At 43.0% G+C, this 72089-nt stretch overlaps 1 protein-coding gene across 2 annotated transcripts; it reads left to right on the plus strand.

The window, feature by feature from the left end:
* Positions 1–23351: 23351 nt before the first annotated feature.
* On the plus strand, positions 23352–40389 carry CENPW (centromere protein W). Of its 2 annotated transcripts, XR_013345490.1 has the most exons (4): positions 23352–23555; positions 37665–37778; positions 39325–39601; positions 39986–40389. XR_013345490.1 is itself a non-coding variant. In XM_077811733.1 (3 exons), exons 1-3 carry the CDS (start codon positions 23466–23468, stop codon positions 39349–39351), a joined length of 231 nt encoding a protein of 76 aa, XP_077667859.1. In that variant the 5' UTR covers positions 23352–23465; the 3' UTR covers positions 39352–40389. The 2 variants fall into 2 exon arrangements, 1 of the variants encoding a protein (XP_077667859.1); XM_077811733.1 differs by having other exon boundaries at positions 39325–40389.
* The last annotated feature ends 31700 nt before the right edge of the window (positions 40390–72089 follow it).

Raw genomic sequence — 72089 nt, forward strand, 5'->3', positions numbered from 1 at the left:
AAGTTACACATTGCATCAGATCTACCCAACAGACAGAGGGGAAAACCTGTTTGCATGTGCATGCCTGCAGGGAAATGTAGGGGGTGCTGGAGGAAGGTGGAAACTGGCTGGTATTTGTGTGTGCAGGGGAATGTAGGGAAGTGCAAGATGCCAGGGGAATTCAGAGGACAGGAAGGAGGGGGAAACTGGGGTGTACACTCTGGGTACTTTATGTTACTCTGGTGAAACAAAGTAGCTGTAAATCCAGTTTAACTAGCCTCTATTGTCTGTTTGCTTTGTGCTACTCCAGTGTGGTATAAAGCACACAGATGTACCAGCAAATCTGTCTGTAAAGGTTATGCCAGAGTAATATTCTCTTTGAGTTTCTTATTTAGTGTTCATGTATTGAAAATTTTAATTAAAAAAAAACAATGGTTGCTCACCTTCTTGTAACTGTTGTTCTTCGAGATGTGTTGCTCATGTCCATTCCAATACCCACCTGCCTTCCCCTCTGTCAGAGTAGTTGCAGCAACAACCCTATCTTCCTCGGCTAATTTTCAGCCACTATTTCAGCAACTAACCTGAGATGTACAGTATCTGCAGAGATGAAATGGAAAAATTTCCATACGTCACTTATTTGTAGGGCTTCTGATTGTGGGTTTTAACTGATAAACACCGATAAAACACGTCAAATTTTAAATTTTAAATAATAAAATAAAATTAAAAATATTTTTCCAGTAAACACTGGAAATGCTTGCTTATACCTAAGGGCTTGTTTAAATGGGGAGTAATGGATGATGTGATTTCTAAGGGTATGTCTACATTGCAATGTAACCCCGGGTTAGTGGGACTTCTTGAATCAGCTGATCCCTGTTAGGGAACTCTGGGCTTGAGCATTTACATTGAATTTAACCCTAGGTTAAGAATTTTGTGACCCATGCTTGAACCTAGGGTTCTGGGGTCCACACTGCAGCGCACAGACCCAAGTCAAAATAACCATGTTCTAGAGTCCCTAGAGACTCAAAATGTGGTCACTATAGCTCTAGGAACATGGTGCACTGTGAGAAAACTTCACTGCCCACCCTGCACATGACCAGGAAGAAGCTTGCTTTTCAAAAGGCTTGATCGTTTGTTCTCCATTGCAAACCCAGGAGGCTTTCTGACAGTGTGCTTGCAGATCAGTGATCAGAAGAGAATAAGTTAATGCTGATCTGAGCTGCTGCCATTTGCAAAGGGGTAGGTGGCTTCCATTTTCAGTAGAGTGGATTGCAGATTGTTGGGATAGAGAGCACTAAGGAAGTTGTCCTGTGGAATTGTGGGATAATTCCAGATGACTCCCAGGACCTGAATGAGGCAGGGCTGTGGCTACACTGCAAAGCAATAGGGCTTGGACTCTGGGTGCCAGCTTGATTTGAGTTTGGACCTTCTAGCCCTGTAGGGTCCTGGGACCCTGGTCCAAGTCTGGGTTGGTGCAAGCATGGGCTTACATTGCAGAGTAGACACACCCTAAGGGGAACTAAGATGTTTACTCTTGGGGGAATTCTGTGCCACTACGCAATGAAGAATTTTGCAGAATTCCCTGCTTCTCCTGCGGAATTTCTGGCTGCCACTAGGGACCGGAGGCTGTTCACTCTTTGATCCTCATTCTCCCAGGGACCCAGCCAGCTCTGGCAAAGAGTGAGGAAGGCAACCAAGCTCCCGCCTCCTCGCCTCCTTCTCCCTCCCAGCGCTTCCCGCCGCCCTGCTGCCTAACAGCTGTTTGGTGGCGTTTAGGACTTTCCAGGAGGGAGGGGAAGGAGCGGGGACATGGCGTGCTCGGGGGAGGAGACAGAGAAGAGGCAGGGTGGGGCTAGGGGTGGCAGTGTGTGCGGTCGAGCACCTACCGGGAAGAGGGGAAGTCAGCGCCTATGCAGGGCCACACCACACCATGTCCCCCGGTGAGACAGTAAAGAAGTTGTGGAGAGCAAAGGCTCAGAGTGCTGCTGTCTGCCCCATGGCTGGGCTCTGTGGGGAGGTGGTGCTGGTGTCTGGGGGGTACCGCACAGCTGGGTTCTGTGGGGAAAGGGGGTGCTGGTGTCTGGGCCAGGAGCTGCGCCATGGCTGGGCTTTGTGGGGAGAGGGTGCTGGTGTCTGGAGGGTACCCCATGGCTGGGCTTTGGGGGAGGGGGGAAGGGGTGTGGGTGTCTGGGCTGGGAGGTGCTCTATGGCTGGGCTCTGGGGGGAAGGGAATGCAGGTGTCTGGGCTCTGGAGGCCCTCCCACAGCCCCCTTCAGCAGCCCCAAACTGGAACTGGGTTGTTGTTGGAGTTTCTTTAGCGCTCTAGTCCTGGAGGAATCTTTTTGGATGTTGTCTATATTGTTGACATATTTGTTGATAGGTATTTTGAAATAAATTACCAAAGTAATTGAAACTGGAGTGATTATATTGTGTTATTTTGACGAACAACATATGCAGAATTTTAAAATACTGTGTGCAGAATTTTTAATTTCTTGGTGCAGAATTCCCCCAGGAGTAGATGTGGCACCTTAATTGGTCCACGTAGACTCTGCTGGTTCACTCTGAAGGTTCCTTAGTAGGCTTTAATATAGTGTTGTTTGACATAGTACAGTATTAAAACACATTAGTGGGACATTACAAAGAGATTTCTCATTACAGTATATACTACTTTGATGAGTAATCTTTATAATATTCCTAATTACAAAGAGAGTTCTCCCAAACCCTGATTTTTGGACATCTACATAAAACTAAAAAACTGATCAAAATAAACCCTGAAAAATGAAACAATAAATCCTGAAAAACAGAAGCATGACTTATTAGTAATGACTTCTTGTAGCTTTTTTTGCAGTACCATGTCCAAGTTTTTTTCCTTTCGCATTGGGTCAGCAACACATTTCACCTTTGTTTTACTTTTTTCATTTATTTATTTTACTCTTTGAAGAGTTAGCAGCTAGCCAGGCAGAGATTACAGTGCCAGACTTGCAGGGAGAATACGATGGAGTAGTATTAAACCTGCATGTAGAGCTGGAAACCCGTAAATGGTTCTATGTGTTCAAGTTGCTTAAAGCAGCTTCTTTATACTGAGCTGGAGCTGCTCTTGCATTCTAGAGCTGTTCAATTGTCTATAGATTTATTTACTCAGCTGAGGAGGCAATGGACCACTGATGCTGGAAGTGCAATACTCCTGGTATTAGCACTTATGCTTACACAAACTGGTTTTGCAATAAGTTAATTAAAATAAATGAAGTCATGTATACATCTAAATACGTGTATAATCCACGTATAATTACACGTATCTGATTTCAAATTCAGTGTGAGTTCATTCAACTGTCTATCTGGAATATCAGTTCATATATTATAGACACCCATGTATTAGAAGTGGGCTAGAAAAAAACCCCCAGACCTAAACCTCTTCAATCAATAAAAAGATTCAAGATTTTTTGGTTTGGTCCCATCAGTATTCATACACAACACAGGATGGATTCCTGCTTTAAATGCCAAATTCAATTCAATCTGAACTATGGAGCTGCAACCAGTGCCTCTATTATAATAGGAACCCAAATCAGAAAACTGTATCCAGACACTCTTGACACAAGAATATAAGAACATAAGATGGCCATACTGGGTCAGACCAAAGGTCCTTCCAGCCCAGTATCCTGTCCACCGACAGTAGCCAATGCCAGGTGCCCCAGAGGGAGTGAACCTAACAGGTAATGATCAAGTGATCTCTCTCCTGCCGTCCATCTCCACCCTCTGACAAACAGAGGCTAGGGACACCATTCCTTACCCACCCTGGCTAATAGCCATTAATTGACTTAACATCTATGAATTTATCCACTTCTCTTTTAAACCCTGCTATAGTCCTCAGGCAAGGAGTTCCACAGGTTGACTGTGTGCTGTGTGAAGAAGAACTTCCTTTTATTTGTTTTAAACCTGCTGCCGATTAATTTCATTTGGTGGCCCCTAGTTCTTATATTATGGGAACAAGTTAATAACTTTTCCTTATTCACTTTCTCCACACCACTCAGGATTTTATATGCCTTTATCATATCCCCCCTTAGCCTCCTCTTTTCCAAGCTGAAAAGTCCTAGCCGCTTTAATCTCTCCTCATATGGGACCCGTTCCAAACCCCTAATCATTTTAGTTGCCCTTCTCTGAACCTTTTCTAATGCCCCAGTATATCTTTTTTGAGACGAGGAGACACATCTGTACACAGTATTCATGTATTTATATAAGGGCAATAAGATATTCTCCATCTTATTCTCTATCCTCTTTTTAATGATTCCTAACATCCTGTTTGCTTTTTTGACTGCCGCTGCACACTGCGTGGGTGTCTTCAGAGAACTATCCATGATGACTCCAAGACCTCTTTCCTGATTAGTTGTAGCTAAATTAGCCCCCATCATATTGTATGTATAGTTGGGGTTATTTTGTCCAATGTACATTACTTTACGTTTATCCACATTAAATTTCATTTGCCATTTTGTTGCCCAATAACTTAGTTTTGTGAGATCTTTTTGAAGTTCTTCACAGTCTGCTTTGGTCTTAACTATCTTGAGCAGTTTGGTATCATCTGCAAACTTTGCCACCTCACTGTTTACCCCTTTCTCCAGATCATTTATGAATAAGTTGAATAGGAATGGTCCTAGGACTGACCCTTGGGGAACACCACTAGTTACCCCTCTCCATTCTGAAAATTTGCCATTTATTCCTACCCTTTGTTCCCTGTCTTTTAACCAGTTCTCAATCCATGAAAGGATCTTCCCTCTTATCCCATGACAACTTAATTTACTTAAGAGCCTTTGGGGAAATTCAGATTCAGATCTTTACTTATGAATATTTTTTGTATATAGCTATCCAGATAATGCAGGTGTATATACTTGTTTAATATACTTTTAAAATGCCTCTCAGGATCATTCCCATAATGCGATGGCAGGCACAATAATCACATGTTAATACTACCATACCATCTTCTCCCATGAGTCTATGCCTTAGGATCCAATTCTGAAAACACTTATGCACATGCTCAACTTTATTGTGGTGCATAGCTCCATTGGTTCCCAGAGCTTAGTTTAGACACATTTACACAGTTATGAAAGCGGTTTCATTAACACAGTTATGCCATTTCAGCTCTGAATTAAAGCATTTTTGAAAATGCTTTAATTTTCTGCTTGGTTGGATGGGTCACTATCTTGTGTTTCAAATGGTTCAGTAAAAATAATTGACTTAATTACCAGATGTGTTTTTGTTTTAAATAACATTAAAGTAAACCTAGACGTGGCAATGGGGAAAATTCTCCTCTCACAGTGGTTTAAACCGATTGTAATGTCATTGGACCAGAATATGATTCCAGGTACACTGCCACAATTTCACTGAAGTCAATGGGATTCATTCCAGACTTGCACTGGTGTAAATTTTGCCTACTGGTGATTATTTCAAGTATATCTGTTCCTAAAATAAGATGACCTAAAGTTCCCAGAAAACATATTTATCAGTAAACTCATATTTTCTCCTCAGTTGTTAGGACAAGAGAGGAAAAATAAGCTTTATAAAGAGAAGAATAAAAAAAATGCCATGGCAGTTCACATTTTACTTTGAAATCATATCTGTATATTATTGCCATTCTCTTTCTCCCTTCATCTGAACTGTTTTTCATTTTCTTGAACCCCCTCAGTGGAGGTGGAGGTAGAAGAAAGTATCTGCAGTTGTATAGCCACCTACTGAAAACTCTTCTGTTTCTATATAACCATAATGTATCTCTTTGAGACAAAACAAGATATTCTTACTCTTCTTAATAAGTAAGCAGTTTCTGCTGATAGGGACTACTAAAGGCTGGTGCATAAATAAAGACCGGACAGAAAAAATTATGTCAGATTAATTCTTTCTCTGTAGCTAAGACTCATAAAAACAAGTCATAAAGTTGTGAACTGTACATTGAGAATTAATATATTCAATCTGAAAGTGGTTTCTAATTATAAGAACAAAATATTGTAGGGCTATAGGATAGCACTTTTCTAGATTAAGGGAAAGGACAAATATGCTAAAAGATGTGCTCTAGGAATTATTTGGGGGGAGTTGTATGGCCTATCTTACTGGAGGTCAGACTAGATGATAGGCATGGTCCCTTCTGGCCTTGGAATCTATTCATATTTTTATCCATACATGGAACACATAAACAGAATTACTGTAACATCTTGTAGTGATTGTTTTTGTTTCATATGCCAAAAATCAAGTCAATATAGAAAAATATTGTAAAGAAAAATAAGTTAGGGTGAAATCCTAGCCCCACTGAAATTAGTGAGAGTTTTGCCATTGACTTCAGTGGGGCCAGGGTTTCATTTAGTATCCAAATTGGATTCATCTGATCAAATAATCTTACAAAGTGATATTTATCTCAAGAATTTTATACATTCGGGAAGTGTGCTACAGTATGCTAATGTTTAATCTTTAAGGATTTTGAGCAACACTGACAAAATTCTGCCTGTGTGTGGAATGCTGAATAAAGCCCTAAAAGGGAACTTTTAGGGCCAGAATCGCTGATACTCACCAGCTGCTTTGTGTTGCTCTGGTAACGTAAAGATGCCACAAATTCAGCTTAACTGGAGAGTTAAGCTTGCTTTACATCTGCTTTACACTTCTTTAGCAAGGCAAAGCAGCTGAGCTGAATGAATCTGGCCCTTAGACTGCAGCACATTTATTTAAAAGAAATATCAGTCTGTGGGCTTGATTTTTCCACTCTGTAATAAGTCTTACTGTACTGGTGGGGTTTCTCAGGTGTACACCCTGAGTAACAGAGTGGAAAATCAAGCCCAATAATGTTGCTGAAAGATCAAATAAAAGAGAGGAAGATGTGTTAGAAGGAAGCAAAGCCCTTGCTGAAACAAAATACTTCTGTAAACAGTTGACCTCTTATGAAACACATGCAAAAGGTTAATAGATACATATTTAAATTAGGGCTGTCAATTAATCGCAGTTAACTCATGTGATTAACTCAAAAAAATTAATCGCGATTAAAAAAAGTGACTCGTGATTCATCGCAGTTTTAATCGCATTGTTAAACAACAGAATACCAATTGAAATTTTAAAATATTTTTGGATGTTTTTCTACATTTCAAATATATTGATTTCAGTTACAACACAGAATAAAAAGTGCACACTGCTCACTTTATATTATTTTTATTACAAATATTTGCACTGCAAAAATGAAAACAAAAGAAACAGTATTTTTCAATTCACCTCATACAAGTACTGTAGTGTAATCTCTTTATAGTGAAAGTGAAACTTACAAATGTGGATTTTTGTTACAGTTTTTGTTTGTTTGTTTGTTTGTTACATTGTTATGTTACCAGAAAGTGAGAACAGGCATTAGCATGGCACTTTTGTAGCCAGCACTGCTAGGTATTTACATGCCAGATATGCTAAACATTCATATGCCCCTTCATGCTTCGGCCACCATTCCAGAGGACATGCTTCCATGCTGATGATGCTCATTAAAAAAATAATGCATTAATTAAATTTGTGACTGAACTCCTTGGGGGAGAATTGTATGTCCCCTACTCTGTTTTACCTGCATTCTGCCATATATTTCGTGTTATAGTAGTCTCGGATGATGACAGCACATGTTGTTCACTTTAAGAACACTTCACTACAGATTTGATAAAACACAAGGAAGGCACCAATGTGAGATTTCTAAAGATATCTACAGCACTTGATCCAAGGTTTAAGAATCTGAATTGACTTCCAAAATCTGAGAGGGATGAGGTGAGGAACATGCTTTCAGAGGTCTTAAAAGAGCAACACTCTGATCCAGAAAGTACAGAACTCAAACCACCAAAAAAGAAAATCAACCTTCTGCTGGCATCTGACTCAGACGATGAAAACAAACATGGGTTGGTCCACCCTACTTTGGATTGTTATCGAGCAGAACCTGTCATCAGCATGGATGCATATCCTCTGGTATGGCAGTTGAAGTATGAAGGGACATATGAATCTTTAGCGCATCTGGCATGTAAATATCTTGTGATGCTGCCTACAACAGTGCCGTGAGAACACCTGTTCTCACTTTCAGGTGACATTGCGAACAAGAAGCAGGCAGCATTATCTCCTGCAAATGTAAACAAACTTGTTTGTCTGAGCAATTGGCTGAACAAGAAATAGGACTGAGTGGACTTGTAGGTTCTAAAATTTTACATTGTTTTATTTTTGAATGCAGGGCTTTTTTTACATAATTCTACATTTGTAAGTTCAACTTTCATGATAAAGAGGTTGCAGTACAGTATTTGTATGAGGTGAATTGAAAAATACTATTTCTTTTGTTTTTTCCAGTGCAAATATTTGTAATAGAAATAAATATAAAGTGAGCACTGTACACTTTGTATTCTGTGTGGTAATTGAAATCAATATATTTGAAAATGTAGAAAACATCTAAAATATTTAAATAAATGGTATTCTATTATTAACAGTGAAATTAATCACGATTAATTTTTTTAATCACTTGACAGCCCTAGTTTAAATTTATTTATTTCCAAATTGTCTCAGATATGTATATGCCTCTTTAAAATGGAAAGTGATTGTTCCATAGAAAAATAAAGATATTTTATTTCATTTACTGAGGTAGCAGCTATATATTTACATAAGTGTGACAGTTACACTTATTTAAGTAATACTTGTTGCTATTCTTCAACATTCAATACAGTATACAGAATGTCTTTAACTAGGCAAATTGCTATTGACATTTAATGAAATTTGAAAATGTAGATGTTACCATTCCTATAAGGCAAAAAATTCTAAACTGCAAAGGAATTTTTCAATTCAGTGTACAATAAACCTATGAAGCTCCTTGCTGTAGGATATAATTTACAGCAATTTATAGCTTACAACAAGGTATTAAAAGAATTTATATTAAGAACAGTACTTACAGTTACACTAGCTGGAAAGTAATGACCAAGGTTAGTAATCCTTATACTTCAAGACATAAAACATGAACTCTGGGACTTTGCTAACTTCTGACAACAAACCATGAGTGTAGTGCAGCAGAGGGAAAGGAGAAGTGTCATATTGTGGGGACATTTATAAACTGGACATTCCCTTGGGCAAGTGGGGAAACCGATGTGAAGTGCAACAGCCAGAGATTTTTGGGGCGGGGGTAGGTGGGGGTTTTACTTATTATTCACACACTGTTGATTCATTGTTGCTGTGTTTTCCTAAATTAATGTTGCGCTCCATATAACCTTAATAAAAGTGTTCTTGTTTCATACACACACTATATTCTGTGTAACCATGACATTAAAGGGCACTTTCATTATATTTTAGATGTCTTCTGTGCATTTGGAAGTTATAATATCAGATACCCAGAATCTTGCTGCTCCACAGTTGGCAACCTTGTTTCTTCCATCATGTGCACACACAAAGACAACACTGTAACTCAGCTTTTACCCTGTAGGATGGGATTTAAGTAATCAACAATCAATTCATTCTTGCAAAATTCCATCTGAAGCCTAACCAAGTTTGTCATTTTGTTGGACTCCTTTGAATTCAGTGTGCCATAATCCATCAGCAGGAGCATAAAAAGGATTAGGGTAAAGTAGCTCACAGGCAATCATCCCTCTTAGATGGATATACCATGGATTCTACTGTATTAATTTAAAATGGTCTAACTGTATTCCTGGATGTGTTTGGCTCAGTGTATGTAAATATATTAAATTAGCTCATATATTCTTTCAACAAATGTTCATGGAAGATACTCTACACTAACTAGTTCACACTTCAAGTGTGAGATATCAGGCAGGGAGAGCCCATTTTTCATCCCACCCATGTCCTCAGTGGCCAGATGACCACCTCCTGACATTCTCTTGGGAAGTAGAGGAGAAGCATCCATCAGTAACAGGCCCAATTTCTATTGGGATTCTGGTTCAAGGGTTAGAAGACCCATTCTCCCTGGCATCAGAACAAAAGAGGTGAAGAGGTGAAGCAGTAGCAAAGAGCAGCGGGGGGCAGGGATAGGTCATTTTACATCAAGTTCTTGCTCACAGTGGTCAAAGCACCTACTCCTTCCTCCCCTCCCCTGCCTACTGGAGAGCAGAAACAGCAGCCAGGAGCACCAGAGGTCAAAAGAGGCCATTTTTCATCTGGCCTTCTATTCCCCAGGGAATCCGAGGAATACATTCAACAGGGAACAAGCTGACTAAGGAAAGCCAATGGGGAATGAATGAGTTCTTTATTGCAGATGAATGTTAATGTTTCTTAGAGTAAGGCCAGGTGATAGTTCTGACATTACTGGGAAAAAACCCAACTCCAATAGGTCTCTGCTTGGAAACTATTGCTCAGTCTCTTATTTCCTCTTTCTGGGAAATATTGTTGAGAGGGTGGCAAAGGTCCAGGTACAACAACATCTGTCTATCCATTTTCCTTTGGATCTTGTACAGGTGTCCATCACTATTTGATCACAGCATCTGATCACCAGCCATGTTAATTAGAGTGTCATAGTAAGGTCCCTCGTGGGCTTTGTAGAGTTTTTGGCTCTTCTTCCTTCTTAAATTATATCTGGTTGGGATAGATTTTGGGAAGGGAGAAGTGGTCATTGTTGTACATGTTCTGGTTGTGATGGAAAAGGTTTATCAAAAAAGAAGGTCTTGCAGCATGACCTAAGGGAGGTCAGACTCTGGATTAGTCTCTAGAAATTCATTCCACAGCCAGACCTTAAGCATGTCATTCTGAGCTTTGTTGATCTGATATTTTCTAATTTTTGGACTCCAGTCAAGTTCCAGACCTCAGAATGGCTAGGGAGAGACATTAATTATAGTGGCTGATGACCACTTCAGGGGACTAGACAAAGGCCAAACATCTTTCGGCAGCCTTTGATTCCACTTATGAGATGCTGTTGATGTGACTGCAGACCCTGGCAGAGGTGGCTAGAATTGCTCATTGCTTTCAGAGCAGCCTCAAAGAATGGAGTTCATTGATTGTGCCTCTTCCTCAAGATCTTTTAGATGTGACATCCTAGAGGACTCAGTTCTATTGCTTCTCTTGTTGTCTGTATGGAACTGCTGGGCGATATTAGAGGTGATAGTGGCTGGAGTACCGTCAATATGCTAATGACACTAAGCTCTACAGCTCTGCTTCATCTCACTCTGATATAGCCTCTTCCATGCTCTCTCAATGTCTGGTAGGAGATGGAAGTCATTTAATTTAAGATTAATCTGGATAAGACAGAGGTGATGCTGACTGCCATGGGATGTGTTTTGACAAACAGGTAAAGTATATAGCTGATTGCTCAAGTAAGGGTGCCCACAGGCCAGCAAGAGCATAATAAACTTGTGCTCGACAAGTACACATTATATTGTCCAACTGTCCCTTTGAATATAAATATAATCTGAGTATTTTTGAGAGGCATATATTTCTGTGTATATGTTCTCTATCATCACAATTAAAACACCTTTAGTTCATGTTGCTATGAACCACCGTAGTTCCCAGGTGAAATGATTTTTTTCTTGATGCATGAAGGACTGGAAGATTTTACATAAGGAAAAGACTAACAGAAATACATTGAAACTGCAAATTGGGACTTAGAATTTATTTTTATAGAAGAGGAATACAAGACAAAGTAGCATTTTTTTAAATTGGTTTCTGTTGGACAATTACAAAATAACTGTGATTATTAACTAGAGTTGAACGAATTATTTATTACAAAGAACTTCCTTGCTGAATGTAGCATGTTTTTCTGTTTGGGGAATGACAGTGAAAATCTCTATGCAATGTTGTTATAGCTGTGTTGATCCCAGGATATTAGAGAGACCAGGCAGGAGAGGTAATACCTTTTATTGGACTGACTTCTGTTGGTGAGACAGACAAGCTTTTGAGCTTACACAGAATTCTTCTTCAGGTCTTGGAAACTAAGAGGGTCACTGTCAAATACAAGGTGGAACAGATTGTTTAGCATAAATAGTTAACACACATTTCAAGGGACCATTCAAGGTGAAGTGGCCTGTTAACAACCCTCCAGTCATAGGAAGGGGAGAAAAGTAAAGGGAGGGGAGAAGAAGCTGGGAGTGGGCATTGTTAGTGAGTTACAGATTGTTGTAATAACCCATTAATCCACTGTCTCTATTCAACAGAAGTTGGTCCAATAAAAGATATTACCTCACCCACCTTGTCTCTGTGAAAAACCTGCAATTAAACAAATATTTCTTTCAGAGTAACAGCCGTGTTAGTCTGTATTCTCAAAAAGAAAAGGAGTACCTGTGGCACCTTAGAGACTAACCAATTTATTTGAGCATGAGCTTTCGTGAGCTACATCCGATGAAGTGAGCTGTAGCTCACGAAAGCTCATGCTCAAATAAATTGGTTAGTCTCTAAGGTGCCACAGGTACTCTTTTTCTTTTTGCAAATATTTCTTTGTTTGCTTTTCTTCAATGAGTGTTTTATCAGAACAAATTTTATCCTATGGATTGCTTGCAAAGTTTCCTGTGAGTATTGGTGCTAATATCTGATAGCTAAAATTCAAAATATGAGCTGCATGACTGTTCACCAAAGACAAAGGGGAGAAGATTCGGGCTCCCTCTCTGGCTACTTTTGCGCTGCTGTGCTGTTAAGCCAGTTTAACCAACTGCCAGAAGACCCTCCTGGCATATGGGAATCCCCAAGTGGCATAATAACTTGTTGGCTTCATTGCTACCTCCTTCTGGAATTTGGTGTAGGGGATGTGGCTGGAGGAAAGAGGGTGTCAGATCCTTGTGACTATTTGTGCCTGTAAAACTCACTCAAATAATCTCAGAAAGTGAACACAAAAGTAATGTGAACATGGCCAAAGCAAATTAATTAAAAATGTAAGCAAACATTCATGAACACCATTTGGCATTATTTGCTCAGTTCCAGTGACTTACACTGAGCTGACACCTCAGATGATTAGTTCTCCCTTGTGGATTTAAATAGAAATAGACCAATGAATCCAAGTTACAGTGTGGCCTTTCATCAAATTACTTCAAGAATAGTGCAAACAAGTGATTCAATACTTCACACTACACATTTTATCAATAGCCACTGTGACAGGGTTGGGCCAGATGGCTATAGGAGAGTAATTTTTTTTTTAAGCAAAAAAGGTATTTTTTTATTTGCATAACACACTTACAAAACAAAACAACAGCATATGCAATGTGTAACACAGCAACCAATCACAATTGCTTTCTCATTAGCTTCAGGGGAGGGAAGTGTTCAAGCTTGCCTGGGCCCAGAGCGGGGGGCTTCCTCGACTCTTGTGGTCTTCCACCCTTTCAAGTTACCTGGTGGTCCAGAGCGAGGGGGCTTCATTGACTCTCATGGTCTTCCACCCCCTCGAGTTACCTGGCGCCACACCCGAGTGTCACCAACAATTCCCTCCTCTGAAAGCACCCAACAAAAGGGGCAGGTTGTGGGGTGGACAACCCGGGGGAGGGCACGTGCACCCACGTGTGAAAGGACCCCTCTAAGGTGGTGGTGTCCGCAGCAGCAATGGCTGGGGCTGGGGTCCCTTACTCTCTCCCCCAATCAAAGGGTCAAAACAAAGGGAGCCGGACGGGGAAACCAAGCAGAGAGCCTCGGACAGTGCCCACCACTCCTGAAAAGCATCAAGGGAGTCGGTGGATGCCGCCCAGAGGAACTCCGCCTGGATACGTGAATGGACCGAGGATCGGAAAACGGCCCCACAGTCACAGGAAACTCCATGGGCCAACCTCCTCTCTCTGGTTTTATAGATGGCCGTTTTAGCCAGGGCCAGGAGGAGGTTAACTAGGAGATCCCGCGACTTTGTGAGGCCACGGATGGGGAGTGCATAAATAAAAAGGTGAGGGGAAAAATGCAACCAAAAACGTAATAAAAGATTTGTGAGGAGCCGGAACAGGGGCTGCCGCCTGGCGCACTCCAAATATACGTGCACCAGGGTTTCCCTCACATTGCAAAAGGGACAAATATCTGGGATGGGGATGAACCACGCCAAGTATGTGCCCGTGCTCACAGCTCCGTGAAGGAGCCACCAACTGATGTCCCCGATGGGCCTCGGAACCAAGCTGGAATATAGGCTGGCCCACCGGGGCTGCTCACCCTCCAAAGGTGGCAGAAGGTCTCGCCACTTTGTGTCAGGGCGGGACACTAAGGTGAGGGTGTGAAGGGTGTGCAGCACGAGCATGTATAGATGTTTCCTTGGCGCAGTTTGGAAGCATACCGACTGCAGTTCATGAAGCCGGCTCGCCGTAAAGGGTTGAGGGGGTCGATTGGGTCTACGAGGCAGGGGTCCAATTAAAAGGTCCAGCGGGCCTGGGGTAGAGGGTGGGCAGGGCGTGCCCTCGAGCAGGACACGATTGAGGTAAGCGAAGTATGCGCCGGCGGGTACGAGGTCTAGAGAGTCCCATGCGCCGAGCGAGCGTCAGGGGATCCAGCCTGTATCTCCAGTCGTAGTCCAGGAGGTCTCCGACTCTCATGACTTCTGCCAGGATCAAGCTCTGGCGCACCGAGCGGGACTCCGCCACCTGCACACGGAGCTGGGGGTTGTGTAGCAGGGGCTCTGCGAGGAGATCTGTCCCCTCGGTGACCGCCAGGGACCTGGTCGTTAAAAACTGTTTCCAAGTCCGGAGGACGTCCTGGTGGAAGACCGGCAGCCCAGAGAGGTCTCGTGGAAGATCTCCCGGACAGAGATAAAAGAGCTGCTGGTCATATCGGAGCCCTCGGATGCGGCGCAGGATGGCGTGCGCCAGTATGCTCCATGCCAAACTGCCTGCACTATAAAGGAGCCTCTGTAGGGCCTGGAGACGGAAGACACAGACCTGAGTGTGCAGACACTTCAGGCCCTGTCCGCCTTCCTTCAGGGGTAGATGAAGAACCCCTACAAGGGCCCAGTGCATTCCTGACCAAAAGAACCCCAGAATTGATGTCCAGAGGTTGGTCAGGAAACCCGGGGCCGGGGCCAGGGTGTTGAGCCGGTACCAGAGCTTGGACAGGACTAGTTGATTAAACACCAGTGCTCTCCCACGAAGGGAGAGACATTGGAGTAGCCTCGTCCATTTCCGGAGTTGCTCTATCACCCCACCCTCTAAATTTTCCCAGTTCTCCGGAGGAGAAGGATGCGTGGCAGAAAGGTAAACGCCGAGGCAGAGCAGCGGACCCGCGCTCCACCGGATGGTCTGAAGCGTGGGTGGGAGGGAGCTCGCCTGCCACCAGTCTCCTACCGCCAAGTCAGAGCTCTTGACCCAGTTGACCAGTTGGTCCAGTTGAGCTTAACCAGACACTCTGCGGAGGCGTACAGCACCTGGATAAAACCTACAAACTGGGGTCCGAAGCCAAATGCTCGCAGAGTGTTCAGGAGGTACCCGTGGTCCACCCTATCGAACGCCTTCTCCTGATCTAGGGACAGGAGGGCGAATGACAGACCGTCTCTAAGCCCGAGTTCCAAAAGGTCCTGAACCAGAATTGGTTATCAAAGATACTGTGGTCCGGGACGGTATAGGTCTGGTCTGGGTGGATCACGTCCGCCAGCACAGACCCTAGCCGCAGCAAGATTGCTTTTGCTACGCTTTTGTAGTCCATGCTGAGGAGCAAGACGGGATGCCAATTTCGTAAATCGCAGAGGTCCCCCTTCTTCGGCAGTAAGACGAGCACAGCTCGCCTGCACGAAAGAGGGAGGACCACACTCTGCAGAGACTTGGCCCAGATGGTGACTAGGTCTGGGCCGAGGACGTCCCAAAACACACGGTAGAACTCCACGGTCAGCCTGTCCATGCCTGGAGACTTATTAGTGGGCATACGAAAAGAAAAAAAACAACAAAAAGAAAAGAAAGGGGGGAGAGCGTCTGGCCCGATACGGGGAGAAGCCAAAAGCAGGGGCAAAAAGCAAGGAAAGCCCAGGCCAGAGGGCAGCAGCAGGAGAGCAGGCTAAGTAGGTCCCTTTTCCCTGGGTAAGGTAACAGGGACGGTTCCAGAACAATCAGGAACCTTCTGGAGACAATTAAGACAGGCTGATTAGAACACCTGCAGCCAATCAAGAAGCTGCTAGAATCAATTCAGGCAGGCTAATTAGGGCACCTGGGTTTTAAAAAGGAGCTCACTTCAGTTTGTGGTGTGTGTGTGAAGAGCTGGGAGCAAGAGGCACTAGGAGCTGAGAGTGAGAACGTGCACTGTTGGAGGATTGGGTATACAAGCATTATCAGACACCAGGAGGAAGGTCCTATGGTGAGGATAAAGAAGGTGTTGGGAGGAGGCCATGGAGAAGTAGCCCAGGGAGTTGTAGCTGTCGCTCAGCTGTTCCAGGAGGCACTCTAGACAGCTGCATTTCACAGGGCCCTGGGCTGGAACCTGGAGTAGAGGGCGAGCTTGGGTTCCCCCCAAATCCTCCCAACTCCTGGTCAGACACAGGAGGAGTCAACCTGGACCGTGAATTCAGAAAAACTGCCAAGCTGAGGGCTACCGTGAAGCTCCAAGGCAAGCAAATCCGCCAATAAGCACAAAACCCACCAAGGTAGAGCAGGAACTTTGTCACACCACTCACAGGCTATAGGGAACATCTCTAAAGATAAGTGACCATTGAACTCTAACTTACATTTCAATATCCCTTGCTTTCTTACAGTCTGGGTCTGCAAGTAGCAACATGCAAGTGGACCCCTGTGCTTGGGTAGAGCCTCATTGTCTTTTAAAGGGGCTCTGTGCAGTCTCTGAGGGTCAGCTGTCTATAGAAACTTGCAGGACTAGACCCTAAGTTATAACTCTTGCAAACTAGAAAATATCATAAGCTTCTCAACTCCCTCCTCCCCCCTCCCTTTTCATTTGTGCATTGCCCTATACTGCGGGCCTGCAAACAGACACACTGTGAATGTTTTGAAGGCAAAAAAACCACTTCTCATAGCTGGTTGGTTCTAAATTCTTCCTTCCCTTCTTCATGAATTGACAGAATGTGATGACAGCCACCCCTCCTTTGGGGCTTCTAATATCTGCTGCATTAGAACTGGTGGCAGTTTCCGGGAATTTACTTGCACCATTTATCTGGCCTGTCACAATAACCTTTTTTCTCTCTTTAATGCATCAGATTAGTTTTAGGTCCATGGATGGATGAACGATGCCTGACTTTCTCTTGGTTGTTTTGTGTTTTTTTGTTTGTTTTTCTCCTGCTCTAGATAAGGTTCCCAGCTATACATCAATTGCCCTGCATACAAGCCACTGGAGAAAGAAATATAGATGCAAGAGGTGGAGAGCCATGCTGATGACTTATAACCATTATGATCAAGCCTATCATCTACATCATAGCAGAGTTTACTTTTACTGGATTGTTCTGTTCTGTTTTAGAGCTATCTTTTCATCACTGATAAAACCTTAAGCCTTAAGACTTTGGCATGAATATCCATGATAGTTTCAAAGTCTTTCACCAACACTTGAAACTGGATTAGCACCAGTAACTATCTTACATTCATCATCTGACCAAAAAAAGAAGTAGATACACACTTGGCTGAGAAAGAATCTATGAAATGTGAAAATTAATTAAAAAATACCATGCATATAAGATGAAATTTTTCAGCTTTTCTGCAGTAAGGTTTTCTTTAAAGTAAAGAGTAGATAAAGGTCATCATGAAACAACCAAAACACCAGTGTTGGTATATTCAGAAGCCATAAACACAGGAAACAGGTTAACAGATACATAGGGTAGGGTAGGAAAATAAGTTGAATAATTGGAGACAGGCTTGACTTATTTAAAGAGGTACCGAACAGAAAGGGACCCTTGTTACTCAGGCAAGTGTTTTTACAAACTTGCTTTCCTAAGATTATAGTTATTTCAGCACTCAATTTGTTAGACAAGTGGGTAATTCAGTTTTTAAATTCATCCCCTTCTCAAAATATGATGAAATAAAAAATGTTTTCTGGTTTGCAATACATGAATATTAGCACCTGACCATATCTCATTTTAGTCACAGAATTGTATTAATCAGTTTGGAAGAGATCAATATTATAAGGCACAAAAGTGACAAAATAATGATACCATAATGGACATATTCTTAAATGTATGGCAAACACGAATATCACTTCTTTTTACATTACCTACTCTTGTGCCTAGACATCAGTTTTCAGATGAAATATACTAAAATTCTCACTCAAGAAAGGAACATATTTAAATGACAGGAACCTTCATTGACAGAGAAACACATGTACTCAATGGCAAGTTTTAGCTGTTGAAATCCATGTACAAATTCCTTCACTAGAACAGAATCTATACCGTTAAAAAATCTTAAGATATTATATCTACTTAATTTTTAACTCCTTCTTGAAGTACACTAATCAGCTCTAAGTTTTTCAGTGTAGGAGAATGATTTGGCTCAGAGTCAGACAAATAATAATATGATATGTTTTATAATTAAAATAAAAAACACATCCATTAAAATATTATAAAATTAATTAGGCAAAGGAAAATACATAGCATTCATTTCAATTTTTATATTACATCAACATTGTCCATCTGGATGTGTCTGTAACAAAGAGCACGTTTAACCATACAATCATTGGTTTCATTATTGGTCATTTATGCAGGTCATTGCATAATTTAAAATTTGAAATATGTAATTGTAATCAGAAAAGTGGTTTTTTTTTTTACTTGTATCGGCTTCCTATGGACCATATACTACTTTTAGAGCTAAATTGTCAGCTGGTGTAAATTGATGCAGCTGACTGGAGCTATGCTGATTTATGCTAGCTGTGAATCTAAACCCCAATTGGCATGCTGAAGTACTGTTGATGCCAGTGGGAGTTTGTCTGTGCAGATTGTAGTACAGACCCTAAGTGCCTTCTGAGTCATAGCTACCTAGTTTACTGACAAAAGCAAATGTTCATTACTGTCAGCACTGCTGAGCCAGTAATTGCAACTACCGGGCTGCAGAAAAGTAAGCTGTTTTATCCTACCTCATGCATCATCAACAAAATAATCTGTTAAACTCTGATTCCAGGATCTACATCATTGATGATGACTGATAAGAAATGATCATCGAGGCTGAAAGAACAGAGTCTGATTTTCAAATACCAGACAAAGCATGCAGATCTGGCAAATCACAAGCTCGCTCTTCCTCTCAGATATGGCACTTCAATTCACATCACTGCATATGCTGAAAAATTAGCTGAAACATTGAGGCATGTAGACATATTTTAATACAATGGATGCATATCCTGGTATCTTGTAGAAGGACCTGTAGAATTTTTCAATATGTGAAAAGGAAATTGACTAATATTAAAATAAGCTCATGATACTGATCTATGCTGGTAGTTAGAATTTATTTCTCTAGGTACTTATGTGGCCCCCTTAACCATAGCATCTGAATGCAAGAATGGCGTTGCAGATTGTAAACAAGTGTTTTCTGGTTTGACCCACTCCCTTGACATTGGTATGACTTTCAGTACTGATGGAGTATGCCACTTTTTACATTGGTTTTGTTTTACGAAATAGATCTAGAAGTGTTTAAGCAAGGACATATTTTCACTTGACCTGGTTCTTTGCTGTGTGTGGTCATTTACACCTGTGCAAAGTAGGTGTAAAAACCTTCCATACCAGACATCTATATCCCCTCTCTTACATCTACTTTGCACAGGTGTAAAAGACTACACAAAATGTAAAGTTTCAGAGTAACAGCTGTGTTAGTCTGTATTCACAAAAAGAAAAGGAGTACTTGTAGCACCTTAGAGACTAACCAATTTATTTGAGCATAAGCTTTCGTGAGCTCACGAAAGCTTATGCTCAAATAAATTGATTAGTCTCTAAGGTGCCACAAGTACTCCTTTTCTTTTTACAAAATGTAAAGAAGTGGAGAATCAGGCACACTCTCTTAATGGGACATTTGTGAACAAGCATGAGAAATGTATAATATGCCTCTAGGTTTTAATAAAATTTGGGGGGAAAAAGCAAAAATTGCACAAACATAATTTGGAGTTATGGTAATTGTTTATTAATACGTAACAAAACAATGTTTTTCTTTGTCTACAGAAGTTTAACTGTTGACTGAAATTATAATATTTGGAGATTGATCCTCTGCATATCTCCATAGAATCAAGAGCTACATAGATTTACAGCTGGTGAGGAACTTCCCCTTCATGTTTTTAAAACAAACAATAACTGCACCCCCCTAAATGTACTCCTTTCTTTGGGTTTCCCAGTGTGTTCTGTCTCTGAGGTGTTTATTTTTGTTTCCAGTCTGGTTGTGGAACCCTTACTCACATTAGTGAACATTTAACTTATCAAACAGTTCTATAAATTTAAATGGACTACTTGCATAAATGTTTACTAATATAAGGGTTCCTCAGTTGGGTCTCTAGATTAAATGCTTTCAGTACAGAACCTGTCCTAATTTTGTCATTTACATCACTGAACACAGTGTTTAAAACATAAGAAATAATACTAAAATAAAATAATATATTGTCACCGTAAGCTTCAGTTTAGGATGCTAGTCCTTACTCAGCTACCTATTTAGAATAAATGTTTACCTGAGTAGAATAGAGACTTAATATACTATCATTCATATTATATTTTCAAAGCAACATACTTACTTTTATTAATTACTCCACACAACATCTTTGTAAAGCAGGTAAACATTCTTACCTACATTTTACAGATGGAAAAACCAAGTTAAAGAGAGATTAAGTGACATGGTTTTAGTTGTACTGCAAAGCAGTGGTAGAGCTAGGATTAGAATCCAGACTCCCAATCCTGCACTCTGGTATTTCTCAACTGGTGAGTCAGCACCCCGGGGAGAGTCATGAAAGGCATCAGGGGGTTGTGAGGTGTTGAAAATGATATTATAGTTCTAAAGCAAAAAAAAAAAAAAAAAAAAAATACAGAATAACTGGCATGGCCCAAACCTGAAAGTTTGTGAGGGAGTTGAAACAGTTGCAGTTGTAGTAACTCTATCTCATTTGTGTTCATGCAGGCGACTGTCTCCCACTACCTTGTTCCCTTCACTCTAAGGGCTTGTCTACATTACCTGCTGGATCGATGCGCAGCAATTGATCCAGTAGGGGTCGATTTATCACGTCTAGTCTAGATGCGATAAATCGACCGCCGAGCGCTCTCCCATTGACTCCAGTACTCCACTGGAGCGAGAGGCGCAGGCGGAGTCAATGGGGGAGCATCAGCAGTTGAGTCACTGCAGTGAAGACACTGAGGTGAGTAGATCTAGGTATGTCAACTTCGTTATTCATGTAGCTGAAGTTGTGTAACTTAGATCGATCCCCCCACAGTGTAGACCAGACCTTACTGTTCAAAGACAAGTATTCTGTCATCCTCTCAGTACACACACATATACACATAAATTATACAAACTTATCACTGCTACACCTTTTACTCTTATGGCAAATACAAAAGGGTCACAAAATTTTGTGATTTCAAATAAGGGGTTGCCAACCTGAAAAGATTAAGCTACACTGTGCTGTATCTCTTGCTGTACTATGAAATGAGTTTCAACTTCAGAATCACATGCCATGGTCCTAGCTCTGCTCTGGCATTGCAAAGCAGCCCTAATGCTGGTTTTTCTAGCTGGTGGAATAGTTTTACATTGTTTTGTTTTTGAGTGTAGTTATGTAACAAAAAAAATCTACATTTGTAAGTTACACTTTCACGATAGAGATTGCACTACGCTACTTGTATGAGGTGAATTGAAAAATACTATTTCTTTTGTTTATCATTTTTACAGTGCAAATATTTGTAATAAAAACTAATATAAAGTGAGCACTGTACACTTTGTACTCTGAGTTGTAATTGAAAGCAATATATTTGAAAATGTAGAAAAACATCCAAAAATATTTAATAAATTTCAACTCGTATTCTGTTGTTTACCAGTGTGATTAATTGCAATTAATTTTTTTAATTGCAGTTAATTTCTTTGAGTTAATCATATGAGTTAACTGTGATTAATCAACAGCCCTAATTGTAATGTTAAAACTAAGGCCTTTGTGTATTCAGGGTCTCTATATGCCTATTACATTGTAACTGCTATATGGTCTGTATCTTCTGTGTATTATGTATCTTTTATTTTGGTGCACCATTTTATTATATGATTTTTAAATGTAATTCTATTGTGTTTTACTATGCTCTAAGTATTTCTTTCTTTCTTTATTAGATATATTGTAACTACTTATTTCTTTTAAATAAATATTATTTTGTTTTGAACAAGTTCTGCTTGTGTGTGTCAATCCTTGAGCGGAAGGCTGTATCCGTGTCCTTTCAGGGTGAGCAAGACCCCTGGTAACACCCTGGCAATTCCTTTAGGGCAAGTCACAACCTTATTACTCATTTGGACAGAATAAATTGCATAATCATAAGCAAATCACTCTTGGAGTGCCTGAGGTCCAAATTTTGGGGTAACAAAGGGTAATTTAACTCATCTAGATATTTGCCTAGTTTTACAACAGGCTACATAAAATGCACTAGCGAAGTTAGTACAAACTAAACTTTCATACAATGACTTTTTTATATGGCTCTATATACTATACACTGAAATATAAGTATAATATTTATATTCCGTTTGATTTATAATTATATGATACAAATGAGAAAGTAAGCATTTTTTTCAGTAATGCTGTGCTGTGACACGTTTGTATTTTTATGTCTGATTTTGTAAGCAAATAGTTCTTAAGTGAGGTGTAACTTGGGGTACATAGAACATAGCTCAGTGGTTTGAGCATTGCCTGCTAAACCCAGGGTTGTGAGTTCAATCCTTGAGGGGGCCATTTAGGGATCTGGGGCAAAAATTGGGGATTGGTCCTGCTTTGAGCAGGGGGTTGGACTAGATGACCTCTTAAGGTCCCTTCCAACCCTGATATTCTATGATTCAAATCAGACTCCTGAAAGCAGTACAATAGTCAGGGAAAGGTTGGAGCCACTGGGTAGGTGAGCTCCTGGCTGTAACAAGTCACTAATAACTAACTGACTGGCACAGCTGGGGGCAGAAACTGGGCAGTGCAGGCCCTGGCACTGTTGGGTGCTCTCTGTTGCAACTCCTGGCCAAAGCTGTCAGATTGGCTTTATTTTAATGGCTGTGACTGAACGATGTGCAGCAGGGGAGAAGAACTCTACTGCCCCACTGACGGAGCAGGTGCAACCTCCCGCTCTCCCTGCCACAGCGCGCCTCGGCTAAGGCTGCGGGAACTAAGACGTCCGTTCTGAGGCGGGCGGGCGGGAAGGAAGAAGAGGAGGAGGAGGAGGAGGAGGAGGAGGATCCTGGAGCGGGCGGGGGGGAAGCAGCGCACGCGCTACTTCCCGCAGCCCAGCGGCGCGCGCTTAGCCTTAAAGTTTGGAGGCAAAGGGGAGGAGCCTTCGCCTTCACTGTTGCGGGCGGGCGCGTCAGCAGGAGTCTTGGTGCGGCTGCGCGGCGGTTGAGCGGCGGATTCGAACGGTCCGGAGGCTGGCGGGGACAGGAAAGGGCGGTTGGACCCGCGCGTGAACGACCGGCCCCTCCGCTCTCGGCTCCCCGGGGGCTGTAGCCTGCACGGCGGTGGCGGGGAGGATGAAGCGAGCGGCGCCCCGCAGCACCCTGCGGAAGCTGATAAAGAGACACAAGCCCCAACTTCGTCTGGCGGCCAACGCCGACCTGCTGGTGAGGGGAACCGACGGGGGAGCCCCCGGGGGCAGGGCTGGGACAGGGCGGGAGGGGGCCGAGGGATCTGCGCAGGCGCGAACTCCTGCCCCTGACAGACGAGCTCCCCTCCTCCTGCGGCAACGGCTCTGCAGCTTCCAAATATCAGGCCGCGACGGGGGTACGGCACCAACTGCCCGAGGGGCGGCGGGGGGGGGGCACGCTGAGGGTAGGTCACCCTAGTGCGAGGGGATGTGGGGCTGCGCCGCCTTTGGGGGTGTGGTTCCCCCCCCCCCCCAGGATATGTGACTGGTCCCTAGTTGCTCTGCAGTTTTGGCTCACTGGAGAGTTGAGCTGCCCCTGCCCCGCTTGTGCGTGTGGGTCCAGGTGGCTTCTGGGCACGGGGACGTGAGGTCAGTAGAGGTGCATTACAAGGTACTACACTCCTCAGGGACACCAGGTTGACCATCATATTGTTAATATTTAGGCTTGAAAGGATTCGATTTTATTGGTAAATGGTTGATTTCACTGTAGCACACAGAACCCCATGAAAAGATATTTCTGTGACTAATAATCGATATTTGCAGATGGGCAAAGTAAGAAAAGTGCTACTTGACAATTTTATTTGATTTAAGGATATATACTTTGCATAGTTTAACATGTGATAACTTGTGTTTTAATGGCAATAATACTTTATTTTTTTTAAACTCAGGGCAGGTATACTTAAAATGCTGAATTGGCTACAGTTGCGCCGCTGTAGTGCTTAAGTGAAGATGCTCCTATGCTGATGGGAGAGCTTCTTCTGTCGGCCTAGTTAATCAGTCTCCACAGGAGCAATGTTGTTGTGAGAGAAGCTCTCCTGCTGACATAATGCTATCTACACATGGGGTTAGATTGGTATAACTATGTTGCTTAGGGGTACGGATTTTTCACACCCTTGAGTAACCCTTACACTGATATAAGTCTGTAGGGTGACCTGGCCTCAGTGTCTACTGTCATTAAATTGTCTGAGATCCCAATAATTTCCTGCAACTATGAACATATAAATTGATAAAATTGAAAAAATGCTTAAAAAGTGCATCCAATGAAGTGAGCTGTAGCTCACGAAAGCTTATGCTCAAATAAATTTGTTAGTCTCTAAGGTGCCACAGACTAACACGGCTGCTACTCTGAAACCTGTCAAAATAAATATTGATATTATCCATCAAAATTATAAATAAAAATCATATTCTGCCAAGCCTGTTTTATTTTGCAGTTACCTCTACAGGCTGATCAGATCCAGACCTCTTTGTTACAGGTACTGTATATATAGTAAAGGACATACCCTGCCTCCAAAGAGTGTACAATCTAAAAGAAATAACAGATTTAATGAAAGGCTAAGCAGGCTGGTCTTTGAGGGAAATAGGGTGACACTAAGAGGATATAGGCAATTTTTAGCCAATCAGAAGGAGTAATTGCAGTTTCCCACCTGCCTAGTTCTTATCATATTGCAGTTTTCCATATGTATTACAGCAAAGGTGAGTTAGCCATCAGTTAGTAACCATATGGTTATTTGGCCAACTTTTGAATAAATAACATATATAACTGGTGGTTGGAGAGTATAGATGCTATATTTTGGAAATGGGGACTTGGGATAAATGAGTGTAATGCTGTGGTGGACTGTCAGTTAACTGAATGTTGGTTAATAACAGAGATGCACTGCATGTATGCATCTTAAATTGTGCATTTTCCGGTAAAGACACCTGAATAACTTAGGCCTCAAATTGAGTGATGGAGTGCATTCCATCTAGTAATTTGAAGCGTACTAGGCACCAGGATTTCCTGGGTTCTTTTGTTCTCTATGTAGAACAAGTACATTTGGAAATACTAGGTGGAGTCAAACAACTGGATAGAAGTTAGACATCTACAGCTGAATTTTCAGAAAACGGGGGTTAATAGAGTTATGCTGAGACTGAGAGGTATGGATGTTTTGGCCACACTACTTGTTCTAGCTGTAGAGATGGGATGATCGCATAGGAAGTGTTTGCCATCTAAGGATCCTCCTACCTTGGCTGGTTAATCAGACTTTATGGGAGCTCGTGCCAGTAGCACAAAGCTGCCCTCATGCACAGAAGTATCTGGGTCTAGTGTTTGGGATGAGAGTTGAATACTTTGAACCAGATTTGGAAGTGCTTTTCACTTTTTTTGTTCATAAATGAATTACTTACTTCAGTGGTGTAGGATGAGGATTTTTGTTTACTTTCACATATATAATTGAAGGAGAACAAAGTGTCTGAATGCAGTAGTGAAAATTATATACATGCACAAAATGTTTCACTTAAATTCAAAATCTGTTTTATACGTTAAACATGGCATTTGGCAGCATTTCTGAGGCTGGGATTTAGTGTATTTGAAGCTAGATCTAGATATACAGTACCAAATAAAAATAGAAATAATCATGTAGAAATAGCTATAGCCCATAACGTTGTATTTTCAGGGTATGTCTACACTACGAAATTAGGTTGAATTTATAGAAGTAGGTTTTTTAGAAATCGGTTTTATATATTCGAGTGTGTGTGTCCCCACAGAAAATGCTTTAAGTGCATTAACTTGGTGGAGTGCTTCCACAGTACCGAGGCTAGAGTTGACTTCCGGAGCGTTGCACTGTGGGTAGCTATCCCGCAGTCTCCGCTGCCCATTGGAATTCTGGGTTGAGATCCCAATGCCTGATGGGGCTAAAACATTGTTACGGGTGGTTCTGGGTACATATCGTCAGGCCCCCGTTCCCTCCCTCCCTCCGTAAAAGCAAGGGCAGACAATCGTTTCGCGCCTTTTTTTCTGAGTTATCTGTGCAGACGCCATACCACGGCAAGCATGGAGCCCGCTCAGCTCACTGTCACCGTATGTCTCCTGGGTGCTGGCAGACGCGGTATTGCATTGCTACACAGTAGCAGCAACCCATTGCCTTTTGGCAGCGGATGGTGCAATAGGACTGGTAGCCGTCATCGTTCTGTCCGAGGTGCTCCTGGTCGCCTGTGTGAGGTCGATCAGGAGCGCCTGGACAGACATGGGCGCAGGGACTAAATTTGGAGTGACTTGATCAAGTCATTCTCTTTAGTCCTGCAGTCAGTCCTATTGAACCATCTTATGGTGAACAGGCAGGAGGTATGGATTGCTAGCAGTCCTATTGCATCATCTTCTGCAGGGCAGGCAAGAGATGAGGATGGCTAACAAGTCGTATTGTACCATCTTCTGCCGAGCAGCCCTGAGATGTGGATGGCATGCAGTCCTTCTGCACCGTCTGCTGCCAGCCAAAGATGTAAAAGATAGATGGAGTGTATCAAAACAAGAAATAGACTAGATTTGTTTTGTACTCATTTGCTTCCCCCCCCCCCCCATCTAGGGGACTCATTCCTCTAGGTCGCACTGCAGTCACTCCCAGAGAAGGTGCAGTGAGGTAAATCTAGCCATGTATCAATCAGAGGCCAGACTAACCTCCTTGTTCCAATAAGAATAATAACTTAGGTGCACCATTTCTTATTGGAACCCTCTGTGAAGTCCTGCCTGAAATACTCCTTGATGTAAAGCCACCCCCTTTGTTGATTTTAGCTCCCTGAAGCCAACCTTGTAAGCTGTGCGTCAGTCGCCCCTCCCTCTGTCAGAGCAACGGCAGACAATCGTTCCGCACCTTTTTTCTGTGCGGACGCCGTACCAAGGCAAGCATGGAGGCCGCTCAGCTCACTTTGGCAATTAGGAGCACATTAAACACCACACTCATTATCCAGCAGTATATGCAGCACCAGAACCTGGCAGAGCGGTACCGGGTGAGGAGACGACCTCAGCGCGGTCACATGAGTGATCAGGACATGGACACAGATTTCTCTGAAAGCATGGGCCCTGCCAATGCATGCGTCATGGTGCTAATGGGGCAGGTTCATGCTGTGTAACGCCGATTCTGGGCTTGGGAAACAAGCACAGACTGGTGGGACTGCATAGTGTTGCAGGTCTGGGACGATTCCCAGTGGCTGCGAAACTTTCACGTGCGTAAGGGCACTTTCATGGAACTTTGTGACTTGCTTTCCCCTGCCCTGAAGCGCATGAATACCAAGATGAGAGCAGCCCTCACAGTTGAGAAGCGAGTGGCGATAGCCCTGTGGAAGCTTGCAACGCCAGACAGCTACCGGTCAGCTGGGAATCAATTTGGAGTGGGCAAATCTACTGTGGGGGCTGCTGTGATGCAAGTAGCCCACGCAATCAAAGATCTGCTGATATCAAGGGTAGTAACCCTGGGAAATGTGCAGGTCATAGTGGATGGCTTTACTGCAATGGGATTCCCTAACTGTGGTGGGGCCATAGACGGAACCCATATTGCTATCTTGGCACCGGCACACCAAGCCGGCAAGTACATAAACCGCAAGGGGTACTTTTCAATAGTGCTGCAAGCTCTGGTGGATCACAAGGGACGTTTCACCAGCATCAACGTGGGATGGCCGGGAAAGGTACATGACGCTCGCATCTTCAGGAACTCTGGTCTGTTTCAAAAGCTGCAGGATGGGAATTTCTTCCCAGACCAGAAAATAACTGTTGGGGATGTTGAAATGCCTGTAGTTATCCTTGGGGACCCAGCCTACCCCTTAATGCCATGGCTCATGAAGCCGTACACAGGAAGCCTGGACAGTAGTCAGCAGCTGTTCAACTACAGGCTGAGCAATTGCAGAATGGTGGTAGAATGTGCATTTGGACGTTTAAAGGCGCGCTGGCGCAGTTTACTGACTCGGTTAGACCTCAGCAAAACCAATATTCCCACTGTTATTACTGCTTGCTGTGCGCTCCACAATATCTGTGGGAGTAAGGGGGAGACGTTTATGGCGGGGTGGGAGGTTGAGGCAAATCGCCTGGCTGCTGGTTACGCGCAGCCAGACACCAGGGCGGTTAGAAGAGCACAGGAGGGCGCAGTATGCATCAGAGAAGCTTTGAAAACCAGTTTCATGACTGGCCAGGCTACGGTGTGAAAGTTCTGTTTGTTTCTTCTTCATGAAACCCCCCGCCCTTGGTTCACTCTGCTTCCCTGTAAGCTAACCACCCTCCCCTCCTCCCTTCGATCACCAATTGCAGAGGCAATAAATTCATTGTTGCTTCACATTCATGCATTCTTCATTCATTCATCACACAAATAGGGGGATGACTACCAAGGTAGCCCAGGAGGGGTGGTGGAGGAGGGAAGGAAAATGCCACACAGAACTTAAAAAGTTTACAACTTTAAAATTTATTGAATGCCAGCCTTCTTTTTTTTTTGGGCAATCCTCTCTGGTGGAGTGGCTGGTTGGCCGGAGGCCCCCCCACCGCGTTCTTGGGCGTCTGGGTGTGGAGGCTATGGAACTTGGGGAGGAGGGCGGTTGGTTACACAGGGGCTGTAGTGGCAGTCTGTGCTCCAGCTGCCTTTGCTGCAGCTCAGCCATACACTGGAGCATATTGGTTTGATCCTCCAGCAGCCTCAGCATTGAATCCTGCCTCCTCTCATCATGCTGCCGCCACATTTGAGCTTCAGCCCTCTCTTCAGCCCGCCACCTCTCCTCCTGGTCATTTTGTGCTTTCCTGCACTGTGACATTATTTGCCTCCACACATTCGTCTGTGCTCTGTCAGTGTGGGAGGACAGCATGAGCTCAGAGAACATTTCATCACGAATGCGTTTTTTTTTTTTTTTCTTTCTAATCTTCACTCGCCTCTGGGAAGGAGAAGATCCTGTGATCATTGAAACACATGCAGCTGGTGGAGAAAAAAAAAAGGGACAGCGGTATTTAAAAAGACACATTTTATAAAACAGTGGCTACACTCTTTCAGGGTAAACCTTGCTGTTAACATTACATACATAGCACATGTGCTTTCGTTACAAGGTCGCATTTTGCCTCCCCCCACCGCGTGGCTACCCCCTCAACCTTCCCCCCTCCCTGTGGCTAACAGCGGGGAACATTTCTGTTTAGCCACAGGCAAACAGCCCAGCAGGAATGGGCTCCTCTGAGTGTCCCCTGAAGAAAAGCACTCTGTTTCAACCAGGTGACCATGAATTATATCTCACTTTCCTGAGGATAACACAGAGAGATAAAGAACGGATGTTGTTTGAACGCCAGCAAACATACACTGCAATGCTTTGTTGTACAATGATTCCCGAGTACGTGTTACTGGCCTGGAGTGGTAAAGTGTCCTACCATGAAGGACGCAATAAGGCTGCCCTCCCCAGAAACCTTTTGCAAAGGCTTTGGGAGTACATCCAGGAGAACCGCGAATGCCAGGGCAAAGTAATCCTTTCACATGCTTGCTTTTAAACCATGTATAGTATTTTAAAAGGTACACTCACCGGAGGTCCCTTCTCCGCCTGCTGGGTCCAGGAGGCAGCGTTGGGTGGGTTCGGGGGGTACTGGCTCCAGGTCCAGGGTGAGAAACAGTTCCTGGCTGTCGGGAAAACCGGTTTCTCCGCTTGCTTGCTGTGAGCTGTCTACAACCTCCTCCTCATCATCATCTTCTTTGTCCCCAAAACCTGCTTCCGTGTTGCCTCCATCTCCATTGAAGGAGTCAAACAACACGGCTGGGGTAGTGGTGGCTGAACCCCCTAAAATGGCATGCAGCTCATCATAGAAGCGGCATGTTTGGGGCTCTGACCCGGAGCGGCCGTTCGCCTCTCTGGTTTTCTGGTAGGCTTGCCTCAGCTCCTTCAGTTTCACGCGGCACTGCTTCGGGTCCCTGTTATGGCCTCTGTCCTTCATGCCCTGGGGGATTTTGACAAAGGTTTTGGCATTTCGAAAACTGGAACGGAGTTCTGATAGCACAGATTCCTCTCCCCAAACAGCGATCAGATCCCGTACCTCCCGTTCGGTCCATGCTGGAGCTCTTTTGCGATTCTGGGACTCCATCATGGTCACCTCTGCTGATGAGCTCTGCATGGTCACCTGCAGCTTGCCACGCTGGTCAAACAGGAAATGAGATTCAAAAGTTTGCGGTTCTTTTCCTGTCTACCTGGCCAGTGCATCTGAGTTGAAAGCACTGTCCAGAGCGGTCACAATGGAGCACTCTGGGATAGCTCCCGGAGGCCAATACGTCGAATTGTGTCCACAGTACCACAAATTCGAGCCAGCAAGGCCGATTTAAGCGCTAATCCGCTTGTCAGGGGTGGGGTAAGGAAATCGATTTTAAGAGCCCTATAAGTCGAAATAAAGGGCTTCATTGTGTGGACGGGTGCCGGTTTACATCGATTTAACGCTGCTAAATTTGACCTAAACTCCTAGCGTAGACCAGGGCTAAGGAACTGCCTTCAAGTCACTTGCTTAAAACAATATAGGGCACACTCAATGCTCAGAATGTGATATTAAACTAATCATTCTTGCAAAAATTTTGTTAAAAATACCTCCTGTTGTAAGGAGGAGCAATTTGTTTCTCCTGTGTTTTAGAAGGTCGCAGGGTGGTGATCATCCATATGTGATACTCTTGACAACTCTTTTGGCTACTGCTGATACTTTCTAGCAATAGCAACTTCTGTGAATTAACAAGTAAAAACACAAACAGTTGATAGGCCTGGATTCCGGACTCTGGTAGAATTGGACTCTGGTAGAAAGAGCACATGGTATAACTGTCTTTTTCCTAACAAGATTTGAAAATTGTGTTCTGGCTTTTCTATCTCAGTCAGTATTTGTGGCTTGTCTTTTCCCAGAATGACAGCATAATTTAGGGAGGGTAGGTTGCACATTCCAGATATGAAAAGAACTGTTAGGTAGTTCCTAAACTAGACTAAAGGCTAGGTTCACAAAAGAACTGAAGCACATAACTGCCACTTCAGGTGTCTAAATCCCAGTATCAGGTCCTACTGGGATTCACAACACCCTGCTCAGCTGCCACCTCGCCCATAGGTGCCTAAATTTTTACAGTAAAAGTTCCCCTGGTGCCTGTGTTTCTGCCTGCCTTCCCGCGCACTGCAGCCCCATGCTGGGCTTCCAGACACCTAAGCCCCAGAGTGATGCAGGAACTGAGGAAAGATAGTTGTTCCTCTGTGTAACTTGCCTGTGGGGCCTGATCTGGTAAGTCTGCTCAGAACTTGGCTACTGGATCAGACCCCCTATAGGTGAGCTTGCACAAAATGTCTGGGCATGAGAAGAAGAGGAGTAGGACCTGCATCATAACGTTTAGCCTGGTGATTAGGGTACTCATTTGGGATATGGGGGATTCCCAGGTCAAGTCCACCTGGTGGAAAAAGGGATTTGAACAGGGGTCTATCATTCTCAGGGGAGGGTCCTAACCATTGAGCTATGGGATATTCTGAGAGGGAGCTCCCTCTCTCTCTCCTGTTGATGCTTTTGCCACAGGTGTCTGGCGAATACAGTCTTAGGCTGGGGGCTGCGGTGGCTGAGCCCACTCTGCAATCACCCTTCAGCAGCGGCTCCTGCCCTGTGGGGCTGGGCTTGGCTGCCTGCTCCAGCCCATTGGCTCTTCCAGCTTGTAGATTGGGAAGAGCCTGCCACAGCATCATCTGGCATGTGTTTCTGCACACAGGTGGGGCCCCATCCCCCATGACTAGGGTGACTGGGTGTCTGGTGTTCAGCTGGAATACCTGGTTGTAAAGGGACCCTGGCGTCTCCGGTCAGCACCGCCGACTGGGCTGTTAAAAGTCCGGTCGGCGGTGCTGTGGCGCTCAGGCAGACTAGTCCCTACCTGTCCTGGCTCTGTGCTGTGCCCTGGAAGCGGCCATTGGGTCTGGCCCCTAGGTGGAGGGGGGAGCACACGAGGCTCTGTGCGCTGCCCTGCCCCAAGCACCAGCTCCGCACTCCCATTGGCCGGGAACTGCAGGCAATGGGAGCTGCGGGGGCGGTGCCTGCGGACAAGAGCAGTGTGCACAGAGCCAACTGCCACACCTCTGCCTAGCAGCTGGTCCTGATAGTTGCTTCCGGGGTGCAGCGCGGTCCGCGGTGCCAGGACAGGCAGGAAGCCTGCCTTAGCCCCCCGCTGCGCCACTGACTGGGAGCTGCCGGAGGTAAGCCTGTGACCCAACCCCCTGCCCCAGCCCCGAACCTTCCCCAACCCCGGAGCCCCATCCTGCACCACAAACCCCTCATACCTGGCCCCACCCCAGAGCCTGCACCCCCAGATGGAGCCCTCAGCCCCCCTGCACCCACCCCACAGCCCCCTCCCACATCCTGAACCCCTCTGCCCCCAGCCAGAGCCCTCACCCCCCCTGTACCCCAACCCCTTGCCTCCACACTCCAACCCCCTGCCCCAACCCAGTGAAAGTGAGTGAGGGTGGGGGAGAGCGAGCCACTGAGGGAGGGGGAATGTAGTGAGCAGGTGCAGGGCCTTGGGGAAGGGGCGGGTAGGGTGTTCGGTCTTGTGGGATTGGAAAGTTGGCAACCCTACCTGTGACACTCAGACCCTTCTGGGTGCAGCTGGATGCAGGGACTCAGGATTTCTCCTCTCTCTCCTGGGACTCTCTTTATTATTCCCTCCCCTCCCCCCTTGACCCCATTACCTCAGGATCCCCGACTTCCCCTGAGACTCTCCCAACCCAGTTCCCTCAGGATCTCCCCTGGGACTCTCATCTCATCCCATCCCAGTGAACTTCATCTTGATCCCCAGCATGGGGACTTTGCTCTCCATGCCAGCCCCATCTCCTCTTCTTGGGAAATCTCCAGAATCTCTACTAGGATAGGTATGACCCACTTCCTTGCTGAGGCTCTCTGGAAGCCAGAGCTCTTCTGCCCCCTGGCTTTAGACATGGCTTCCAAGCCTCCCCACTTGATGGAGTCTCCTGCAACTGGCGTTTTTCAAATGTCAGCCTTCTCAGGAAGCGCTGCTCAAGAGCTAGTGCCCCGTGCCACAACTGAGGAATCTAGCTCCACCTTCTGAGAGTCCAGCATGCAGGTGGGGCCCTCCCCCAGGACACACGTGCCCGCCCTCTTCCTGGCTTTGGTGCTGCTGGATGCAGGGCTTCACCTGCTGAACCTGGCTGTACATATGGGTGATGGAGTGGCTCAGAAAATGATAAAACAAAGAGAAGTGGGTGGATGGCTGCGTCCCCTCTAGCCTTGCCAGCCACTGCTGTTTCTCTGTGACGAAATAATGAAAGATTTTACAAGAGAAAGAACTCATGAGAGTGACTGTGTAACATAATGGTTAGAGCACTCATCTTGGAGGTGGGAGGACCCAGGATCCAGTCACCCTGCTCCAATGACTTTTTTTTAAAATTATTTATACACAGCAGAACAGCTTCAGAAGGAGAGAGTGAGGGAGCGCCACTTGAGCATATTCTGTAGTCCAGTGGTTACAGGCACTCGCCTGAGAGGTGACAGATCCCTGCTCAAATTCCTTCTCCTCCTCAGGAGGAGAGGGTGTCTCCCACATCCCAGGTGAGTATCTCCGTGCTAAAAGTTATGAAGGAGAGCCTTTCTTGTTCTCTCACTCCCCCAGCTTCTTGCAAAAATGGTATAGTCATGTAACTCAGATTGCCAACCAGAGGTAGGTGCCTAGCCTTGGATGCCTATCTGAGAGAGGGGCAGAGCTTAACATACACCTCTGGGTTTGGCATCTTCTGTTGGCTAGTTTAGGTGAGGCGTCTCTTTCCTGCATCATCTACCTTCTACACTCACTACATGCCAGAAGTATAGTAAAAGCATATGGCAGTCGGTTTTTCAGCTGTCCAAGAGGGCTTGGACCTTTTGTAAGGTCTCAAGTTGTGGAGCTCCAGGCTCTCCTCCAGTTTGAGGTAATGGGAGAAGAACAGTACCCTATTTGACTGCTTTATTTTAGAACCACAGACATGTATCTGAATTATAAAAACCACCTCAGATATCATCCTGCCCTCCTAGTTTGCAGTATTGGTGCTGAATCTTAAGAAATAGATCTTTCATTTCAGATATATCCTCCACTGAACAGCTTAAGGCACACCAGCAGGACAATGTGAAGAAGCTCGTACTGATTCTTTCTATACTTTTTCCTTGGGGTAAAATGGAGGAGTTTACTCTTTAATGCTGCCATTGTAGCTTCATGCCTACAAATATTTTTCTGATTAATGGGAGTTCAGTGTATTATAATGCAGGGTCATTGTTGCAATGAGTAGTGTAGAATTTTGTCTTGTATAGTACCTTTTCCGCTTGAGATGTACTAGTATAATATACGATCATTCAGTGACTGGATGAAATGTGTATGCTTAAGTACTTAGCAATAACTCACTCACCTGCTTGGACATTTCCATCAGTTTTATTGAGGGGATCACTTTTTTGCTTTTTTCCATTCCACTTGCCTTGGCCTAGTCCCTTTAAATTATTTTTGAAATATTTATTATTTATCTGTTTCATTGAGGAGCACTCTGATTTTACTGACACTGGTATGTATTTTTTAAATTCATGATTGCAGGGGAAAACTTCTGAAACCTTGGAAAACATTGCTATTAAAAATAGAATAATAAGAACACAGCCGGTCAGAGAGAAAAGCACTCTTTAAAGCTGACTTTCAAATGAAGATTTTTACCTTTTGATGCTACAGTAGAGTATAGATGTCAGCAGAACAAATTCATTTTTCAATTACTTTAAGAATTTAAAATGTGGAAAATTTGTGTAGTTACCCTTTTCCAAAAGTCTAATCCCCATGTTGTTATGTTCAATAATCCAGGTTCTTATGCTGAACATTATTTTAGTGCCACTGTTGTTTGAATGTTTCAAATAGTCTCTGCATGAGTAGTTAAAATTTTTTAATCAGATTAAAAATGGCTTTGAGAGTTTGCCAGGCAAACCTGCAAGAATGTCTGCTTTTTATATAGTACATATATTTATATAAAAATTGGCATGATTTGGACATATCTGTTGCATATTAATACTTCTGTAGTTCAGCAGATTAAAAAATTTCATCCATGTGGTATGCTAGCATTAAAAATATGCTTGTTCTCAACAGTAGATTCTCTGTGTTTATTGTATGTCTACTACCAAAGTATTTCCAGTAAATAAACTCTGAATTGTATTTTTTTCTTGTCATATAATTTTCTAGCTTTGCAGAACAGATATTGAGAGAAATAAGCAAGAAATTGTTTTTGCATGTTTTATGATGACATGATATGAAAGAAATATAACTTAAAAGCATATTCCAGGGGTCTTTTCTAAACGTTCTGATTGAGAATAAATTGTAGATTTTATATAAATCACATAAATGAAAGATTTTTCTCTAATCTTTTCTCTTGTAAATGAAACCTGTTAGGGTAAAATGCTTATTTTAAAATTCAGCTGTTAGAACTTAAGAAATGGCCATACTGGGTCAGACCAAAGGTCCATCTAGCCCAATATCCTGTTTTCCGACAGCGGCCAATGCCAGGTGCCTCAGAGGAAATGAACGGAACAGGTAATCAAGTAATCCATCATCCCCTGTCGCCCATTCCCAGCTTCTGGCAAACTTTTAACTTTTAAAATACCATTGACCATCTATCATCCTATATCAGTTTTAAGATAGTCACTTAGAATAAAACCTCTGCAGTGGGAAATAAGTGTGTAGTGGGACATAATATGAACTCAAATGTGTATACGTTTATAGTTGAAAACTTAAAGACCCATGTCTGCCCTTGATCCATGACCACATTTCCATTGTTGTCAATGGACATTACACATGGGGGTCAAGAGCAGTGTATAATAGTCTTAATTGTGCTGTATTAAGATTACAGGAGTAGGTTTATTCAAGTAGCCCATTGAAGATAATGGGGCCACTTGTGAGTAAATGTTTTTGGGATTAGGCCTCTCGTGCAGGTTGTGTTAAACTGTACAATCTGTAGTTTAGTTTCTCCTTTCTTTTCCTCTTTCCTTTGAGAACTGAGGCACTACATTTATCAAGAGATTAATTTTTAATCACCTGTCTGGCACTTGCATTTTTATGATTTTAAGAAGCTAATTGTTTTGATAGCCGTTATTCCATTAATCAGTGGGGTATATTCTATCCTGTGTTTGAGATCTGCTTGGTGCAAGAAGATGTGGAGGAGTTTGAGGGAGTCTGTTATGGCTCCCTTATTCTGTATGTTTAAATTAGATTATGTCTACACTCTCACTTCTGTCAGTATAATTTATGTCGCTTGGGATGTGAAAAAGCCACTCCAAGCAACATAAGTTACACCAACCTGAGCGCTGGTGCGGACAGCACTATGTCAGCAGGAGAGCTTCTCCCACCGACAAAGAGCTTCTCCCTCCTACCATTTCTCGCGGTGGCTAGAGTAATTAAGCCTATCGGAGAGCTCTGTCCCCTCAATTTAGAACAGCTACATTGGAGAGTTTACAGCAGCGCAGATGCGTTAGTCCAGCTGCGGCGTTGTAAACTCTCTAGCGTAACCATAGCCTGAGGGTTGAGTACTGATGGAGCAGAGTGCTGCCCTTTCCTTAATGTCGTCTGCAATATGGACAGGGTGTGAGGGATCATTTCATTTGACCCAGGAGATAGTTGCTGCTGCTTTGCACTGCAGGATTGGAAATGAGAGTCTTGGACTAACATACGGGAAGAATTTCCCAAACTAGTTTGTGGACCATACTTGGTGATGGCAGGAAGGAGTTAACTGGTCACATGGTACTAATTGCTCCTTCCCCCCCAATTCCTAAAGAATGGTTAAATAAAGAAACACTGTCTCTAAAAATAATTGTAGGTAAATATTCAGCACAAAGCGAGAGGGCTCAAGGGTGATTCATAAAATCTAAACTAAGTCCAGGTTTTTTTAGTTACCGACAAACTAAATGAGTACATGGTTTGAACCTAAAGGCGTAACTCCTAGTTGTAGACAGGATTTTTTTTTTTAGGAAACTGTTGGGAAACACCAAAGTATATTCTGTAGGACCAAGTATTATGCCTGCGGGTGTATCTGTGGCTTTTTTTTAGTACAGACACTTTTTAAAAGTTTGGCTAAATTGAAGCTGTGTGTGCAGGAAATTTTTGGGGGCAAGAAATGTTCAGGGCTAGAAAATTAAACTGTAGCTGAGTAATAGGGTTTTCTTGAAAACCCTTCACAGGAATTATTTCGCTGCATCTTTTGAAGTAAAGGATTCATGCCTTTTTAAAAATAAAGTATTTGCTAAATCCATATAAATGATTGACAGTTTATAAGCATTTTGTTGGAAACCTATTTCACTGCATCGGTGTTTTGTTCTTCAAAGGTGCATTTGAACTTCTTACTGTTTCTCCACCGATTAGCAGAAGAAGCCAGGGCAAATGCTTTCGAGAACAAGAGTAAAACAATTAAATCTGAACATACCATGGCGGCAGGAAAGGTAATAAAATTAAAGTTGAAATTTCTCTCTCCCTTTTTTTGCTTAAACACTTTAATATTAAGGTTTATAGATAAGGTCGCATTGTTACTATACAAAAGCCAGGATATACAACAGTAAAGATTTCTAGAGCAATGCTATCTTTGCTATGTTTTTTATATATAAACAAAACATTTTAAAAAACCCACCTCAAAATATATTAATCCTCCGGAACCTTAACAATAATAAAAAAATCAGTGTTGTAAAATTCACTACAATAACATCAAATAAACTGCCCGCACATTAACATATTCCCCATCTCTTTCCATAACTCCAAATTTAAAAATTTTCCAAAACAAAGACCATAATTTCCCTGCCCTTCAGTGTCTCGAGTGTGGGGAGTGATGAAAATCTGGACTCTTCCAGACCAAGAATGGGATCAAGTTCCAGAGTGGAGGAGTGTTTGTGGAAAATGCTGTTATATCAAGGGAGCTGTAGGTTGAGTGGCTCTGCTGATCTTAACTGCAACAATACATGTGGGTCTGTTACCAGTGGGGAGGTGAGGAATATCATCTTGAGCCCAGGCTAAGCAGGTGGTCTGAGAGAGCTTCACAAGTAGATTGCATGAAACAACAAAAAGCAGTTTAAGACAAACATCAGGAGAGGGCATCTGATGCTCCTTCCAATCCTAGACCCCCACTTGTTTCTCTCTCTCCCTGGACCCTGCCCTGTTTCATTTAGGCAAGGGAATTCCTGAGTGGAGTGTGGGAGAGGAACACTTGGAAGTGTAAGGCCTCATCCAAAACTCCATCTCTTTCAGATGCTGAGTCATCCTTGCATCTACCTTAGTAGGACTGGACAAAATGGAAAAATGATGCCATGCAGCTTTAACATATTGGAGGCCCAGCACCCCATGCATATTAAATTTTCTAGTCCTATTTTTCTTGTAAAATATTTGCTGGATATATTAATGCTAATATATTTAATACAAAATATAGAAGATGTGCAGTGTGGCCCTGTTAAATATTGTGGTTACAATCTTGTGCATTTCTAACCTTTTACTGTGCAGTCTTAATATTATTTAAATATCGTTGCTCTTCTATTTTTTTAAGTGAAAAGATGGAGAAAGAAGAAATTGCCTCGTTTTAATAATGTTAACACTTAAATTGTTCTCAGTCGGGCTGAGAAGTGAACTTCTTAATTTAAACTCTAACCCAAAAAATGCCCATTCAAAAGTTTTGGTGCCCTTTTCATAAATTAAAAAAAAACCCAATATGAAGCATTACAAACAAAAATCAACCCATAACAGCAGTAAAAGCACAAGATGTTATAAAATGTGATATCTAGATATAATGGGGTCAGAGCCTTAAGGGATGTGGTGAGAGCTTTGAAGAACTATTGACACTTCTGGGTGGTCTCTAGAAAACATTTGTTTTGGAAAGTTTTTTGCTTTTGAAGTTGCATTTTGTCTAAAGTATGTTCTGTGATATGAATTTCAATATGACTGATTTTGTTTGAATAACAGTGGGCATATAAGTAATGATGAATATACTTTCTTTCACTTTCACAGGTTATCTTAAAGAAGAGCAGAGGCTAGGAAATCAAGAAGTACTCTCTAATCCTGCTTGCTTTACCAGTGTATTTTTATTAACTCTTTAGTATCATGGCTAAGATCCTCAGTTGGTATAAATAAGCATAATTTCATTGAAGTCAATACATCTACACTGCTTTACCTTTGTTGAGGAATTGGACTTATGTTCTTAAGAAACATCCATGTTTACATGTGATGTGCATTCCTTTATACATGAGTCTCTTACCAAAGCACAAGGCAAACACTTGTGGTGAAGGTAATTATTATTATTTCTTTTTATAATGTAAGTTTTCGGTTGCATCTTCAACTAAAATACTGGGAAAAGCCTATAGCATTTCCCTTCCATGTGTTTACGGTAGTTGTATTCCTAATATATTAATCATTCTAAGAGAGACTTATTAATGAGGAGTTTACGCTAAATGTCAGGTTAGTTTTTGTTATAGCAGCAAAATGTTGGCTTTTTAAAGAAGACTGACAGTCTGAAAATGTTGCATCAAATATCTTGGTTTCAGATTGTTTATAAATATCTAGTTTCAGAGCCTTAATTCTTGAAATAATTTTAAAGAACAGCACAAGTTACTTAAATAAACCTTCTATATTTTTTGGGACTGGTAATGGGATATGGAACCTTTATTTTTAGATGGTGTCCTGACTTCTCCCAAAATTGCTCCATTGACTGTCCTGTGGTTTACATCAAATGAGCTGATGGTCTTAATTTAGGTCCTTGTGGACAGGTGCACTTCATAAAAACAACCGCTACAACTGACATCAGTTGCTGTGCTTGAAGTTAGACCTAGAAGCGGCATCAAGGATCAGCTAGGCATGGATACTATGCTGCTCTCTGCCTTCATTTCTCTGGGTTGAATCTCAGTGGTGTGTGGATATGGTGTATATATTTTACATATATAATGCTTCATTTTCAAGTGTCTAGAATCCTTATGAAACTAAACTTTTAAAAATGTAGACTTGTATCTTATTCTTTTGTGTTGCTTTGTGATTTATGTAATATTAGTTAACAGTGCTTCATGTGTGCATATCAGTTAATTATTTTTTCATTGAACAGAAAAAAATAAAGAATTTTTATACAATGTGGTCATGTTGAATTGTCTTATACTGTTAATATGTTAACAGGACTCAAAGTATGCAAAGATAAATCAAACAGGAATTTTACCAAATGAAAATATTCAGATCTATTTAAGCAAATTGTAGTAAAATTTAAATCCAAATGCATAAACTGTACAAATAGCATGCTTCTTTCTATATTTTAAATCCTGCATTCTAGTATAATTTGGTGTATTCTTATGGCAAAATATCTAAACTGCTTTTCAGGGGTGTTTAAAAGTTTTATCCATAACAGTATACAGAGAGGGGAGATGAATTCTTTGCGGTTCAGTTATTTCCTTTTGTGTTCTTGCTCTTCAGTACCATTAGCTTGTGGATGGGGAGAAAGATGGGAGAGATGCTATGTGGCTCTCCCTCTACCATTCAACTTTTCGCCTGCCCCAGTGCCACAGAGAGAGACTCTTCTCTGCTCTGGTACCACCAGCTGAGGATGGAGATGGGAAGAGGAAAGATGGACTCCCTCTTGCCTTACCAACTTTCAGTACCACTAGCTGGTGGGTGGGAAAAGAAGGTGCTCCAGTGCTTGGACTCATCTCTCTCTTCTTTTCCTCTCTTTTATATTCACACCCACAATGAAAGTGAGGGGGAGGATGTGTAGGAGAGGGAAAGCTGAGGAGACAGTAAGTCATGAAGGAAGCAGAGGGAATGAATGGAGGGATATTGATCCAGTATGCCTTAGAAAGACCTTAATAGAAAAGATCTAAGTCAAAACTAAGTTTTCTAGTATTTTGTCAGCCGATGTATCTTTTGCCTACCATCAGGACAGCCTTCCCTGGGTGCAGTTCAGAAGATGATAGTTATTTGCAAAACTAGTGCACTTGAATCTCCGCCTAACCCCTATATACTAGCAAATTTTGATACTCTGTTGTATAGTTAGGTTGTTTAGAGTCAAATGTGCACTTTTTATATGTTTGTTTGTCAGGCAGAAATGGTATGAAGTATTGTAAGAGGCTATATTCATATATAATGTAGAAAAGATACTCTATTTTGTGGTGTTTGAGAAATTATATGAACATATAATTAAGTTACTGTAATAAATATGCACAAAAGCAAGAGTTAAGGTTACAGGAACAACTTTAACAATGACATTTCCTACTTTTTGAATACTTAGTTGTACAACTATCTTTACATCCTCTTAAAATACTTTTGTGTATGGAGTGTCCTAGGGTTTTGTAAAAGCTAAATTTGTTTCATTCTCTAGAGTCCGGCTTTTGAAGCACTGCTGGCTTGCAAATATTGCTAGTGGTGCATAGAAATTCTATAAATTGGAAACAATCTGACTGAACATGCGTAGGTTCTGTCCCAGGCATATTAGGGAGGACACAGGAAGAAGCCACTCTCTTACAAAGCTTAGTAGCTTCTCTGCCAGGAAGACAAGGCAAACGCTTACAATTTTTTACCCTTTTGAAGCACTGTTCAATGTCCCACGTTCCCACTACCAATACCTCAACACCCAGAACCTTCCCAAAGACGCAAATAGATCCCAGAAAAAGCCAATAAAAATAAGGTACATTTTTAAAGTGAGTACCAAAATATATTACAAAAGAAACAAAATACGCAGTGCCCTCAAAACATCCCTGCAAACACTCAGAAGAGGTTTGTGGTTGTGCAAGAATCCTGTGAGAGAATATCTTCAAGGAAGAAAAATTAAGTAAATATTTTCCCTTCTTTAAAGGTAACTCTGCATGGGATTTTTCAATTGTGCCAAGTAAGTATCTTGAGAAATGTACTAAAATATTGGAATACTCATCAAGCAACAAGACTTTTTCCCTGCAAGAATTTCCCTGGCGCTTGCGGCACAAAGGCTCAGGCATCGGATTCTAAGGATCCTGTAAACAGCTATTGATTTGGTCTGTGTGTACTCAGTCCTTCTCTTCCCAGTTGCAATGAGGAGTAAGAAAGGGCATAGATGACCAGTCTAGAGCTTCAGAGCACAGGCAATTATTACCAAGCTGTACAAGTGTACTGAACTGAGCTTAGGGGGCTGGGGCAGAGCACCCTACCAGTCGTCAATTAACAGCCATTTTGCTTGGGGAGTGCTGTACTGGATTATTATGAAATTATTATAAGTTTAAAATAGTAAGACATTGCAGGTACTTTGGAAAAAATTGATATTATATTGTATGTGCAAAGTTAATTTTAGCATTTCTTGACTGTTTAAATCATCCAGTAATATTCTCTAACACTTTTTTTAAAATAAAATTTCAGGTAGTTCTAAACACTACTAAGTGTGTGAATAGTGTATTAATGATCTCATACTTTACGAACTGATTACCTTCCCATTCTAGTCCAAACTTGTATCTGTTCACATTTAGGCCTTAGGCTGTGATCCAAAAAACACACACGTGCTTAACTTGACACACTTTGTCCCACTGAACTCAATGACACTGCTCTTGCATAAAGTTACTTACATGTATGACTGTTTTCAAGAGTGAAATCTTAAATTTCAAATTCTATGATGCATATTATGTCTTATGGTGATGACCCCTATTCCCCAGTGAGAGTGTGTATGGAAATACATTTCAGAAATGCAGACACAGTGAAACTCATTTTTCAGCATGGATGGAAGTTCCTTTTCTAATCATAAGGTGGGCATAGAGTGAAAATAGTATACTGTCTTTGTTTGCTTTAAGCAGCCTCCTATTATAAGAAAATAATCTGTCTGTTCTTACTAGAATAATGTATGCTGTGACACTTCCAGAGTTTTGAAGCTCACCAAGTTTGGATTGCTGACAGATGTAGGGCAATTAAACTGACTTAAAAAAAATTCCTTGTTCACATCAAAAATGGGAGAGCTTTGTTGATAGGACAGGAGGAAAAAGCTAAATGTGCTAAGCTTTGACAGTATCTTGAAGATGTTGCCTTTTTCAGGATACTGGGGTAGATCACATGGTATTCTGAATTATTCAGCAGTTGGTTGGCTATTTGGACAACATAATCACCTTTAGAACTGTTTGGTGTAGTTGTGTGTTGCATAAACATGGATGTGTTTGTGCATGTTTCCCATATGACAATTAATGATGCAACTAGTAACTGAAGCAAATATTGAAACAAATACAATCTCTTATCATAAGGCTTCATTTCTCTTTAATATTGTGCTCACAATTTTCTTTCAGTAAGATATGTAAATAAGAGTTAAGTTTCCCCCACATGGAAAGCTTCATAACAAAGTTCTTTGAGTTTGTGTGAAGTGAATGTGGACAAAAGTTTGTATTGAGGGTTTTTGTTTGTAATTGGTATTTAACATTGAAATGCTGATAGTGGTAAAACATAACAAAGCTCAATATTCCAGAGCCTTAATTGGTATGTCAGACTTAAGTTATTCAGAATGTTTAAACAAGATATATAACAATTTTCTAGTAATATAATTGGAATGTGGGCTGCTCTTCTTTAATGTCTGGTGGAACTGTTGTTTGCCTAAGTGCTAATGAGAAGAAACTAGGTTGCAACAAATTTCTTACAAGTGTGTCTAAGCAGTTGTCTCAAGCTTCACTATTCAGAAGAAGCTGACTAGAAAAACATCTTTACTGCTTAAATTGGCATTTGCACTTTGCTGAATGCTTTTTTATTATTTGTATTACCATAGTGCCTAGTAGCCCTAATCATGGGGATACATGTGGTAGCTGCTGTACAAAGACAGACAGTCCTTGCCCCAAGAAGCTTACAATCTAGGCATAAAACAAGAAACAAGGGATGAACAAAGAAAGACAGGGAAGTACCATGAAAAAGTACCGGTCAACCTCACAGGCAATAGCCTCAGCATACCAACAGTCTAACTGTTGTCAAGATTTATATAGGCACCAGGCAGAAGAGTGTTTTGAGGAGGGATTTGGAGGTGGATGATTGGGGAAGCTCCTCCTAAGCATAAGGGCCGGAATGGGAGAGAGCATGCAGGTGCTTTTCTTTAAATTTAACAAGTGACTGATGGAGACTGGCATCATGGTGAAGCAAACATGAATAGCAATTGAGAGATAATAGGGTGGGGATTGACTGAGAAGGACCTTGAAAGGGAATACAAGCAATTTATGTTTGATGTAATAGAAAAGGGGGAGTCAATGTAGGAATGCAAAGACAGATGACATAGTCAAAACACCCAAAATCTCACCCACCCAAAAATGCTTGCCAGCCTTCTTCACCTACCAGAGCCTGAGTTTACAGATGAATTCCATCAGAGTTCATTAGTTACTATTTCATGAATGTGTTGAAGGTACATCCATTTCCCTTTGGTCCATATTCATCAGATACATGTTGCGTTTGATATATAATATTCTCCTAAGTTGTGGAATATTAATGTGGTTCTGACTAATCTGCTGAAAGATATTTTTGAGTCATTTGATACTTGTAAGCTCAAGTTTCTTACAGGGAAGGTCATTTTCTTAGTGGGAATGGTTTCAGCTCACAGAGAACCTAGGCAAATTACGGAAACCCCACTGTGAAGGTAAGCCAAACTGTTTTAACATTGCCTCTGGTTTATCAAACAAATGTAGACACAATCGTGTTTGTCAATAACTTAGTTTTGCTTAACCACTGCAAACAAGAACTTCATACAGGAATAACTTAATTTTATGGAGATTGTATACTATGGTCAGGGCCCTACCAAATTCACGGTCTATTTTGGTCAATTTCATGGTGTTGTAATTGTAGGGGTCCTGACCCAAAACGGAGTTGTTGGGGGGGGGGGCGGGGTGGTCACAAGGTTATTGTAGGGGGTTGCGATACTGGTACCCTTACTTCTGTGCTGCTGCTGGTGGGGTGCTGCCTTCAGAACTGGGTGGCCAGAGAGCCGCAGCAGCTGCTGGCCAGGAGCCCAATTCTGAAGGCAGAACCACCGCCAGCAGCAGCGCAGAAGTAAGGATGGCATGATATGATATTGCCATCCTTACTTCTGTGCTGCTGCCTGCAGAGCTGTGTCCTCAGTCAGCTGCCACTCTCCAGCCGTCCAGCTCTCAAGGCAGTAGTGCAGAAGAAAGGTGCCATGGTATGGCATTGCCACGCTTACTTCTGTGCTGCAACTGGTGGGGTGCTGCCTTCAGAGCAGGGTGCCTGGCCAACAGCTGCTGCTCTCTGGACACCCAGCTCTGAAGGCAGCGCAGAAGTAAAGGTGGCAATACCCATGATTCCCCCCCCACCCCCAAAAATAACCTTGTGACCCCCTCCCCCCCCGCAACTCCCCTTTTGGGTCAGGACCCCCAATTTGAGAAACTCTGGTCTCCCCTGTGAAATTGGTATGGTATAGTATAGGGTAAAAGCACACACAAGACCAGATTCACAGGGGGAGACAAGATTTCACGGTCCATGACGTGTTTTTCATGGCTGTGAATTTGGTAGTGCCCTAACTATGGTATCACTTAAACAACACTGCATTTGTATCTTTCATTAAATTTACACAACTCTTGCCTTCTTTTATATCCATACAGAGGCCACAGAAAAAGATACCATTTCAACCCTTTCTGGATTTCAACAGAACATATGAAGGGCAATATTCCAAAAAGATATAATTACAAGTGTAGTTAAAAACTGAAGTACAGTGTGTATGGATCCAAACTCCTAGGCTGGATCTATATTAGAAAAGTTGCACAGGTGTAAACTAAATCAACTTAAAATTGATCTAGTTACACATGTGCAAATTCCTAATGTGGACACCCTACATGTAGCATTGCTTAACTAATCCAGTTTAGTTTAATTTGATAAGAGCTGGTCCTCAGATACAATTTGGATGGTTTAACTAAAATCAGTTTTAGTTAAACAAGTGCAAGATTTGTGTGTAGACCAGCTCTTACTAAATCAAGATAGATCAATTTAAGTGAGGCTTAAACCAATTTAAGTATAGTAGTAACTAGACTGATTTTAAGATGACCTAGTTATGTGGATGCAACTTTTCTAATATAAACAAGCCTGTAGTTCTAGATCTTTAAGGTACTACTTGGGTAAAAGCCACAAAATAGGACCCTGGTGACTAGTTCGGTAACATTTTTGAACCCAAACTTTTTTGGCAATGTGCATTTGGTGACACCAATACATTTTACAAATTTGTGTCAGTTTTGCAGAATTGTTCTTCTGCAAAGAAGATGGGGAAGACTGAAAAATTTTGAAAACTGAAAGATGGTTCTGACATTTTCAAAACAAATCATTCGATTTGAAATTACTTTTTTCAAAATTTCATTTACTTTTTTTTTTTTTTTAATTGTAACTCAGAACAAGACATTACATTTTGGGTCAGTTTGTTTGACCCACATATATTTAATATTTTTTTTTTTGTTCACCAAGAATTTTGACAAATTTTGTTTTGCTTCAACCCAAAACAATTGTTTTTCAACTTTTGAAAATTGCCAGGGAACTGAAAAAATCTGTTGTTCTTCTTCAAGTGCTTGCTCATATCGATTCCAATTAGGGGTGTGTGTGCTGTGTGCACGATCGTCGGAAGATTTTTACCCTAGCAACACCTGGTGGGTTGGCTGCGGCGCCCCTTGGAGTGGCGCCTTCACGGTGCCGAATATATGCCCCAGCCGACCTAGCGCCCCCTCAGTTCCTTCTTACTGCCTGTGACGGTCGTTGGAACTGTGGAACGCCGCTTAGCTGAACTCCACTTTCCCTAGCTTCTCTTGTTAGCACTCGTTAATAGTTGTAAATAGTTTTAAATAGTTGTTAGTAGTTCTTTAGTAAGTAGTTATAGTTCTTAGTGTAAATAGTAGTTGGGGGGGTAAGGAGCTATCCTCTTCCCTCCCTCCTGGTACCCGGGCTGATGCCTAGGTCTCCAGGTTTCAAACCATGCTCGGCCTGCCTCAAGCCGATGCCTATGGGAGACCCCCACAACTCCTGCTTGAAGTGCCTGGGGGAATCACATCAAGCTGACAAATGCTGCATTTGCAAGGCATTCAAGCCTCGGACTAAAAAGGAGCGGGACTTTTTCACCTGAAGCAGCTCCTTATGGAAGCGGCACTTAGCCTGATGTCCTCGGCGCTGCACCAAGACCTGGAGTCAACTTCGTCAGTTCAGAGCACGCCTGCGGCACTGGAGCGCTCAGTGCAACGTCCGGACATTGGCAGAGACTTCCGGCCCCCCACCAGCGTGACGTCGCTCCCTGTCTCTGGGACCGAAGAGGCAGCACAAGCAACAGGCTGCCCCTTTGCAATCGCTGGCGCCACCTGTGCCTCCCTCGGAGCTGTGTCCAGTGTTGGAGCGACCGGCAAAGGCACCAACCCCTCCACCGTTGACTCCGGCACCGCAATGGCCCATCGAGTCCGGTGCATGTAAGCTCCCCAGTGCGCACCGTGGTTGAGCTTAGGCCACCGTCCATGCCGGAGACATTCTCCATGGCGTGCGACCTGATTGCGCTCACCGAGCCGGGACCATTGCAGCCTCTGGTGCTGCCAGTATGGGCTGTTCCCTCAAAAGGAAAGCCCTCCATGCTACACCCTCTGTCACAAAGCGAGACAGGATGGCACCGATCCCGGTCATCGTCCTGATCCAGACGCTGGTCTTGTTCATGGCACTGCTTGCAGTCCCGGCACCTATCACCATCTGGCACCGGGTGTAGTCGCGGTGCCGCTCAGCCTCACGAAGATCTTCTCAGTACGGTTCTTACCGGTCCAGGTCCTGGCACCGATCACGGTGCTGGTCTGAGCGCCGATTTACTCGGAGTTGATCCCAGAGCCGATCCACCCGTAGGTCTTTGTCGCGGTCCAGATCCAGCTCCCAGCACTGATATGGCCACCGGTACCGATCGGGATCGCAACACTGATCTCCATCTCCCCGGTGTAGTGCAGTACCACATGCCAAGACAGCACTTCAAACATACTCTGCACCACCTTGGCTTTCCCGCTCCGCCTTAAGGTCATCTCAAGCAGGAAGTGGCTACCATGTCCAGGACCAAGAGGTGGACGGCTCTAGCCAATGGCAGGACGAAGGCCAGGACCCTACTCGGGGTCCTCCACAATGGTCCTTTTGGACTCCTTGGGCTTACCATCAGGCACAGGGTGTCCCCTCGGGGGCTTCTCGCTCTGCCCACTTGGAGCCCCGGGTACCAGAGGCCACTGAGTCACCCTCCCCCGGGTGGCTTGGAGGCGACTTCCCTGCCCCCAGTCCAGGCCCATGCCCCTAGCGTGGTGGACCTAGGGCAACCAGACCCTCTCCAGCAAGACCTTCCCCAGGACCCGTTAGTCCCGGGGGTATCCTCGTCTTCCCCAGACGAGGCGGTAGCGGGTACGTCCTCCTCTGGACCCCCACCTATAGATCTCCATGCCCAGCAGGAGCGGCTCAGCGGGGTGGCACAAAACATGAACCTCCAGGTGGAGGAGGTGGTGGAGGTAGAGGATCCAGTAGTGGACATTCTGTCTGCCTACACACCATCCAGAATAGCCTTGCCCTTCATTCGGACTATTCAGGCTAATGCCATTACAATCTGGCAATCTCCGGCCTCTATTCCTCCTACTGCTAAGGGGGTGGAGGGGAAATATTTTGTCCCCTCCAAAGACTTCGAGTACTTGTATACTCACCCCCAGCTGTGCTCCCTCCTTGTACAGTCCATTAACAAGAGGGAGAAACACGGCCGACAAGCCCCCGCGTCTAAATCCAAGGACACTAGACTCCTGGATTCATTCGGGCGCAAAATATACTCTACTGGTGGCTTATAGCTCAGAGTGGCTAACTAGCAGGCCCTCTTGAGCTGATACAATTTATAATACCTGGAACTCGATACAGAAGTTCAAGGAGCTTATCCCTCAAGAGTCCAGGGAGGATTTTGGAGTTTTAGTAGAGGAGGGCAAGAAAGTAGCCAGAATGTCTCTAGAAGCCTCGTTAGACGTGGCAGACTGCGCAGCTAGGACTCTAGCCTCGGGAGTAGCTATGCGCCGTATCTCCTGGCTACAGGTCTCCAGTCTCCCACCTGAACTCCAGCAGACCATACAGGACCTACCCTTTGATGGCCAGGGTCTCTTCTTGGAGAAGACAGACTCCAGGATTCAGAGTCTGAAGGACAACCGGGCCATCATGCGTTCACTGGGCATGCATACCCCGGTAATGCAACGTAGGCCCTTCCGACCCCAACCGCAGCGCACCTACACCAACCCCCAGCCAAGACAGGATTTCGTTAGAAGATGTGGCCAAGGTGGTAGGCGGAGACAGCCTGGTGAGCAGACGGACCAGAACCAGGGTCCCCCCCAAACAACACTTTTGAAGGTGCACCCGAGGGCGGAGCACCAGTCTCCTTCCAGGATCCTTCCTGGATCCTTCCCTGCCCTTCTACAACCGCCTCTTCCATTTCCTCTGTGCGTGGTCTCGTATAACATCAGACCGCTGGGTCCTACGCACGGTGGAAAGTGGATACAGCCTTCAATTTGCTTTATTCCCCCACTCCCACCCTCCCTCCCTCTCCCTCTTCAGGGACCCTTCTCACGAGCAACTCCTTCTACAGGAGGTGCAAACGCTCCTAGCTATAGGAGCGATAGAGGAGGTTCCTAGGGAACTGAGGGGCAGGCGATATTTCCTAATCCCCAAGGCAAAGGGGGAGGCTACAGCCCATCCTGGACCTGTGCGGATGCAACAAATTCATGGTAAAGTTGAAGTTCTGCATAGTTTCCCTGGGGACCATTATTCCTTTCCTGGAGACTGGTACGCCGCCCTCGACATGAAGGATGCGTATTTCCATATAGCGATTTACCCGCCCCACAGGCATTTCCTTCGCTTTGTGGTCAACCAACAGCACTTCCAGTTTACCGTCCTTCCCTTCGGTCTATCCATGGCATCAAGGGTCTTTACAAAGTGTATGGCTGTCATAACTGCCTCCCTTCATCGACATCAGATCCAAGTGTTTCCGTACTTCGACCACTGCCTCATTTGGGGCTGCTTCAGGGACCTGGTGCAATCTCATGTTCAGTTCACCATGAGCATGTTCAGACAACTAGGCCTGCTGCTCAGTGTAGAAAAGTCCACTTTGGAGCCGACCCAAAGGATAGACTTCATTGGTGCAGTCCTAGATTTGAGAGTCGCCCACGTGTTTCTATTGGATGCACGTTTTGAGGCCCTAGTGAACATCATCCGCAGCCTGCAAGGCTTCCCGACCTTGACAGTATGGACGTGCCTAGATCTCCTGGGACACATGGCGTCTTGTACGTTTGTGACCAGACACGCCAGACTACGCCTCTGTTCACTTCAGGCCTGGCTCTCAACCGTATGACATCCAGGCTGGCACAGCATGGACATGGTGGTCATGGTACCACTGGACATCTTAGGCTCCCTGAACTGGTGGCTGAACCCCAAGTCAGTAGTCGAGGGGGTACCGTTCCATGCCCCACAGCCCTGCCTGGCCCTAACCATGGACGCATCTTCTCTGGGTTGGGGTGCTCACTTTGGGAACCTTTGCACGCAGGGCCTTTGATCCACACGAGATATTCCTGCACATCAATGTACGGGAGCTGAGACCAGTGCGCCTGGCTTGTCAAGTATTTCACAGGCACCTTCAGGGCCGTTGTGTTGCAGTTCTCACAGACAACACAATGGCCATGTTTTATATCAACAAACAAGGGGGAGCATGATCGTCCCCCCTCTGTCAGGAAGCCATTCTCCTGTGGGAATTCTGCATAGCCCACTAGATCCATCTAGTGGTGTCTTTTCTCCCAGGAGTCCAGAACACCTTAGTGGACCACTTCAGCAGATCCTTCCAGGCTCACGAGTGGTCGATTCGCCCGGACGTCATCCACTCTGTCTTCCAGAAGTGGGGGTTTCCCCACATAGATCTATTCGCCTCTCGCGAGAATCGGAAGTGCCAGGTGTTCTGCTCTCTCCAAGGATGCTCCCTGGGTTCCCTGTCAGACGCCTTCCTAATACCGTGGAAAGACCACCTGTTATGCTTTTTCTCCATTCCTGTTAGTCCACAGGGTCCTGCTCAAGTTGCGCAGGGACAGAGCCCGCTTAATTTTGGTCGCCCCGGCGTGGCCCAGACAGCACTGTGACAGCTCTAGGAGAGTGGTGTATGTGATCACTCCAATTCCACTTCTGTTGTGGCCGGACCTGATCACGCAAGGACACAGATGACTCTGCCATCCCAACCTGCGATCCCTCCACCTCACAGCGTGGATGCTGCATGGCTAACTCAATCTGAGCTACGTGGCTCCCGCTCAGTGCAACAGGTCCTTCTGGGTAGCAGAAAGACCTCTACCAGATCCAAGTATTCAGCTAAGTGGAAGTATTTTTCCTGCTGGTGTACTCTGGGTGATACGGCCCCCCCTGCAGCTCCAGTACCTACCATCTTGGACTACCTCTTGTCCTTGAAACAGCAGGGCTTGGCAGTTTCATCCATCAGAGTACATCTAGCAGCGATTTTGGCCTTCCACCTGGGCGAAAATGGGTGCTCGGTCTTTTCCAATGCCCTGGTCAGCAGGTTCCTCAAGGGATTGGAACGCCTGTACCTGCAAATTCAACATCCGGTCCCTATGTGGGACCTCAACCTGGTCCTATCCAGACTCATGAGTGCTCCGTTCGAGCCGATGGCCACTTGCTTGCTCCTGTACCTTTCCTGGAAGACAGCCTTCCTCGTAGCTATCACCTCAGCGAGGCATGTGTCTGAGCTTAGAGCCCTCACATCAGAACCGCCATACACAGTGTTCCACAAGGACAAGGTACAGCTGCGACCACACCCGGCCTTCCTTCCTAAGGTGGTCTCTGCCTTCCATGTCAACCAAGACATCTTCCTCCCTGTCTTCTATCCGAAGCTGCACGCCTCTCGATGGGACCAGCAGCTGCACTCCCTAGACGTTTGCAGAGCCCTCGCCTTTTACATCGAGCAAACGAAAACTTTTAGGAAAACAACTCAGCTGTTTGTTGCTGTGGCAGATGAAAGACCTCCTGGTCTCCGCCCAGCGCATCTCGTCCTGGATCACATCATGCATCTGTGCATGCTATGACTTGGCTGGTGTCTCAACTACACACCTTACTGCCCACTCCACCCGGGCTCAAACTTCGTCCTCCGCTTTCCTGGCTCATGTACCAATTCAGGAGATATGTAGAGCAGCAACTTGGTCATCGGTACATACCTTTGCTACCCACTATGCGATAGTCTAGCAGTGAAGAGGTGAGATGGGATTTGCTTCAGCAGTTCTTTACTCCACGACACCTCACTCCGACCCCACCACCTAGGTAAGGCTTGGGAGTCATCTAATTGGAATCAATATGAGCAAGCACACGAAGAAGAAAAGACGGTTACTCACCTTTGTAATTGTTGTTCTTCGAGATGTGTTGCTCATATCCATTCCAAACCCACCCTCCTTCCCCTCTGTCGGAGTAGCCGGCAAGAAGGAACTGAGGGGGTGCTGGGTCGGCTGGGGCATATATTTGGCGCCATGAAGGCGCCACTCCAGGGGGCGTCTCAGCCAATCCACCGGATGTTGCTAGGGTAAAAATCTTCTGATGATTGTGCACATGGCGTGCGCACACCTAATTGGAATGGACATGAGCAACACATCTCGAAGAACAACAGTTACAAAGGTGAGTAACCATCTTTTCACCCAGCTCTAATGGTAATGGCTCTCACAGTTTCATATAGTCAGTGTTCTGCAGTGCCTATTTCTAAACTCCAAGGGCAAGCCTTATGAGTATGAGCCCTTTTCCAAAATGTATTATTTGTCCCTTGTAGGCTTCTTAAATCTTGTAGGATTATTAAAATATACTTAAAAATGAATTAAGGAAAAATTCTTAATCTAAAAGACCACATAAATTACAGGAATGGTATTAAGGAAGGGTGAAAGAGATGGGTGCCAGTGCTTAGTTATGGTTGTCTGGCTGGCCTTAACTGTGTATTTCTGTACTTACCAATGTTTGTTCTTAGTGATTTGTTTTTCAAGTGGAAACTTAATTGAGAGTTTCCAGGGTTTCCAAGGCTTAGCGTTTTTTTTTGTTTGTTTGTTTGGTTTGGTTTTAACAGTAATGTTCTTCCGAAGCTGTTTAGTACTGTGTGCTCAACCTTAACTTTAATTTAACTAAGGGGAGAGGAAGCGGGTGGGGTGTTTAGGAAGGAATACAGGACCAAAATGTTGTCAGAGTTCCACACTGAACACTCATCTAGACAACATTTTTCCTATGACTTGCTCATTCTGAGGAGGTCTTTCTCCACAAATTCAATATCAAAATGCCACTTAAGTTTCTATTTGAAGTGGACTAAAGTGCTTAGAAAGACCAATCAAGAGGAAGTTTTTGGAAACTTTGAACTAATTTTATTAGTGTCTGGAAAATATGGAGCAGGGTATATCAATTTTATTTCCAAATTTTTGATCTGATACTTAGTACTGCACAATGTTTTCTTCCTCTTGATATGACTGAAAAAATGTAATGCACTTTTACTGTATGTCAGTAACGACTGATAAAATAACCAAACCAAACAAACCCACAAAAAAACTATTGCCAAGAGAGTGAATAAATGTTAGTTTCCTCCAAAGGCATCTTCATATTCATTACATAAAGTTGGAGAATAGAGCTAAAATAAATCCTTTATTTATCCGGATGTGTTTATTCATTAATATTAATGACAAACAGGTTTATCAGGCATAGCTTTATACCATAGTTTATGAAGTGCCTGTTTATATTTTCTGCAGAAGCTCAACATGAGAATCACCACTATGGCTGGTATACTTTTATTTATTTATTTGTTTTTTAAAATGCAAGTTAGCAAAGATGGATAGCTTGAAGATAGCACCAAAGTTTGATGGATAGGCACTGTAGTCAGTAAAAGAATCCCTCAGCAGTGTGTTGGTTCTGAAATATATTCCTAGTTCAATGAGAATTTAGGGAAAAACCTTCAAAAACCCTCTCAGCAGTGAGGTGAAGCATTTTGTTTTTTGTTTTTTAAATTGAAGATTATAAAACGGAAGAGAGAAATTGAGTGATTGGCTAAGGAGGATTCCAAATGGAAAAAACACACTCTAGTTCTGTTGCTAATGCCTTAGGTTTACATAGTACCTTTTATACAAATGATCCCAAAGTAGCTTACAAACTGGTACGCAAGCTACCTTCTGCTACACAAAGTGGAACTGAGGAAAAGCTTTTGAAACAGCCTTCATTTCAATCCCATGTTCAAGATAGAATGCACAGGCCCTGCAGCTGTGTGGTCTGTGCTCTGTAGCTAGTGTGTGTGTGCGTGTGTGTGCACGTGTGCAGGGAAGGGACAGGAGCTAAGCAGCAGCTGCTCTGCACAGTGTGCTTCCCTCTGCTTTGGGCAGAGATCCAGGAGAAGTTCTTTGAGTGCTTGTTCATGTCAATTCCAATCAGGTGTGCGTGCGCCGTGTGCACAACAGCCAGAAGACTTTTCCCCTAGCAGTGTCTATAGGGTCAGCCTGGGTGCCCCTGGGACTCGCACCTTCATGGCGCCCAGTATAGGGCCCTGCTGACCCGCCCCTCCCCCTTCCCCTCAGTTCCTTCATACCTCTGGTGACGGCTAGCTGGAACTTCCCTCGCTGTTGATTCTGCAAGAGCCTCTAGCAATGTCCCACTGTCATTTGTATATAGATTCTTAGTTAGTAGTATTAGCAGTGTTAGTAGTTTCTCTAAGTTTTTGTTGCGGGGGTTCCCCCTCCACCCCCCGTTTCGTCCCCCAATACCAGGGCATGCCTTGGGCACCAGGGTTCAAACCATGTGAAGTCTGCGGTAAATTGATGCCAAAAAGCAACCCGCACATCTCTTATTTGAAGTGCCTCTGCAAGAGTCACCAGAAGGACAAGTGCTACATTTACAAAGGGTTTTGTCCAAGGACCCTTAAGGATCGTGAGCAGAGACTCCGAATTCTCCTCATGGAGGCAGCCGTCCGCCCGCAGCCTGACCCTGGCTCGGCAGAGCCTGTACTGAGCGCCACACCTCCTCCGTGCACAGCAACAGGGAGGCCTCAGCCTATCCAGCCTATGTGGGGCCCGGCACCTCCCAGGGGCTCATTGACTTCTGCCCTGCAAGGGGTCCAGTCAAGTCTGGCCCACTACCATTCTCCAGACCGTCATGGCTGGGATATTCAACTCCCCTCCACTCTGGAGACTTGAGGCGGCATATGACCTTATTCACCTGATGGCACCACCTTCTCCAAGGGACGAGGCACTGGTGATAACCAGGCCAGCTATCCCATCTACGGGCAAGTCAGCGATGATGTCACACCGCTCCCAATCTCTGCGGTGCTACTCCCCGGGGCCAGCTGCCCATGTGGGGGGACCACACCAATCCCCAGAGGTCCAGCACCACTCATTGGCACCACCCAGTACCGCTCCTCTGTAGTGTTTGTTTTCAGAGACCTCTGAGGCTTAGTCCTATCAGACAAATAGGTCCAGCAGCGGAAGGTCTAGATCTCGGCGACACTGCCAACCTCCTTTGGTGCCGTGACCATCTCAATGGTAACCACCAGCTCAGTGGTCCTTTTGGACTCCCTGGGCCTATCATCAAGCACAGGGTAAGAGCCAGACATCAAGATCCGGGTTGGCGTTGGTCGCGTTGGCATTCTTCACCCCTTGCAGCAGCTGGCAGTGGAGACAATGCTGATAGCTGCGCCTGCCGCTCAGGCCTCCATGCCAGCGACCACCCCGGCGCCGGTGTTAAAGCAGTCCAACAAACAACGTGACCCTTTTGTGGCCGAGGTAAGTGACCAAGGTCACGTGCCAATGCTCTTGTCCTCCTCCTCTTCAGATAAGGCCGTTGTGGGCACTTCAACGGGCCCCGCTTTGGAAGATAGAAGGGTCCTGCAACAGCTGTTACACAGGGTGGCCCAGAATCTGGGGATCCAGGCAGAAGAGCTGTAGAGGATGCTGATCCCATGGTGGACATCCTCGCCCCCTCTGGGCCCTTACGCACTGCGCTGCCACTCATCAAAGCTATAACTGAGACCACAAAAACTTTGTGGCAGACGCTGGCCTCTTTGCCCCCTACAGTGAAGAGAAATGAGAGATGCTATTTCGTCCCCTCAAGGGGATATGAGCATCTCTATTCTCACCCTCCACCCGACTCTTTGGTGGTGGATGCTGCAAACCAAAGGGAGCATCAGGGGTTTCATTTAGGGGTTTCCCCTAAAAATCGGGAAGCGAAAAAGGTGGACTTGTTTGGGAGAAAAGTCTACTTCACCAGTGTTTTGCAGCTCTGCATTTCAAACCAGCAGGCCAGAGGTGTAATGGGTACGTACTAACTAATTTTTAATTTCTGACCTCCCTCTACCCATCCCTGGTGTCTGCATGCATGTGTGGCCAGTCTTACAAACAGATTGGGTAAGGTGATTTTGTCCCCTGCTAAAGGAGATCTCACTCCCACATCTGCCTGTCCCCTGCCCAGCAACTAATCTTGTCCCCCATCAGTTCAGTCCTCCACCCCAGCCTCACTTATGCTGCTCCTAGAGTTCTTCAACCTCCTCCTAGGCATGGGACGGCAGCAGCAAGATCCCCTCCTCCTTCCCAGGCTTGGGGGAGCAGCTCCAGGGGCTCTTCACCTCCTGCCCTTCCCAGGCTGTGGAAAGAGCAGAGTAACCAGCCTGCCCGTAGTTCTCTCAGGAGGGGAGGGAGGAGGTGGGAGCAGGGCTGGGCTGCCGGGATCTTTGTTCCCTCCCTTCCTATGAGAACGATAAGAAGAGGGCAGAAAATCTGCTGGCTTCTAGCAGGACTGAACTTTTGAGTGAGCTGGAGGTTCTCGCATCATTGCTAGGTGAGCTCCAGTTCTTCTGAAATCCCATCATGCATGAAAAAATCATGAGTTGGCAATACTGTAATATACAATATTTTATCCAGTCCAGTTTTGCTCTCCCTTATTTAAAAATGACTAAAAAGTTTGCTTGTACTTTCCAAAGACACTTGCCTTCAGGCAGATACCAAGCATGGGACATTTCAGCCCAAAAGGTGACTATTCCAAAGGTTTTTGCTGTATTATAATGGTAACATTTTATATTTGTATACATATGTATATCATGTCTGTGTGTGTGTGTGTGTATGGAATAAACATAAACAAGTTAGGATAATATAAAATGGGATATAATGAAAAGTATTTTAAAAGCTTAACTGAAGACCTGGCTATATTTAATAAAAATGTCTCAGTAAGATATGGGAGAATGATTTATAAAGTATTATTGGTCTAATTAAAGAGTTGATGGCACTATGACTTGAGTCTTGTGCCTAAAAACACACTAGCCTTGAATGATTAATATACTATAATTCATTCCCTGTTGTGCCTTATGATGCACAGTTCTTATTCCTTTAACAAGTTATTGGCAATGCAGTTGTATCCAAGAATCTAGGGTATAAGAAAGATTAAATGCATAGAACAAATGCAGGCAAAGTAGTTTCACATTTAGTGTATTATTTTTGTGACTATGTTATTAAAATAGATCCTTTGTGAGCTTTTCCTGGAATGGGAAGAAAGCATCTTTCTTTACTATTATTCAAAGGCTTCTTTATTGGGGTATAGTGGACATTTAATTACTTTGAAATTCTCCATAACAAATGTGCTAGTCTTGGCCTGAATCGTCCCCTGCATGAAAAGAAAACCCTCTCCTCTGCCTATGTGCTCTTTCTCATGAGGGATGGGGTTGGGGAGGGAGACTACCTTCTCCTTCAAGGAAATCTCTGCACTGGCACTTTGCTTGGGAAGGGCTCTCTGGGGCTTCTGGAGGAGTAGAAGTGTTTGCTTCCATGGTTCTGTTCCTGGTGACTTGCGGCATTTCCAAATGGAAATTGTTTGGGAAGTTAATGGTAGCCTGAAAATAGGGGTGGAATTTCACCTTTTTGTTTGTGTAAGATGTATAAAGAAGGTTGATAGGATTTGGCTTATATAATATATTTTAAAAACTTTTTTCTACTTTAGAGATTCAGTTCTTGCCTATCATAGAAGTCCAATTGGAGCACTCTGACAGCAGGAGCAGTGAATTAAAAATATCAAAATAGGACTGAAAACTGAACAGTTGAGTGTTTTTATTAGCATTTGTTTAACTCCAGTGATTAATGAACATTTTGGGGAAATTATGTTTTTGTTAAAGGTTCAGTACCCCATTCCTCCTTATTTCCTCCCTTCCTTCCCCCATCCCTCTGCCCAAGTCCTCCAGCAAACCCAAGGAAGATTAACTAGACTTGACATTCCTGCCATTCCTAAGGGGAAAGGTGCAGGAAAAACATTTACACCCCCACCAACTGTCAGGCTGAAGTAGCAAAAAGTGGGGATTTTTTTTACACCCAATTTTAAAATAAATCCTTTGCAAGTCACTTCTGATAGTTTGCATTTGTGTTAACTTGAGGGTTCCCTGCCATGACTGCTCTTGTACAGCTGCTGTGGGACCTAGACAGTAGCAAAGCTTCAGCAGGAGCCATGCTGCTAGGGGAAACATGGGGAAACAGGAACCATCCATGTGGTTCAGCAGACCTGGATGTCTCCGCCCCCCCCTTCCCCCCATGAATCCATGTGGGTCAGAGAACTTGTCCAATCCCCATTCAGTGACCCCTAGACGCTTCTCTCACGCCCCCCTTCTTAAGGGGACAATTTGCAAGGAACTCTGAAGGTGAACCTTGTTAAGTTTTTTGCCTTTCTAGCTGCCTCCTGCATATTTCTCCACAAAAGAAGTTGATCTGTCCTCTTGATAAGAAAGAAGAAAATAACCTCAGTTTTAATGTAAACATAAAACAAGATAGATTCTAAACTCCACTCATTGTTTTAAAAAGAAATTAATACATTACAAAATGATCTCAAAATGCTTTCCACCATTTATGTTTTTGGCTGAGGCATATGTATTCCATTGAGGCAATTTTCTCTTTTCTGTTACAAAACACAGGATTAAATAACTATCACATGAAATTTACAAAGTCCCAGTTGTAGCAGTTGCAATTTGTGTTGAATAAATGCAATTGACATGAAAATGTTGTTAAACAAAACAAAAACACAAATTAGGAAACTCTTGAAATACCAAATTATTTAATGTTCTTTTGGAAATTATGTGTAAAATTGCATTTATTAAAATGATCATGTGTAATATCTGCAGTTTGATTAATTTTAATTCCTGTCTGAATTCCTCTTTTAAAGAAATGTAGACCATATTTGAGGCATAAGTTGTGTAACAAAATACCTCTATTTCTGACTTAATTTAATTTTTACATGCCTCTGTTACGCAGGAAGTATACTTTTAATAAAAGTCATGTGTAGAGCAGTAGTTTTTAACATACAAAATAAATTACTGTTGCGTTGTAACTGATGTGCACCCTGAATTTACTGTAAGCAAAGCTCCCATGAGGATTAGATCCATATTGTCAGCTATTTACTCAGCATTTTATTGAAAATGTTAGATGCTGCTATCAATTTCTGTGGACAAAATTATGATGGACTACATTTATTTCTGTTGTAGTGCTTTTTTGTTTAGGTTTCTTAGACTGTACAGATAAAAGGTTATTTGGGTCTATTTCTTCTGATTTCTCTCTTCCCCCTCCCCCCCCCCTTTTTTTTTTAAGCAGTGCCTAGCATTATACGAAACACTTTCCTGACCTTTTCCAATGTCAAAACATGAAACAGAGAGAGGAGGATATCCTACGTTTTACAGTGTGTTAAGGGAATTACCTCATCAGCATGAAAGGTCCATAGCTAATGAGCACCAGAGACAAGTGAGCTATTGGAGTGCTGCACTCTTGAGGATATAAAGCAATATGTCAAAACACACTTGGTTTTATTTCTCTCCTTGTTCAGTCTTTCCTTAGCATTTCAGTAGACAATCAGGCACGTGTGGGTCCTTAGATTTTTGCTTTTCCCTGTGTCACACTTCAGTCTTTTTTCCATTGCTCTGCCCCCCAACCCCCAATAATTTATAGGAAAATATTAGGTTTGTAGAACTTTAAGGGGAAAGGGGCAAATCCTGCTTTTTATGGAAAGAAGGCTTGAAAGATTTGTTTTGCCTTGACATGTTTTACATTGGAAAAGAAGATTTTGGCTACCCTGTTTATCTTGGAAGACAATAAAGACAACTGTAGAATCAATATGGTTGAGACATCACAGAAATCAAGTAAGGGACACCTGATTAAGAGGGAAGTAAATTTTTTTTAATTGTTAAAACTTTTATTTGCTCTTAACACTCATTTTACCTAAAAACCTTTAAAGATTGGAAGAAAAAAATCTGTCTCTTCTTTCAAGAGCAGAAAAACTAGAGTGGAAGTAGCACTTTATCAGCCCAAAGATGGAACAGTGAATCAATTGACTGATTTCTATGAAGTATTCTAAATATATCTAGTATTAAACATCTTTGGGGTTGTGCATATGAGTTTTGCCCCCAAACTTCTGTTGATTTCAGTGGGAAACTAATGTCTTGATGATGCCAGAAAAAGTAACTTGCCAGGCCAAAACAAAAAAAGATTAATTTGAAAAAAATTGCTTAAGCAAATAGAGAGATGGTAAAGTATCTCTCAATACTTTATTTTTAAAGCTCTTTTATAAGTTCTATTCAGTTTACAAGCATAGCAGTAGGAGTTCTGGCAGGCACAGCTTTTAGATGATCAACTGTTTTCTGGAATGAGACAGAAGTATATTTTTGTAGGGGTGGAGGCATGACAAAAATTGCTTAATTCTGAAGTCAGGAGTCCTGATTAAAAAAAATATTCTCCGCTTTGAACGTTGTAGCCTCTAAGATTGGATCAAGGATAAAAGTGCATTTTTCACCACTAGTGAGCTGAAAAAAAAACCCACTATGCTTATAAAAATGTGTTAAATATTCTGCAGTACTAGAGGTTTGGTTTCAAATCCAAAAGAGGTACCTCAGATTAGACAAGTTCATTTGAATTCATTCATCTACCAATAGAAACCAAGCAAACGCTAACAGATTTTGTGCTGATACATAGGCCAGCAAAAACTAAAGGGATCCAAAGGAGCTAATTGGTATAGTGTCAATGATGGTAGTGAAATACCCCAGACTTGTCATCCTGAACGTTTAAACATCCATGGTTGCAGATGCAGAAGCCCCAAAACTCTTCTCACTTACTTCCCAGGTCTTTCACATATCCTCTGTGGTCCAACCCACACAGCTAATCACATTTTGGTCTTTTCATTAGATATCAATATAGAGGCCATTGCAATCCAACCGTTGTCTTAGCCGTACCATTCCCTTATTAAGGAAGTGGTCAGAGCTCTCCCTGCTCTCAGACAACAAGAAAGACACCTGGCTCTGATTCAACCACAAAAATTTAAATGCCGTCCAATTCCAAAGCATGCTAAAGGACAGCAGCACTCCACCCACAGGAAAAGGAGTTGAGGCTGTGGTGAATCATGATCAATATATGCTAACCTTCACCATCATTACACTGTCCACCTTCTTCCCTATAGCCTACACAGATCTCCTTAGTTTTCTGGAGAGAGACAGAGAAGGAAACTTAAGCATCAATGGTAGAAAATGAAGTTTGAAACTGAATTTAAAGAATTTCTCAAAGCTTGAGGCTGTATTATGAGCCAAGAGAATGCTCCTTTCATCCTCCTTTGAAGCTGCCAAATCCCTAAGGAAATATCCAGTGTGGTAAACAGTTTCATCAATCCTGAGTGCCAACAGACTACCACAGAAGCCAGCACCAAACATTGTGCAGAACTATCATCCTGTTCTATGAAAAGATCTTGCACTTTCTGGAAGGCTTCTCAAACAGCATGGATTGACTCCCCTTCTACCAGCCACCAAACAACCTGTCTGCATTTCCAGAGTTTAATAAATTCACTCCTCAAGATGTACTGAACATCCTAAAGGAGCTTTACCAAAAGACCTGTGAATCTGATGCAAACCTTTCTGGCTGGTGAAAGAGAGTCACAAGCAACTGGTGCCATTCATGACCACAATAAGCAATGCCTCATTGCTTCCTCCTTCAAACTCACAATGGTTTGACTGACATTGAGGAAACCCACTCTGAATACATTGGTTCTCACCCTCAACTACAACCCAGTGTCAAATCTTCCATTTCAGAAAAAGCTCATAGAGAAGTTAGCCAAAGGCTACCTACAAGCTCATCTAATAGAAGCTAACATCCCAGACCTGGCACAATCTGGATTCATGCCAGGACATCGGACAGAAACAGCTTTAATGGCAGTGATGGATGATCTGTCAATGGATAAAGGGTAGACATCCATTCTCATCTTCCTCAGCACCTCTGCTGTCCTGCCTGAGAAAAGTGGCAGAGGTTCAGGGAAATGCCCTAAAATGGTCTGAGCCCTTCCTGAAGGGACGCATCCAAAGACAAATGATGGGAAACTACATCTCCACCACTAGACACTCTCTGTGAAGTCCTACAAAGATCAGTTCTCTCTCTAGTCCTATACGTGCAGCCACTAGGTGAACTGGTCAGATAACATGGACTCAAGTGCCAGCAATATTGCAGATGAGACACAGCTCTTTCTATCCTTCATATACAACCGTACCACTACCACCAAGATTGCCCAGTCCTTTGATGAGATTAGCTCGTGAATGAAAATCAGGTGTTTGAAGGTGTACCTCAGCAAGACAGAGGTTATACTGATTTGTAGAAGAAAGCATTTCAAAGAATTTGCAACCAGGATGTGCTCTCCTTTGGTTGAAGGTATATGTCCACAATTGGTCAAATCAGCCCATAGTTTAGGAGTCCTCCTGGACTCCTCACTGATGCTAAGCTTTCTCATAAGTGCATCCACAAATAACATGTTCTACCACTGCCAGCTGTCTAGAAGTCTGCATCCTGTCATGATGGACAATGATCAGGCCTTTGTCCCCTTCTGTCTGGACGACAACATATCTGAGTGTAGCCCTTAGCAAACACCAACTAGCGCAGAACACCAAAGCGTGTCTTCTCAGCGACATTGGCTATCATGAGAGTATCAAACCTGTACCCTGGTCTCTGCCCTGGCTTCCCATACTCTATATAGAGTCAAGTTTAGGGTCTTGATTCTTCTCTTTAAGTTGCTCAATGCCTTGGGCCCAGCATAACTAAAAAAAAATTGTCTAAAGCTCCAGGTTGAAGACCATGGTTGACAGCTGAGTGGAACTTTCTACCATAAAGGTAAAGCTCGTCTGTGCAAGAGACAGAGCTTTTTCAGGAGCTCATCTGAGATTGTGGAATGAACTCCCACAGGCCCTAAGGACTATCACAAACCTCACCACCTTCCGCAAAAAGTGCAAGCTGCACTTCTTCAACCTACCTTCTCTAACATAAATACAGAACAGAATTGCATTTAAAAACAACACACAATTACTCTCAAAACAAAACACTCCAGGGGTCACACAATTCTCCACCAGGGAGAGGATTAGAGAGAGAACTAACCGTAAAGGATAGATGTTAGTTACATCACTTAAAGCACTACTGGAAGGCACTCATACTATGGTGATGAGAGTGATTAAAAATCTATATAGAATAATACATACAATAATATATTGTAGTGATATAGATTTTTATTATCTTTATAGGTATGAGTACACAGTATTTTGAGTACATTTTGCAGGATAGTCTCTATTTCTAGTACAATTTCAGGGATATGGATTACTTGAAACATTGATGGAAAATTTTGTACATGTACCAAATTTTCAGTAAGTTCCAAACAAAATTATTATATACTCGTTCTCATGATGATGATGATGATTCATGATTCAACCAATACTATATTTTCAACATTGCTGTAAATATATAATCGTTAAAATGTTAATTTCACAAATAAAATTAATTCAAGCTTTAATTTTTCACATTTACATTATATCATTTATTCATATCTTTTGCAAGGGCTCCTATTAACTTAAGGCAAAGAAACTGTTCAGAAATGAGACTTGATTGCTATTAAGCTACAGAAAGGGGTCAGTATGAAATTGCATAATTGCCTTTATTGGGAAGCACTAATCTAGATAGTTTCAGATTATGTAACAGAATATGTCCCTTGAGTGGTAAAACAAGACATTATTAGAAGACTTCTACAGATGCTCCCTGACTTACGCAATCGTTCCGTTCCGGAAAGCCTTGCATACCTCAAATTTTGTGTAAGTCGGAAACATATACCTGAATGTTATGCGCAAAAAACCCCTCAACCTCCTATTTCTAGCTTATGGAACTTTTCCTGTAAGTGTGACTTTGCGTAAGTCGGGTTTTGCATAACCTTGGGAGCGTCTATACTTTAAGAGTAAAAATTATTTTTAATCTTAGTTTCTTATTTTCCATAAATCTGCTGGTTTTCTTCCCTGCTTACTTTCTCTAATCATTCTGTAAAGTAACTGTTTTGTTGCTACTGTAAGAGTGGCTATAATGGCATGAAACAAAATTTCATTTTATTGGTACACCAATAGAATCATAGAATATCAGGGTTGGAAGGGACCTCAGGAGGTCATCTAGTCCAACCCCCTGCTCAAAGCAGGGCCGATCTCCAATTAAATCATCCCAGCCAGGGCTTTGTCAAGCCTGACCTTAAAAACTTCTAAGGAAGGAGATTCCACCACCTCCCTAGGTAACGCATTCCAGTGTTTCACCACTCTCCTAGTGAAAAAGTTTTTCCTTATATCCAACCTAAATCTCCCCCACTGCAACTTGAGACCATTACTCCTTGTTCTGTCATCTGCTACCACTGAGAACAGTCTAGAACCATCCTCTTTGGAACCCCCTTTCAGGTAGTTGAAAGCAGCTATCAAATCCCCCCTCATTCTTCTCTTCTGCAGGCTAAACATCCCCAGTTCCCTCAGCCTCTCCTCATAAGTCATGTGTTCCAGGCCCCTAATCATTTTTGTTGCCCTCCGCTGGACTCTTTCCAATTTTTCCACATCCTCCTTGTAGTGTGGGACCCAAAACTGGACACAGTACTCCAGATGAGGCCTCACCAGTGTTGAATAGAGGGGAACGATCATTTCCCTCATTATACATTTATAAGTTTCAGTCAGTGATAAGTACTTAACATGTATTAATTCTGAATCTTACAGTCAAATAGTTCCTTGAAGTCTTCAGTAATCTAAACACAACTTAAGTGACCAGTCAGAGTATCTTTTATAGTTCGTTTCCATTATGGAATGAATGTAGTAACTCTTAATCAGGTTTTCAAAACAACGCTTGCAGAATATAGATGTAAACTTTGCTGTCAGCAAACATTTGCAATATTCACTTAAGGTTCTTGTTTCCATGTTCCTGACAAACTTTTCACCTATAATATCTGGGGAAAAACTTAAGTTGAAGCAAACTTATTTAAAGATTTGAATGATTTATAATTTGATTTTATTTTGTGGAAAGTATTTTACAGTTCAGTTCGTGCTAGTCCTGAAGCACTTTACAACTATAACATATAATACAACATTACTGAAATTGAGCTGTTTCTTGGGTGGAACAGAATAACATTATATTGGCATAAAGTGTTCAGCACAACACAGAGAGGCAGTTTGACCAAGCACATAAGGCGAAGTCCATACAGAGCAGATGTAAGTTCCCATTTAAAAGGTCCTAAGTATTAAGGCCTTTAAATGTTGAGGAAAACAAAGTAGTAAACATTTGCAAACAAATAATTTCTTTGCCATCTTGTGTTCTCTATATTGTTTCGTTTCATGGCATCCTAAGCCACTGTTTCTATCTGTGTATCTGTCAGCTGTCTTGCAGTTAGAGCCAAATCTTGGGTTTGACTGAAGTAAATGGAAAACTCTTAACACTGATGGGACCAACATTTAGGACTTAATATATAGTCATGCTCCTTGCGGTAGGTAAGTACTGGTCTCCAGTAATATGAAGTACTCTTTTTCACTACCTTAAACAACCATATATATCACAGACTGTTGTAAGCCATCCTGATAACTGAGCCCCTATGCTGTGCAGTTGCCAGAGGCAAAATATCAGTTGGATGCGGTAGATCTGTTGGGTGAGTTTTTCACAAGATGAATCAGTTTTGATTTTAAAAACTGTATTAAAAAAAAAGTCACCTGTAAGTACACACTGGACCAAATTCTGCTCTCATTTACACGGGTGTAAATCAAAAGTAACACCACTGATTTACAGTACTATAACTGAGACCAGAATTGGGGCCACAATGTCTTTAGTCGACTGATGTGTGTCGTCCACTAAGCATTCTAACCATAGTCTCAAGACTGCATTTAAGCTGTCCATGATAAGATGTTGTACTAAGTAACAGCATCTGGAGTACTGTTAAATTGATGATTTTGAGCACTAGGTTTCTATACCGTGGTAGATATTTTTGGCAAGTATGTACTTCAGCTAAAAAATTGTTGCTCTTATGGCATTGTTTTAGTCGTACACTGAAGCTCTTTTTCTTAAATGAACTTTTAATTCATTCTTTGTTTTGTTTTTATTGTTTGCATAAGAACACCACATGCTAATTCACCCCATGGAGTGTGAGTACTATCCAAAAATCACAAAGTCAGTTCCAAAGTCCAGACATTTACCAGTCCCTCCCTTACAAAGCATATAATAGCAAAATCCTCATTCCAAATTGAAGTCAACCAGAACTTTGGAGTATCTTCAGAGTAAAATACTGTGCAGAACAGCTGCAGGAGTCTTGATATATAACCCTTGGTGGGGTGAACGTCACCCCATAATACTGAAAATCTACAACATAATTTACATATGATGACAAGATAATGTTTTATAATTTCTTCAAAAGAGGAAGGAGTACCAGAACAACTAAAAATAACCAGAGATACTTTCCCATTGTATAAAGTCCACATTGGGTACAGCCGTAACGGGAGCCAACACCTTCTTGGCTGTGAGCCCTGTCAGTTACCTCAACCCTGATTCAGGCAGAAATGAAACTCAATCCTTTTACTGGATCTTTTCCAACCAATCCTCTACCTTCCAGACTGAGGGAAAACCTTTAATCCAGGGCCCTTATTTTCTTGCCTCCAAACTGTAGAGTTTGTCACTTTACATAACACATGAATAAGAGCACTTGAAGCCTTCCTTTTGTGCTGCTTTTCAAAATAAGTGGAATTTGGATGCAGATACTTGCTTTCTGTGGACAAGACTCAGATACAGATGCCAATTTAAAAATATTGGACCTGATTCTCTAGTCCCCTCTCGTCCTTTTGCACTGCTGCAGCGGCACAAAGGAGCCAGAAACCAGCTGGCTTTCAGAAGCTGAGAATTCTGCTCATGTGGCATAGCCAGCTCCTTTGTTGTCTCTCCCCTACATCAATGACCTGGCACCGGGGCATGGTATGGTGGAAAGAAGCATGACTGGAGCACAATAGCACTTGGCTGTTCTCAGCTCATGAACAGCTCCTTGAGGGTCATTACCATCCAGGGTTGTTTACAGCAGCACCGAGTCTGTTCTAAGCTACGCTACAGCCCCGGGTCAGCATAGAGCCACGATCAATTCCTTCATTGTCCCTCTTCCCCCTTCTCATCAGATATAGTCGGCAGAGACTATGTGCAACAGAGGATCTGGGCAGGTTTTATTGGGGTGTTTTGGGTTTTTTTAACTTCAGAATTTGATAGCTGGTCTTTCACAGGGAGACAATGTGCTATTTCACATTCTTAGGGGAAAATGAAATTATTAAACCTCAAAAACTTTATAAACCACTATGAAAAGGATGACTGGATTTACCTCTGCCCTGCCAACCTCTGATATGCTAATCTGATATTATTTTCTAGGACACTAGTTAGAGGCCTGAGGGTGTTTCTTAGTGAGTAAAGCATCTTCATTTTGGCAAGATACATGGATTCATACTGCCCACAAGCATTATTCTGAAAAGCTTTTGAGTCAGACCACACTTAAATCATGCTTCTCATTGGAAACTGCCTCTGATCCTTCTTATGGGGAATATGATTGCTTCTATTCAACACCCTTATTAGTGAGTCCAATAATTAGTTCTAATTGTAAGGACATATAGTTCCTCCTCCGAAGCCATGAAGAGGAAAAAAGTGTTTGGTTTCAGAAAGATGTTTCGCTGAAAATTGTCTCTTGTTTAGTTACATGCTCGGGTTTTTGTTTTGTTTTTTAAAATTATTTCCACATTGTACATGAATAGCGCTGTGACAAAGTACCCCTGTGTCCACACCCTACCCACTATTGTAATAATCTGTGTACAAAGTGTGCCTTGTAAGCAGTGCTTAATTTATAATGAAAGATGTGCCAGGGCTCAAGCAATGATTTTCATTTTTAATTTTAAACTTGTTATGACTTTGAATGTGTGGTGGCAGTACTGTCATTACCACTATTTGAAAGCGTATCCTACTGAACGTACTAGTGTTAGATGCTTGCAACTGCATATTCTATATTGTGTACAAAGTAGTAGCTTGTGCAAAAAAAAAAATTACAAGCAGTTGCAGAAAATAAAGTCTGTATATGTGCTCTAGCTACAGCCCTATCCACCTTTGCTCTGGCTTTCTCCCCAGTATTATTACAGAATATTATTCTCACACCTCCCTCATTCCCTGACCTCTTGTAATGCCCCTCCTCCCTCAACACACACACATTCTCCACAACCATTCTTTGTTCAATTGAAATAACAATAACAGCAGTATTATATTGTGCAAGTACTTAACAACCAGCTATGGTACATTGCAAATAACTTCTAAATATAAAAATAGTTAACTATGCCTATGTTTTCAATATTATTAAGGAACATTGTTAATAGACATCACAAATGATATCTTAGTATGGACTGAACAAATGTAACCAAACTTAAAAAAACAAGATTTAAGATTTTTCCTTACCCTAATCCTGCAGTGCTTGGGAGAGGTGGTACTGGATCCAGCCTTGTGCTTTACTTCTCCAGAAAAGTCCATAAAATAGCCATATTTGCCTGGCTATCCTCTTGTTATCTCTCCTTGCTTCCTGTGTCATTGGCTCCTCTGTATCATCCCAGTCTCCCTGCAGGACTCTACCCTCTACCATTTTTTTTATTTGACTCATTTTTCTGCCCCTCCCTGACTTTGTGCCCTGGGAGGCTGCCCCGCTTGCCCCACCCTAGTTACAGCCCTTATGGTTACAGCTGTGTTGAGAATTTTAAGAAAAACACATTTCAGAGCAAAATGTGGAGATTTTACTTTCATAACTGATACGGCAATCCCAGAGGGGCCAGGGCTATGAAGTGCCAAGCCTAGAAGTGCTTGTAAGGTGGCATTTGAAAACTCGTAATTTACTGGTCAATTATTGTCCTGATAAAATGTGTGTGGCAACATTGTATGTGAAGCTATGTGATTCCACATGTTCCAAACCATAACCCTACCCAAGCAGAAGTTGGCAAACAGGTCTGTCCTAAACAAAGGAATGTGTGCTCTGCTTAATTTGCATTTCTTTAAGCAGTAAATAGAGACATCTAGCAGAAAGTGGTAATTAAGGACACTCACCAGGTGAGAGAAATGGCAGGGAGCATCCTTCCCCGTAGACTTTGCTGGTAACCAGATGGTGACTGAAACTATAGAAAGGAGGAACAAACACGCCATGGCCCCCTCACCCTCTCTGCCCATCACGTTGCACCTGAAGTGACAAAGGAAGTATTTGTTGGATTCTGAGAGAAGGGGTCCTGGCCTAAGAAAACTGTTGCAAGCATGTGGTGAGAAACTTTGCTTGAATCTGACATAGTTTAAGTTAGGCAGCAATAGCATTTTAACTTTATTTTCTTGTAACCATTTCTGACTTTTTTATGCCTCACTATTTGTACTCACTTACAATCTCTCTCTTTGTAGTTAATAAACTTGTTTTATTATTTTATCTAATTCAGTGAATTTAAATGTCAGTAATTTAAAATTTAATTTAAAAAGTTTAAGTGTCTGGAAAACTTGGGGTGGCAAGTTATGTGCATTGTATTTCTGTTAAAGAAATAACAGATGCTATATAAACTTGTATTGCCAAAGAAAGGGCTGGGCAGCCCAGAGCCATGCATTTCTGGGGGATGGGGTGGGGGGAGAGAACTCTGAGTGGGAGCGTGTTGGGGTCACCCTGCAGCATAACAGACTGGTGAGAACCAATGTATGACTGGTTGGCTGCAGGACATGTAGAGGCATAGTTGGGAGTGACTTGCATGCTGGAGGCTGTTTGTGAGCAGCCCAGACTGGACGCTACAGCAGCAAAGCATTGTAAAGGGCACCCCAGGTTAGAGGGCAGGGGTGACACAGCTACTCGTTAGTCTCAGTTGTACACTGGTATGCCACAGCGACATGTCATGGTTCTGTTTCATTAACAGATTTACATGTCATTTGTAAAAGTTACTAAAAATCATTCTTTTAAGTATTGGTTTGTATTTTTCAGGGACTCATAAAGTATAGAAAACCTTCAAATGTACTTCCTATATTTGTGTGAATAATGAAAATGTATCTACAGTATTACAAGGATGTTTGACCATGGTGCCATAGATTAAGAGTAAGGACTACATCTTCATGTCTCAGTTATTTTCCTGACCCATTTTTAACACATCCCTGTAAAACTTGGCATCTATAAAGTTCATGAGACTTCATGATACTGAATGAAGTCAATGAGACTTGATGATATTGCTTATTATGAATGAACTCATTCAGGATCTAAAACATAAGCAAGAGAATCAAGGGAATGACCTATCTTGTTTTCAATATTTTTAAATGTATCTTTAAAAAATCAGATGTTGCTTATGCGATGCCAAACATATGGCACTGGCCACTCTCTCGCAACCTGCTATAGGTTGTTGCAATGCAAGGGGAATCAGAAAAAGAGCCATTTCCAGACTGCACTGACCTGATTGCCTTTCAAATTAATTCAGTTTCACCCAGGCAGGGCTGATGGCCTCTTTTCTTCCACCTTCAGCCTTTACAATGCATTTGGATTTTTGTGAAGTAGGGGTTTTTTATTATTATTATTTTATTATTGGAGTAAGTGCTATAAAGGCACATAAGACACTTGGGATTCCTTGTTGTGTACTTTCCATTTTATGAAAAAAGAAAAGGAGTACTTGTGGCACCTTAGAGACTAACAAATTTATTTGAGCATAAGCTTTCGTGAGCTACAGCTCACTTCATCGGATGCATTCAGCTGTAGCTCACGAAAGCTTATGCTCAAATAAATTTGTTAGTCGCTAAGGTGCCACAAGTACTCCTTTTCTTTTTGCAAATACAGACTAACACGGCTGCTACTCTGAAACCTTTCCATTTTATGACTGTTTTCTGATGGGTGGAGGAAAAAAATATGTGCAAAACAAGATACTTCATGGGCAATGCTTAAGAAAATGTGGAAAAAGACACGTTCATTTTAAGGACATCTTGCATTATTATTGGGAATTATCAGATGACAAACTACACATAATCATCTGTTTCACTGAACGTATAGGCAGCTCAGTCTTGGAAGAAATGCTGCATTGTGAGTTGTGGTGCAGTTCTTTTTAGAAGCTGTGCACGACACAAGTAAGTCTGTTTATGCTTGAGTTCTGGAACTGAGAAGCTGTCTCCTTCCCTAGGATCTGCCCTGGCAATTATGGTCAGATGAGGCACTTGAGCTAATACTCTCTAACTTAAAGTATGAGGGCTGGTAGCAAGATGTTCTTGGTGCTGGTGATGGGACTCGAGTTTAGAACTTGCTCAACTCACTTTCTCTGACAGGGCCCACATTTACTGATATTTTAAGATTCTGTTCTAAGCCCATCTCTTTAATCAGAAATGTGTTTGAGATGGTAAGGGATGTTTGCAGAGTATCATTTTGTCTGATGGCCTTCTGTGAAGGCATGTTACTTGCATTTCTGTGCATTCATTACATTTTGTATATAGGCCTTG

This window comes from Eretmochelys imbricata, chromosome 3 (assembly GCF_965152235.1).
Source record: "Eretmochelys imbricata isolate rEreImb1 chromosome 3, rEreImb1.hap1, whole genome shotgun sequence".
Taxonomy (NCBI): domain Eukaryota; kingdom Metazoa; phylum Chordata; order Testudines; family Cheloniidae; genus Eretmochelys; species Eretmochelys imbricata.

What these genes read in the sequence shown, in the direction of transcription:
- CENPW (XM_077811733.1), top strand. Translation starts at nt 23,466, where the DNA reads ATGAAGCGAGCGGCGCCCCGCAGCACCCTGCGGAAGCTGATAAAGAGA. An exon ending in CGGCCAACGCCGACCTGCTG is followed by an intron (nt 23,556 to 37,664) that starts GTGAGGGGAACC and finishes TGTTCTTCAAAG; the next exon opens with GTGCATTTGAACTTCTTACT. An exon ending in ATACCATGGCGGCAGGAAAG is followed by an intron (nt 37,779 to 39,324) that starts GTAATAAAATTA and finishes TCACTTTCACAG; the next exon opens with GTTATCTTAAAGAAGAGCAG.